Source organism: Strongylocentrotus purpuratus, unplaced genomic scaffold (genome assembly GCF_000002235.5).
Source record: "Strongylocentrotus purpuratus isolate Spur 01 unplaced genomic scaffold, Spur_5.0 spur5_scaffold_15, whole genome shotgun sequence".
NCBI classification, from domain to species: Eukaryota; Metazoa; Echinodermata; class Echinoidea; order Camarodonta; family Strongylocentrotidae; genus Strongylocentrotus; species Strongylocentrotus purpuratus.
In genome coordinates this window covers 5,443,266-5,504,213 of record NW_022145600.1, presented here as the reverse complement: position 1 = coordinate 5,504,213, position 60,948 = coordinate 5,443,266, and the positions used below count along the sequence as shown (strand labels likewise).

Genomic DNA, 60,948 nt, shown 5'->3' with positions numbered 1-60,948 from the left:
CCCTAGGACAACTAACCCGGAAATCTACCCCCTGGACATCCACTCCCGGATTACCACCACATTCTACTACCCCCTAGGACAACTACCCCCAGACAACTATCCCCTTGGATAGTTGTCCGGGGGGTAGTCGTCCTAGAAGATGGTTGTCGTAGGAGGTAGTTGTCTGGGGGTAGATGTTCGGGGGTAGATGTCCGGGGATAGTTGTCCAAGGGGGTAGTTGTCCGGGGGTAGTTGCCCCGGGGGTAGTCGTCCTGGAGGGTGGTGGCCCTAGGGGGTAGTTGTCCTAGGAGGTAGTTGACTGGGGGTGGATATCCGGGGGTGGATGTTCTGGGGGTAGGAGTCCTAGAACCCATTCTAGGAAATGAGACTGTATATTTTCTTACGCTTTCTGAGCGTACGTTTGCTTAAATTGTATTTAATCATTTAATTACATCACTTCATGACCACTTTTCATGAATTAAGTACATGTCTCTTCAGCACTCTAAACCTTAAAACTTTAGTGAATATTTCCATATTGATTTGCAACTTTTGTGTATTAGTTTAGAATATACATTCTTTAGAAATATGCACTTGTACTCTTGAAGACAAAAAATCATGCTCTTTTTAGATCTATTTAATGCAGTTTGAAACCGGAACGATAACTGGACAAATCAATAAATAAAATCTGGCAATGATACCAAAATCAAATTTTGGCTCCAAGCACTGTTTCCCGACACCTTGAACTACCACTCCAGATGTTGTCCTGTCTATTTTATGTATTTTCTTTAAAGGCCACTTTAACGGTTTTCTTTCCGCATGATATGATTTGTGTTTTTTACCTAAATTTCCTTTGATTGATGGTGCATTATTGCCGACAAGCCATGTATTGTAGCATGATGACTTGTCTTAATATGACAGTCAATGCTGAGCTTTAAAGTTAAACTTTAACCAAATTGCCTAAGAAGCAGCCACGGTTATTGATATCAGTTTGTGGATCTAATTACACGCGCTTGACAGAGAGGCTAATAAATGGAAGAGTGTATGGATATTGCAATCATTGAACAACGGCACATTTCACCCGAGGCAATGAATCAATCACAGATTCGAGGACTTGAAGCACTGCTTTTGTGCAGTTGCACACGTATAAACTCTGGCGGATAATTCTGGATTTTTAAAACTAAATATCTTCAGGAAAAAACTGTAATTTTAACCGTGGGCAAGCCTAATGGATATTGCGTATTTGTCAGGGCAAAGGCTAATGTAAGTTACATGACGGTCTACCTTGTGTTGTCTGCAATATTGCCAGTGCATGCTACAACGCTTTTAAAGTGTGGTCTCAGTTGTTGACATTTTTCATCATTACGAAGCGACCATACTCTACAGCGGAACGGTAGCCTTTATTGCTTTTTTTTATAATGGAAAACGCAACAGATATTTATTTCCTTAATGGATCAATGGTCGTTACACAGGATGATTCAACAAGTTTGGACATGATCACGATAATTCCAAGTGTGACATCAGAAATTAATGTGGTTGCTTTCATACATCGAGCAATTGTTGCAGGCATTTTGCTCGTATTCGCACTGGTCGGTCTACTTGGTAACGCCCTCGTCATCATTTCAGTCATCGTTGGCAGAAAGCTTCGGACTATCACCAATATCCTGGTGGTCAATCTGGCTTTCGCTGATTTCATGACATGTATCCTCTTACCGTTCCAAAGCGCTGGTCTCCTAAGTCAAACAGGAAGATACCCTCTGCACGAGATGGTGTGCGCAGCCGTTGCCGCAGTACAATACATCAGCGCATGCTGCAGTGTATACACCCTAGTCGCTATAGCATTTGTCCGTTGGTACGTCATCACCAGATCTATTCGTGGTCACCAAGGTCTTCATACCCCGAAGAAAATCGCCATCATGGTTGTGATCATCTGGATAATCTCAATCTCATTCATGGTCGTACCTCCTGCTCTTGGCCTTGGAACACTCGGTTATTCCGAATATTACAGCCTATGTTCATCGACAGATTCAAACGAACTAGATAAGTATTATGTATTTCTTCTAGGGGCTCTGATCGCCAAGGCTCTTCTGCTCACCCTTGTATTTTACTTTCGTATCTTATGCCATGTCTTGCGACATAATAAGCAGTTTCGAGACAAGTATGCGGTTGATGAAGGAACCGGTTCAAGCTCAACAGAGGCACATCAGAAAAAGGCTTCTTCGTCCATTTCTTCAGGTTCTCGTCAACCCATGATCAAAGCCATCAACCAAAAAGAGATCGAGATCACTAAGAATCTCTTCATGGTCTTTTGTGTTTTCATGCTCTGTTTCCTAACCGCCAGTGTGAATTATACCATCCCTGGTACCAGCGTCTTTACTCTCTACAGTATCATGATAACGTTTGCAAACAGCATAGTCAATCCGATCATCTACGGTCTCATGCATCCCAACTTTCAAGAGGTCTTCAACAAAATTCTATGTTGTCGTCCCGTACGATAGGCATCGTGCGAGACTGATCTGAACGTTCGTGGCAGGCTCGTAGACTGGCGAATTGAGAACAATTGACTGAAAGAAAAATTTAACAAAATAACAGGGAAAAGGGCCTAAATCGTATGAAACAGCTACATTCGAAAGTATTGATACTTCAGGTACACTCTAAAACAATTATAAGGCCAATATAACCTATGTTATGTAAATAAGATACATGCATGTCCAGATGTTTATAAAGGTTAACATTACATTATACTCCTGGCGCAGGCTATGAGAAATGAGTTTGATACTACAGTACAGTCCTGGCATTCATCGGATATTGGTAAAAGTTTTGCGATGGTGCATAGGGGTTTCTGTTTTGTCCTGGTAATGTGAAATTGTGTTATGAACAATTTTGAATGACACAGGTGGGGCAAATATTGTTGGAAATAATGGTTGAAATTAGAAACTGCGATTGAACAACTTCTCATTGATTAAGTGTGTATCTGGTAGTGGGATTTCCATTGTACTTATTTGTACGACGCGGTATTAAATCGCTTTAAACCACTGCCGGGTTTTTTAAACGTGAAAATGAATGGCAACAACATCGCCCAACACAGGTCCTCCGCTTTACCCACTTAACTGTACGTTTATTATTAAATACTGAATACTGAATACTGAAATGCGGAAGTGTATTTCGTTCATATTTTTCAAAAGAGCCAAGGGTAGATGGTAATACTGTAAATTATAGCTCACAATTAAGCAATGTTGTAAGGCATAATCAGAACGGTAGGAGGGTGAATTGCCAAGTTCGCCTTCATTTGTAAATATGTTTATTTATCCATATCATCATATGTTTATCTTTGTTCATAAGATCATATGTTTATCATTGTTCATATTATCTTTTGTGTATTATTGTTATCTATTGTTATATTGATACTATGTTGTAAATATATTTGTACTCTTATACCCAAGAAGGGGTTGATAGAGTCAAGAAAATCTTACAAATCTCGCATATATGTCATCTTTTATCGAAAATTGTAGAAACACTAGTTTTTAATAAGTTGTATACATTTTAATTGACAATAATATTATTAATGTGAATCAATCAGGGTTCAGACCACATCATTCTACGTTAAGTGCACTTGTGAACGTCACGGAAGATTGTTTACCTTGTATGGATGAAGGGGAGGTGATTGGAATGGTAACAATTAATTTACAGAAAGCTTTCGATACCGTAGACCACTCGGTATTGTTAAATAAACTGCGTTTAAATGAATTAGATCAGCATGCATGTAAATGGTTTCTTAGTTACTTGAGCGATCGAGCACAATTCCCTGTCGTAAATTGTGTTCAGTCATCTCCACAGCCAATTAAATTTCGAGTACCACAAGGGTCAAATTTAGGACCAATATTATTTTTGATCTTTATTAACGACTTACTAATCTGTCTTAAAAATTGTGCTGTTTCATTATATGCAGATGATACCTGCATTTATTATGCTAGCAATATTCTAAAAGATATTGACAAACATTTGAATCAAGACTTACGGAATATTTCTGATTGGCTTTTTTTTATGTAATCAGCTCTCATTAAATACAAAGAAATGTGAAACAATGCTAATCGGATCTAGAAAAAATAATTTGCGGAAAAAATCTAGATCTTTTTATTGATAACATGAAACTGAATCAGGTTACTGTGTGTAAATACATTGGGGTATATATTGATAACTCGTTACAGGGGCGGATCCATTATTTCTTACCGGGGGGGGGTGGGGGGCACACGGGGGGTAACAGGACATATATATATATATTTTTTTGGTCCCAAAAAATCGCAACGACTTAGCCAGCCGCTCCTGAAAATTTGAAAATCGCGCCGGCTGCAAATTCGCTTAGTGGGGGGGGGGGCACGTGCCCCCTGTGCCCCCTGGATTCGTCCGTGCGTTCGATTGGGATGAACATGTGAAACATTTGGGTAAAAGTACTTTGAAGAATTTGTATTTTATCGAAAAAACTGCATTACCTCTTTAGAAGTCAATTGCTCACAGTAAATTAGATTATTGTGATGTTTTTGGAATAATGCAAAGAAACAAAATATTCAAAAACTACTAATTTACAAAATATATTACTTCAAACAGTTAAGAGTGGAAAATAGATACTCAACTAGACTTTTTATGAAAATTTTGTTTGGATACCTTAGTTGAGAGACGTAACAAATATGTTCTATTCATAATGTATGAAATTGCAGACCAATCAACCCCGGATTATCTTTTAAGTAAATCTAATTTTAAATACACTTCCTATAGCTTAAGAAATGCTCCTCGTATGTTCACTTTACCAAGAATTGAAACGTCCTTCAAAAAGAAAAGTTAAAGTTATTATGATGCAAAACTATGGAATGAATTGCAGGTAGAAACTAATTATAAACCAACTTACTATACTTTCAAAAGGAGTTCATAATATTCGTATTATCATGTTTGACTCTTAATAGCAAACAAAAATAACTTAATTTTATTTTTCTATTTTGTGTCCGTTCGTTTTCTTTTTTTAAAAGAGGGCTTGTTTGGATTTCTCGTCTTCTAACCTATTTGTAAATATATATGTGCGTATCTTTTATTTAACTTTGTATGTATACCATGTTAATCTATAATGTATGTCTCTTTGTAAAATTGAGTGTTTGCTTTTTATATGCACGACCATGCTGAAGTACAGCCATAGGCTGAAATATGCCACCGTGCTAAAATTAAAATAAACAAACAAACAAACAAATCTTTAAAAATAAAACACGACATTTTGCAGCGATAAATCTGAACGAGACTTGACATGTATTTTAAAGGGGTAATCTAACGTTTGTAATAGGTTCATTTGTGTAAAAGCAGAACAAAATTGAAACAAAATGGCGAAAGCTTGAAATAAATTGGAGCAATAATATTAGGGTCGTGAATGTTGGAAATATAATGAGATCACTAAATCTATACGAATCTCGAATTAGATATTAATCCACATCGACGTAATTTAGGCACAACTTTCCTGTTTGTCGTGTACACAAAATATCATTCATTTTTGTTTATTTCCTTTAGAGGCATTACTCAAAATATAGCATGGCTAGCATATTATTGGAGGTCCCCTAAAAAAGACCCTCCTAAGTGAGACATCTTGTAAAATCGTCACTTTAGCCATATTTTTGTGTTAGCAATTAAATATTAAAGTTGTCCGGCACTTCATCACAGTGACTTTAGGTAATTTTGAGTGCTGAAGTCCACATACGTAAAGCGATTACAACTTTACTACAAAAAGCACAGCTTTCTTAATCCTTTTCATATGTAATGCAACTTTCACTTGTCCGCTTCTCTGATGATTTCTGGTTTCTTTAGTGTAGTTTTCTAATAAGTCTGAACCTTTTTTTTAACCGTACTTGTTATTACAAATAATGATGATAATAATGAGGAACTTTTTTTGATTGATGGTGCATTAAATCCGACAATCTTTGTATCGGTTCGTGATGACTTGTCCAAATGAAAGTCAAAGCTGCTTTTTATTAAAAGATGAACTTAAACCAAATCTCTTAAAACGCAGTAACGAATATTGACAGTAAATGTTGACGCCTGACAGAGAGGCGACACTAATAGTTTCATGATTATTGCAATATTTGAACAAAGGCAATAAATCGGTCACAGATTCAATGAAGATATAAGGAGGACTTGAAACAGACTATTGTGCAGTTGAACACGTATTAACTCTAGCTAATATTTCTGATCTCTGGAAAATAATCCCGGATTTTTGAGAAATCAACGAAAATGAAATAAATTTTCAATAATTCATCGCATTTTGCCCCGACCCCCAACATAAAAAAAAATCTTCTATGTGGGTATGCCTTGAATCGTAATACATGGCCCTACGTAGGAATTTTACCTGTTGTGGACTGGGGGAAAATGCAATGAATTATTGAAAATTTAGTGCATTTTCTTTCTTTTTTTTCTTTTTTTGTGGGGGCGTCGACGTACCCTAGCACCCGTTGCGTACAGTCATGATTCATTGGCTAAGCAATGGCATCGTTACTGTGAGCCCCCAGGATTAAAACCGTGTCGATGTACTATATTAGTGCCCTTTTATGAGGCATTAATCCCCATTACTGTCAGTTATGACTTAAGTACGTAGGTCCCCTAGTTGATTAGCATAGTAGCACACACATGCTTTAGCAGCAACGCAAAACAAACACCCCCAATTGACATTCAATAAAATCTGAGAAAGTATACTATTATCTATATCTATTAGGAATAAATCATTGTCAAAATCGTTTAATAAATTGGGGTAAAAATAATTATTCCACCATTATGACCAACAGTGTATATAATTTCAGTTTATCCTTTTCCTCCTCGTAAAGAACTGAAATTTTATTTTAATTCAACGTTGTTTGTTATACACGTTAAGTATTGTATTTTAGTTTGTGGGATATATGTACACAAAATATTTAGAAACGAAAATTTAGCTTGTAATAATATTGATAATGATAGTACATGTTTCCAATAAAGCACTTTTCTATCATCTGACCAAAGCTCTTACAGTCTAATTTTTTTACCCCGGTCTCTGCATTTAATTACTATCCTGCAGTATTCATTCTCCACTCCCTGGTTAGTATTTCAGCTAGTCGCGTCTTGTTATGGGCATGCACATGTTAACCCAAACGCAGTGATGTTTGCATTCAAACGAGTACCCGTTTAACACCTGGCTGAAGAGAAGCAAATTGTAGATAAAATGTCTTAATCAAGGACATAATGCGCCGTGCTGGGGCTCGAACATACGGCCTCGGCATTTCCAGTCAAGAACTTAAACATTATTAATTCATCAATTATTTCAAGTAAATTACTGAAATCAATTTGTCTAAATATCAAATAATTAAATAATGTACTTTTCATATTATAAACTGTACCTTTTGATGGGGTGAGTGATCTGTTCTTTTCAATGTAGCAAGCACATAACAAATTACCTATTGATTTACTGTCTTAGCTTAATCACAATATTAAGACATATACATTTTTTTCTTCAAAAACCCATAAAAGTCCCGTTTGCCAACAACCCAGTTATTCTGTATGACTCGCAAAATGGTTTCCGAGCCAATCACAACACAACATAACATACACCAAAGAGATACTACAACATAAACAAAAAAACGATCATGATTGCTATTGATAATTGGATCCGGATTTCTGATGTTTTCATTATCATTTAATATTCAGACGGGGCAATGGATGTGCACATAGACGGTCGTTAGAGTAATTGACTTTTTAAATGCATTATTGAAATCAATAGATGAGGGAAAACTAACTATTGGTGTGTTCATTGATTTTCAGAAGGCTTTTGATACTATAAACCATGACATTCTAATTAGTAAATTATCTCATTACGGAATACGTGGCATTGCGCTCCAGTGGTTCGCAGATTACCTCAGCAATATATTTCAGTTTGTGAAATACCGGGAAACAATGTCTCAATATTTTAAAACATCATGCGGTGTTCCACAGGGATCTGTTCTAGGCCCAACTCTTTTTCTCATTTATATAAATGATTTGCCAAACTCTACAAAATTTTTCAACTTCAGGTTATTTGCTGATGATTCAAACTTGTTCCATACCTTTAAGACTGGTCAGAAAGATATTGATATGAATGAGGTGAATACGGATTTGAATAAGGTCCAGCAGTGGTGTTATGCCAACAAAGTCACAATTAATCTAAGCAAATCAAATTATATGATAATAAAGGGCAAAAGGAGATCTGTCCAAGTAAAAGGTGCTCTTGAAATATCTGGATCTAAATTACTTGAAGTAGATAAGGCAACTTTTGTAGGACTACAAATTGATAAGCATCTCACATGGATTGAACATATAAAATTGGTAAATCGAAATATTCGTTCAAAAGTCGGAATTTTGTTCAGAATAAGGCATTATGTCCCACAGAACATTTTAGTGCTATTATACAAAGCGTTAATCCAGCCACATATTTTGTATGGAATTGAAGTATGGGGAACCACATACAAAACCAACTTGAATTGTATTTTCCTTACCCAGAAAATGACAATGAGAGCGATAACTTTTAGCCCAAGAGGTACCCATTCGGAACCCTTGTTCCAAAAGATAAAAGTTTTAAATATTTACAATCTTCATTTCCTATCCGTCTCAACCTTCATCTATGACTTATTAAATGGCAATCTTCCTCACTCCTTAATTGAATACTGTCAGGTAATAGAGCACAGATATGGCACAAGGGGCAAAGAACAAGGACAACTATATCTGCCTAAATGCAAAACCACACAAGGTCAATTTTCAATATCATTTATGGGCGTGAAAATATGGAATAGTATACCATACGATTTAAGAGGAATACGATCTAAAAATGCTTTTCGGAAGGGGTTAACGAAACATCTAAATACTTTGAGTTAAACAAAAATTAAAACTTCTTAAAATGGCAAAAATAAATCTCAGATTAGAGAATTTCTAAAAAGATCACTAGATAACGATATATTTTTTATTTACTGTATGTTTAGTATTGATACGGAAGTCGACACACATTTGACTTCCATGTATATTAAGTAAGGAATATTTCTAAAGGACTATTCTATTTCTTTGTTTACTTATATAGTTTATGTTACATGTATATAATGTAGTATAGTAAAAAAAAAAAAAAAAAAAAAAAAAAAAAAAAAAATAGTTTTAAAATTCTTGCCAAAGACAGGGAACCAGACTCGACTAGCACTTGTGCTAACTTCTGGTACCCCCTTTAACAACAAAAGTGTACACATAATATTTTATTTCATTTGTATACGACATACTTTGTAAAACAATATTTATATTATTCATGTGTAATGTTATCGATCTTGTGTTATATTGTTATATTTTATGTAATCATGCTTGATACATTGTGTTTTACTTGTTATTATTTTTGTTGTTAATAAACTCAAACTCAAACTCAAACTCAAACTCAAGAGCCGAACTATTAAAATATAACAATTATGCAATCACAACATGTAGTTTTTAAGCTTCTACTAACCTTTAATTGTTATGCAAGCTTTCGTCCACTCTTGTGGACTTTCTCACAATCGTTTAATCGGACTTTATACAGTCATTTAATGAATCAATCGGACTTTATTAAATCTTTTAATGAATCAATCGGACTTTATTAAATCTTTTAATGAATCAATCGGACTTTATTAAATCTTTTAATGAATTAAGTCTGTTGTCATCTCCACAATTTACTTACAAAATTGTTTGATTCTACGGCATTATCGTAGAAAGCAAATGACACACAGCCGCGCACACAAACTCACGCACATCCACACACGCACGCACAAACGCACACAAACACACACAAACTCACCCATCCCACCCTCAGCCCCTAAGTTTTAAAAAAAATTCTCCAACGATCAAAAACAAAACAAAACAAAACTAACAACATCCCTCAAAACAGACTAAAAGATTTATTATAAATTCTAAGTAAATGAAAATGGCACTTCTCCACTTCACCCGCACGCATACATACATACACATCCATCCTTCGCCTTTTCCTCTACCGTTCTCCTCTAGCACTTCTTCTCTCTGTTCTCTCTGTTTCCAACCCCTTGTAAGAATATTCCCTGACTTTCACACCCTATTTCATTCCAGGCGTATCCGGACATCCACCCCCGGATTACCACCACAGTCAACTACCCCCAGGGCAACCACCCCCGGGACAACTACCCCTAGACAAGTACCCCCTTGGATAGTTGTCCGGGGGTAGTCGTCCAGGTGGTAGTTGTCCGGGGTTAGTTGTCTTAGGGGTAGTTTTCCTAGGGGGTAGTTGTCTGGGGATAGTTGTCCGGGGTTAGTCGCCCCGGGGGTAGTCGTCCTGGAGGGTGGTTGCCCTAGGGGGTAGTTGTCCTAGGGGGTAGTTGACTAGGAGTAGTTATCCGGGGTGGATGTCCTGGGGGTAGGAGTTCTAGAACCCATTCCAGGAAGTGAGACTGTATTTCTTCTTCGAAATGGAATTTGACAGTACGAACCCCGAAGTACATCTTGAAAATCTAAAAGACTTTTCCAGTTTGTAAGGGCTTTACATTCTTTTACTTTTTTTTTTTTTTTTTAGCAAAGACTGATTAATATGTGAACAACCAACATTTGTTTTCGCCACGGTTATTGATAGCAAATTGTGAATCTAATTAAATGCGCTTGACAGAGAGGCGACACTAATTGGCGAGTCGCCGCGAGTGTATGTATACTGTAATCAGTGAACAAAGATACATTTCGCCCGATGCAATAGATTGATCACATACTCAATGACGATATGGAGAGGACTTGAAACAGGCTATTGTGCAGTTGCACACGTGTAAACTCTGGCTGGTAATTTAAAAAAAAATATCTTCAGGAAAGAAACTGTCATGTTAACTGTGGGCAAGCCTAATGGTTATTGCGTATTGGTCAGAGCAAAGGCTGATATAAGTTTCATGGAGGCCTACCTTGTGTCTTTATCTCTCTTGGGGCACTACTAAAAAATAATGGATAGCATATTATTACAGGTCCACTTAAAAGAAATCACCCTCCTCCTGAGTGATACATCTTGACTAATTGACACTTTAACCATATTTTTGTGTTAGCAATTTAATGGTAAAGTTGTCCGGCACTTTAACACAGCGAGATTAGCTAATTTTGAGTGCTGAAGTGCCCATACAAAAAGTGATTACAACTTTACGACAAAATGTTTGTTAAAAAGAGAACAGTTTTCTTATTTTTGGTCAGATTTTATGCCCCTTTCACTAGTCCGCTTCTCTGAATATTTTTGTTTTCTTTAGTGTAATTATCCATAGACCTAGGTTGAATGTTTCTTTAAACGCGCAGGTGATAACAAATAATGATTTTAATAATGATAGTGGATTCTTGTATAGCGATTTTGTATGCTTCGGCCAAGGTTTAAATATATACATGTTCTAATAATTGTCGAGCACGTAAAGCTAACATTGAACTTTGACGGTGTTAGGAACAGTTATGATATCCAAGAACTCTTTGATTTCAGTTTATCTTCATTCTTTTCGTACAATTTTTTGTATTTTGATTCAACGTTGTATATTTTGCATGTCTAGTAAGCTTAAAGAGTATAGTATATAGTATGACTAAAATATTTCCTTCAGCTTTACAAAAAATTCTATGTGAATGAAATTGGTACATCTTTCTCCCCACCCCCTACACGTATACACACATCCACCCTTTTCCTCTATCGTTCTTCTCGTGCTCTTCTTCTCTCTATTGCGAACCCCTTGTAAGAATATTACCCTGACTTTCCAACCCTGTTTCTCACTAGGAAGTGAAGACTGTATTCGTCCTTACTCTTTCTGAGCATACAACTCGATTATTGCATGAATTGTATTTTAATCATCTAATTATATCACTTAAATGGCCACCTTTCATAAATTACACTGTTGGTCATAATGGTGGAATATTTATTTTCCCCCCAGTTTAGGGAAGGATTTTAAAAAAAGAAGATTTCTAATAGATCTAGATAATGGCATACATTCTCATATTTAATTGAATATTGATTTGTGAGTGTTTGTTTTGCGTGACTGCTTAATCATATGTGTGCTACTATGCTAATCAGATAAGGGACCTACGTCCCTACATATTGGACAGTAATGAGGATTAATGCCTCACAAAAGGGCACTAATATATAGCTGATCGACACGATTTTTATCCTGGGGTCTCACAGTAACGAGGCCATTGCTTAGCCCCTGAATCATGACTGAACGCAATGTTTGCTAGGGTACGCGGCCCCTTCCACAAATCCTCCAAAACGAAGAAAATGCAATAAATTGTCAAAAATTCATTGCATTTTCCCCAGGCCCCAAACAGGAAAAATTCTTCTGTAGGGCTATGCATTATGGTTCAAGGCATGGCCACACAGAGGAATTTTTCCTGTTGGGGGCCGGGGGAAAATGCAATGAATTTTTGACAATTTATTGCATTTTCTTCGTTTTGGGGGATTTGTGGGGGCGGCCGCGTACCCTAGCAAACACTGCGTACAGTCATGATTCAGGGGCTAAGCAATGGCCTCGTTACTGTGAAGCCCCAGGATAAAAATCGTGTCAATCAGCTATATTAGTGCCCTTTTGTGAGGCATTAATCCTCATTACTGTCAATTATGATTTAAGGACGTAGGTTCCCTAGCTGATTAGCATAGTAGCACACATATGATTTAGCAGTCACGCAAAATAAACACTCGCAAATTAATATTCAATAAAATCTGAGAATGTATGCCATTATCTAGATCTATTAGAAATTAAAAAAAAAAAAATCCTTCCCTAAACTGGGGTAAAAATAAATATTCCACCATTATGACCAACAGTGTATATCCGATTCACTTTTAACCCTATTACTTAAGTACAATGTCCCTTATTGAATTGCAACTTTTTTGTATTAGTATAGAATATACAATCTTTGAAATTATGCACTTGCACCCATGAAAAACAGAGTCTTGCTCTGTTTAGTTCATTGAATGCGGGTTGAAACCGGAACGATGACTGGATGAATCAATAAATAAAATCTGGCAATGATAACAAAATCAAGATATAGTGTTCTATTATGCTTCAAGCACTGTTTTTCGACACCTTTACTTTCTCTCCTGAAGTTGTCCTGTCTTTTCTTTGTATTTCTTTCAAGGTCATTTTAACGTTTTTCCTTCCGAATGAAATGATTTGTGTGTGTTTATTTTACCTGAACTTTGTTTGATTGATGGTGCGTTAAATCCGACAATCTATGTATTGGTGCATAATGACTTGTCCTTATGACAATCAAAGCTGAACGTTAACGAAATTGCTCAAAAGGCAGCAAATTGTGGATCTAATCACATGCACTTGACAGAGAGGCGACACTAATGGGCGAGTGTATGGATATGGCAATCATTTAACAAAGGCATATTTCGCACGAGGCAATAAATCGATCACAGATTCAATTACAGTATAAAGAGGACTTGAAACAGGCGAATGGGCAGTATATGAACTCTGGCTGATCATCCTAAACGCTGGCTAATAATTCTAGACCTTTTAAATAAAAATCTTCAGGAAGGAAACTGTAATGTTAACCGTGGAAAAGCCTAATGGATATTGCATATTGGTCAGAGCAAAGGCTTATGTAAGTTAACAGGACGTCTACTTGTGTTGCCTGCAGTATTGCTATTGCATTTTAATTAAGAAATTAGAAGAAAAAAAACGTGTTTTTGTTGCTATTTACCTTCCGGAACGTTCATTTCGAAACTTCGCTTCGCTTGCTAGGACGCTTTGAAAGGTTAGTGTGGTCTTAGTTGTTGACGTTCTCAGTCATTAAAAATCAACCATACTCAACAGCGAAACAGTAGCCTTCCCCCTTTTTTTATAATGGAAAACGCAACAGATATTTATTTTCTTTATGTATCAATGGTCGTTACACAGGTTGACTCAACAAGTTTGGACATGATCACGATAATTCCGAATGTGACATCAGAATTGAGTGTCGTTGCTTTCAATCATCGAGCAATTGTTGCAGCCATTTTGCTCGTATTCGCATTGGTTGGTTTATTTGGTAACGCCCTCGTCATCATTTCAGTCATCGTTAGCAGAAAGCTTCGGACGATCACTAATGTCCTGGTGGTCAATCTAGCTTTCGCTGATTTCATGGCATGTACCTTCTTACCGTTCCAAAGCGCTGGTCTCCTAAGTCAAACAGGAAGGTACCCTCTGCACGAGATGGTGTGCGCAGCCGTTGCCGCAGTACAATACATCAGCGCATGCTGCAGTGTATACACCCTAGTCGCTATAGCATTTGTCCGTTGGTACGTCATCACCAGATCTATTCGTGGTCACCAAGGTCTTCATACCCCGAAGAAAATCGCCATCATGGTTGTGATCATCTGGATAATCTCAATCTCATTCATGGTCATACCTCCTGTTCTTGGCATTGGAACACTCGGTTATTCCGTATATTACAGCATATGTTCTGTGACAGATACAAACGAACAAGGTGGCTATTTTGTCGTTCTTCTATGGACACTGATCGCCATTGCCCTTCTTCTCACCCTTTTATTTTACATTCGTATCTTACGCCATGTCTTGCGACATAATAAGCAGTTTCGAGACAAGTACGCGGTTGATGAAGAAGCCGGTTCAAGCTCAACAGAGGCGCATCAGAACAAGGCTTCTTCGTCCATTTCTGCAGGTTCTTGTCCACCAATGATCAAGGCCATCAACCGGAAAGAGATTGAGATCACTAAGAATCTCTTCATGGTCGTTTGTGTTTTCATGCTCTGTTTCCTAGGCACCATTGTGAATTTCATCATCCCTGGTAGCAGCGTCTTAACTATCTACAGTACCATGATATTGTTAGTGAACAGCATAGTCAATCCGATCATCTACGGGCTCAAGCACCCCAACTTTCAAGAGGTCTTCAACAAAATTCTTTGCTGTCGTCCCGTAGAATAGACATCATGCGAGACCGATCCGAACATTCATGGCAGGCTCTTTGACTGGCGAATTGAGAACTGTTGACTGAAAGAACTTTTAACAAAATAACAAAAAAGGCCTAAATCGTATGGAACAGCTACATTCGAAAGCCTACGAAATTTAAAGTCTAATGATGGTGGCTTTAAAAGTTGGAAATGGTAGTCAAACAGTTTTTTTTTCACAAACAGTGGCTACTTCAGAACATGTTGCATTATTGATACTTTAGGTACACTCTACCAGAATTATAGGTGTAATATAATCTATGTTTGGTAAATAAGATACATGCATGTCCAGATGTATATAAAGGTTTACACAACATCAAATGAATTATAATAATAAAGTGACCATTTGTAACCCGCTAAAATTGTCAAATTGACACTCCTGGCGCAGGTTATGAAAAATGATAGTGATACTACAGTACAGTCTTGGCATTTACGGGATATTGGTTCAAAATTGAATTGAATTTATTGAATTGAATTGAATTGAATTGAATTTATTTATTCACCACCATTGAAAACATTGAAACAAAAGATAAATGTACAATGACAATGTCAATATAACATAAATGCATGACATGAATTATAAAAAAATACATGTTCTACAGCGATATACATGTACATTATGACAAAGATAAAGTAAACTTTGCTTCAAGAGTAAAACAATAAATGACTATTTACAATGAGTTTGTGATCGATGGTAAAATAGAGTCAAAAATAGCACATGTGCTAGTCGAGTCTGACTCTCGTTATCTAAAGCCTAAAATAAAGTTAATTTAAAAATATATGATGGGTTTCCAAATCTTATAAATAATTTTGTGTATAATATTAAAATGAGACTGGTTACTATATACAACTATATAGTTACGAGGTTATGATTCGTGGTTTTCACTTAAGAGTAATTTTGTAAGTTTTTTACGAAAAGAGGTTCTTGATCTCTCAATTCTTAGATCAGTAGGAAGCATATTCCAAAAATTACTTCCAACAAACGAAACAGAAAACTTTCCTTGGTCTGTTTTGAATAAAGGAAGACGTAATTGTCGACCCGTTTTTTGTCTTGTGGAATATTCATGTTGTATCATACTGCAATAATGTTTTAAGGAATGAGGTAATCGTTCATTTATCAAATCAAACACAAAAGTACAAATAGATAATTTATGCAATTTAAAAACATTCAACAATTTGAGGTCATGAAACAGTGCATTAGTATGAGAACGATGTGGCTTGAAAGTTATAGCACGTACAGCCATCTTTTGAGTATAAAATATACAATTCAAGTGTGATTTATAAGTACTACCCCAAACCTCGATGCCATATGTAATATGTGGCTGTATAAGAGCTTTATACAACAGTATCAATATATGTTTAGGGACACAGTGCCGTAATTTAAAGAGGATGCCGACCTTTCTCCGTATACAGTCATTAACAGATTTTATATGTGAATTCCATGTAAAATGTCTGTCAATGGTAATGCCAACAAATGTCGCTTCCTCCACTTCTCTTAATTCTGCCCCAGATATTTCTAATCTCCCTTTAAGCACAGCCTTTCTTCTACGACTACTGAAGAACATGAAATTGGTTTTTGACGCATTGATAGTAAGCTTATTTGCAGTGCACCAATTCTGTATGGATTTTAAATTTTCGTTTACTTCACACTCATCTATTTGATCTACACCTTTGGGAAAAGTATGAAAAATATTAGAATCATCTGCAAATAGTCTGAAATTGAAATAATTTGTCACAGTTGGCAAGTCATTTATATAGATTAAAAACAGAGTTGGTCCTAAGACAGAACCTTGTGGTACACCGCATTTGATATATCTACTTTCTGATGATGACTCTTTGTATTTCACAAACTGCATTCTGTCACTAAGATAGCTTTCGAGCCATTTCAGTGCATGTCCTCGGATGCCATAATGTGATAGCTTTTTAAATAATATGTTATGGTTTATTGTGTCAAAAGCCTTTTGAAAGTCAAGAAACACACCAAGCGTAACACATCCTTCGTCTATACTTTTCAATACCGTATTCATAAGATTAATTAATGATAATTTAGTACTATACTTCTTCCTAAATCCGTACTGATGGTGATATAAAATGTCATGCGTTTCTAGAAAACTGGTCAATCGAGCATTAACTATTTTTTCTAATACTTTACCCAAAATTGGTAAGACAGAAATGGGTCTATAATTCCCCGTTTCATGTTTATTACCTTTCTTAAACAGTGGACTGACTTTAGCAATTTTCATTTGATCAGGGAAATTTCCTGTTTCCAATGAAAGATTGAAGATATGTCTTAATGGTTCAGCCAAAATAGATGCACCATCCTTAATCAGGCGTACTGGAATGTTGTCGTAACCACAAGCTTTCTTCTCGTCTAGAGCCAACATGTGGTCATGAACTTCCTTCATTGTGACCGGTTTCCAAAAAAGGGATTGCTCAACACTATTACTCAAATAATCTTCAAATAATGTGGGTACATTTGGTATTGCTGATGCTAGATTTGGACCGATGTTTACAAAGAAATCATTAAATTCATTGGCAATTTCAGATTCGGTTGTTAGAACTTTATCATTTCCATTAATACGCCTTATAAGTTTTTCTACCTTAGTACCTTTGTTACCTTTATTTCTCCCTGATATTAATTCATTTATGATGTTCCACGTTTTACTAGTGTTATTGCTGTTCTCAGCTAGCAAACCACTGTAATAATTTCTCTTGGCATTGCGAAGAACAGTCGTTAATACATTTCTGTAGTTCCGAAATTTGTGTACATCACTTACATCAAAATTAGATTTCCTTTCTTTTAAAAACAATTTATATTTTTTTCGAACAGACTTCATTATTGATTTGGTTATCCAAGGTTTCTTATAAGCGCGTCCTTTGCAGCTTCTTTTCTCTTTGATTGGTGCATGTTTATTACAAACATTATTAAACAAATTAAGAAAAATGGAGTATGCCATGTTAACATCTTCACAGCTATTGATATGTTGCCATTCTTGCTCAGCAAGGTCATCTTTAAAGTTTTGTACATCATAGTTTTTATAACATCTGTAAGTTACAGTTTGTGGATAATGCAGCTGCTTCAAATTACATGGATTTTCTAAAATCATGAACACAGGGTAGTGATCAGAAATATCACATTCTATAACACCCGAGTGATTATCATACTTGTTCATATTAGTGTATATATGGTCTAATAAGGTTACAGACTCACTGGTTACTCTTGTTGGATATTTTATTTTCTGCTCCATTCCTACGCATTTCATCGCTGTTGAAAACCCTTCTGTTGTTCCGTCTGAACTTAATGAATTTATATTAAAATCTCCTATTATAATGGTATTGCGTCTGTCGACTTTAATGTCTTCTAAAACTGTGAGAAGACTTTCTTGAAACTCTTTAACATCTGTATTTGGTTTCCTATATAAAACACCTACCATCACCTTTTGAAATTCTCCATTGTTTATTTCAAACCAGATTGATTCTGTATGCTTCACTGTATAATCTTTCACGACATATTTCAAATTAAAACGAATATAAGCTCCTACCCCTCCTCCTCTTTCTCTACCATCCCGGCACTTTACCTCCAATAAATAACCTTCCATTTCCAAGGTCGATTTTTCTAAAACTCTCCATACTTCTGATAATGCAATTACATCGAATCTGAACTTAACGCAATCTTCATATAACAACTTTAAGGAATCAACATTTTTGTTTAGCGAACGTACATTTACATGGGAGATACTAATTGATTTTTTACCGTCAAGTGGCAATGTACTATCAAATGAATTTGGACATAACTTGTAAGAATGTGATACAGTGTTATCAAACATATTATTAGAATATTTGTATCATGAAAAAAAAGGACATTATGAGGAGACATTACTCCAACAAGCGGAGTCTGAAGTTTTTGTATTCGATATTATCCAAACCAACTGCGAACAAGTCGTCAGGGGTTGAAATTATCTTAAAGGTATCATCGTTCATTTTGCAGACGATGTTCCCTGCCTTCGTTGATACAGATTTCACCTCTGTAGATTTCTTTGCTGCCATCAAGACAGCATAGCGAGTAGAGGTGAGGTCTTCGTTCACAAAAACCTGCCTAAAGGATTCCTTCCCCTTTAAGTGGAAACGCCCCTGGTAGACCTTGTCTCGCTTACGTTGGGCGACAAAGCGCACGACGGTGTCGCGCTTCTTCCCCGCCACCTTCCTTCCAAGGCGATGGCAAGCCGAGATGTCGCTCTCTGCAAGCTGCATCCCGGTCTCCCCAGCCACCTTACAGATTTTCTCGATCAGGATCTCCTCTGTCTCATCCCTCTCCTCCTCAGCCAGACCGCTGATCCTCAAATTATCTTTCCTGCCAGCCTGCTCTATTGCATCTTGTCGAAACTGGAGGTGGAGAAGATGGGGATTGACCACCTCCTTAAATGACCGCAGGCACACCTCTTTCACTGCCTGAACTATAGCAGGAACGGCTGCCTTTACTGCTGCCTCAACTGCCTGTTTCACAACATCTCCCATCATGCCATATTCGCCAATCTCCAACTCTTCTAGATGATCTCCTATATCAACGAAAATCCCCTTCTTTTCCGGAGATGCTGCAGCTGCCATCCCTCGTTGAGAGGCGACCTTGCGATCTACATCATTGTTGACCACAAATGGGCGCTGTGGTGATGGGGGTGTTGCCTGGCCCTGAGCGGCTCCTCGGAGAAACATTCCAGGCATATTATCCTTCTTCGCCTTTCCCTTACTTCCACGACCAGGGATGTTGATAACAGCAAAAGGTGGATGTTCACTTCAGGAAAATAAAGGGATGGGACTGAAATGTGTCCACAGCTACAGAAGTCCAGATTTGGATGTGAATTCTAGCTTCAAATTCTCAGTTTCCAGTCATCTGTTGATCTGTGAACTCTCTCCAAGTAGTGCCTTAACACTAGACAAAGGCCTCACATATCCATATATGGATCAAACAGTGAAAGTTTTTGTTAAATCCAGTATTTTACAGGACACAAAATAACACATCTTCTCTTCCTCGCTGTCCAGAGTATTGAAATTTACACAACAAAACATGCATCTTTCCATTTCTACCTAACATGGTTACAATTTTACGATTCTCTTTTTTTTTTTAAAGACTGCGATGATATATAGGAGTTTCTTTGTTTGTCCTATGTAATGTAAAACTGTTTCATGAGCAATTTTTAATGGAGCAGGTAGAGCAAAGATTGTTAGTAATAATGTTGGACATTAGAAACTGTGATTGAACAACTTCTCATCGATTAAGCTTGTATCTGGTAGTGGGATTTAAAATTTATTATTTGCTATTTCTTAAAGGTAAAGACCAGTATTGGAAACGCCCCAATTTCAAAAGATGAAAATAAAGCTCTTATTTAATACCAATCATGTGAAAGAATATGTTTTTACTAATACATGACGATAACAATTTTGCCGGGAAACCGCCTACTAATTGATATATTTGGTAAATTAGTTCATCAATTGGTATGTGAGAGATAAACGTACGTGTCGCGCACGTGTGCGTAGTCCCATATACATCTTACTGTGTACAGTGCTTGTAACTTTACCAAGACTGGGTCAAATTTCTTATCATATTGATGATTCCAGAACCTTGCAGTACACACCAATACTTATATGCTAGATGATCAACCTTTTCTGATCGATTCCACAACGTTTCTTTCACAATGCAATCGCATGACCATAACTGGTCTTTATCTTTAAGGCTCGTTCAAATAAGACGCGGTAAACCACCGCTTTAAACCATCGCCGGAACTTGTTTAACGTGTAGATACATGGCAACAGCGCCTAATATATACAAAGGTCCTCCGCTTATCCACTTAACCATACATTATAAGATACAGAAATATGGAAGCGTATTACACTCATTCATGTCATCATTAAAACAAAAAACCGAGGTCTTGCAGCGTCATATCTAACCGATGCTTTACATGTGATTTAAAGGGACAATCTAACGTTTGTAATAGTACCTTTTATTTATGTGAAAGCCGAAATGAAGAGTGTTATGAATGTCGCATATATTATGAGATCACAAAATGTACGCGTATCTCAAATTGGATTTTGACGTAATTTAGGGACAACGCTCCTGTTTGTCGTAAACGAAAAATATCACTAATTTATGTTTATCTCTCTTTGGTTACTACTCAAAATATATAATGGATAGCATATTATTACAAGTCCGCTAACAAGAAAACACCCTCCTGAGTACAAGAAATTGCACAGCTTTCTTATTTTTTGTCCATTTTATGCCCCTTTCACTAGTCCGCTTCTCTGATTATTTCTGCTTACTTTGGTAAGCAGATCTATTAAGGTTTAATATTTCTTTAAGCCTGCTGGTGATACAAATAATGATGTTAATAATGAAAGTCGATTCTTATATAGCGCTTATGTACGCTCTGGCCGAGGTTTAAATATACAAATGTTCTTATAATTGTCGAGCACGTAAAGCTAACATTGAACTTTGACGGTGTTAGGTACAGTAATGATAGCCAAGAACTAATTGATTTCAGTTTATCTTTTCGTACAATTTATTGTATTTTAATTCAACGTTGTATATTATGCATGTCTAGTAAGCTTAAAGAGTATAGTATAACTAAAATATTTCCTTCAGCTTTACAAAAAATTCTATGTGAATGTATTTGGTACATCTTTCTCCCCACCCCCTACACGTATACACACATCCACCCTTTTCCTCTAGCGTTCTTCTCTCGCTCTTCTTCTCTATATTGCGAACCCCTTGTAAGAATATTACCCTGACTTTCACACCCTATTTCTCACTAGGAAGTGAAGACTGTATTCGTCCTTACTCTTTCTGAGCATACGACTCGATTATTGCATAAATTGTATTTTAATCATCTAATTATATCACTTAAATGGCCACCTTTCATAAATTATATCCCATTCATTTTTAACCCTTTTACTTAAGTACAATGTTCCTTACTGAATTGCAACTTTTTTTTATTAGTATAGAATATAGTCTTTGAAATTATGCACTTGTACTCATGAAAAAACAGAGTCTTGCTCTTTTTAGTTCATTTAATGCGGTTTGTAACCGGAACGATGACTGGACGAATCAATAAATAAAATATGGCAATGATAACAAAATCAAGATGTAGTGTTCTATTTTGCTTCAAGCACTGTTTCTCGACACCTTTACTTTCTCTCGTGAAGTTGTCCTGTCTAATCTTTGTATTTTCTTTCAAGGCCATTTTAACGTTTTTCTTTCCGAATGAAATGATTTGTGTATTGTTTTTTTTACCTGAACTTGGTTTGATTGATGGTGCGTTAAAACCGACAATCCATGTATTGGTGCGTAATGACAATCAAAGCTGAATATTAACCAAATTGCTCAAAAGGCAGCAAATTGTGGATCTAATCACATGCAGTTGACAGAGAGGCGACACTAATGGGCGATTGTATGGATATTGCAATCACTTAACAAAGGCATACTTCGCACAAGGCAATAAATCGATCACAGATTCAATTACAGTATAAAGAGGACTTGAAACAGGTGATTGGGCAGTATAAACTGTGGCTGATCATCCTAAACGCTGGCTAATAATTCTGGACCTTTTAAAGAAAAATCTTCAGGAAGGAAACTGTAATGTTAACCGTGGGCAAGCCTAATGGATATAGCGTATTGGTCAGAGCAAAGGCTAGTGTAAGTTAAAAGGAGGTCTACCTTGTGTTGCCTGCAATATTGCCATTGCATTCTAATAAAGATATTAGAACAAAACGTGTTTTCGTTGCTATTTACCTTCCGGAACGTTCATTTCGAAACTTCGCTTCGCTTGCTAGGACGCTTTGAAAGGTTAGTGTGGTCTTAGTTGTTGACTTTCTCAGTTATTAAGAATCAACCATACGCAATAGCGAAACAGTAGCCTTTTTCCCCTTTTCTATAATGGAAAACGCGACAGACATTTATTTTCTTTATGTATCAATGGTCGTTACACAGGATGACTCAACAAGTTTGGACATGATCACGAAAATTCCAAGTGTGGCATCAGAATTGAGTGTCGTTGCTTTCAATCATCGAGCAATTGTTGCAGCCATTTTGTTCGTATTCGCATTGATCGGTCTATTTGGTAACGCCCTCGTCATAATTTCAGTCATCGTTAGCAGAAAGCTTCGGACGATCACCAATGTCCTGGTGGTCAATCTGGCTTTCGCTGATTTCATGGCATGTACCTACTTACCGTTTCAAAGCGCTGGTCTCCTAAGTCAAACAGGAAGGTACCCTCTGCATGAGACGGTGTGCGCAGCCGTTGCCGCAGTAGGATACATCAGCGCATGCTGCAGTGTATACACCCTAGTCGCTATAGCATTTGTCCGTTGGTACGTCATCACCAGATCTATTCGTGGTCATCAAGGTCTTCATACCCCGAAGAAAATCGCCATCATGGTTGTGATCATCTGGATATTCTCAATCTCATTCATGATCATACCTCCTGTTCTTGGCATTGGAACACTCGGTTATTCCGAATATTACAGCATATGTTCCTTGACAGATACAAACGAACTAGATGACTATTATGTCGTTCTTCAGGGGACTCTGGTCGCCATTGCCCTCCTGCTCACCCTTGTATTTTACATTCGTATCTTATGGCATGTCTTGCGACACAATAAGCAGTTTCGAGACAAGTACGCGGTTGATGAAGATACCGGTTCAAAATCAACAGAGGCACATCAGAACAAGGCTTCCTCATCCATGGCTGCAGGTTCTCGTCCACCTATGATCAAGGCCATCAACCGGAAAGAGATCGAGATCACGAAGAATCTCTTCATGGTCGTTTGCGTTTTTATGCTCTGTTTCCTAGCCACCGTTGTGAATTTCATCATCCCTGGTACCAGCGTCTTTACTCTCTACAGTACCATGATATTGTTCGCAAATAGCATATTCAATCCGATTATCTACGGGCTCAAGCATCCCAACTTTCAAGAGGTCTTCAACAAAATCCTTTGCTGTCGTCCCGTAGGATAGGCATCATGCGAGACCAATCTGAATGTTCATGGCAGGCTCTTCGCTGGCGAATTGAGTACACTTTACTGAAAAGGGGGCAAAATCACGTGAACAGGAAAAAGTGTGACCCTTCCAAAACTACCCATCGAAAACCATCGAAAATCAAATTTTAATGATGGTGGCAAAAGTTGGAAAAGGGATACAGGTTTTTGCAAAAAAAGAGGGGGTATTTCAAAACATGTTGCATTGTTGATACTTTAGGCACTCTCTTAAATAATTACAGGTCCAATATAACCTATGTTAGGAAATATAAGATATATGCATGTCCAGATGTTTACAATTTTTTTAAAAAGAATTTGACTGGATATTGGTTAAAATTTTACCCAACAAACATGCATGTTTCCATTTCTACAAAACAAAGTTACAATTTTACGCGTCTATTTTTTTTTAAAGACTGTGATGATAGATGGGGGTTTCTTATTTCTCTAATGTAATGTAAAACTGTTTTATTACACATTTTGAATGGAGCGGGTGGAGTAAAGAGTGTTGGTCAAAATGATGGACATGAGAAATTGCGATTGAACTACTTCTCATCGATTAAGTTTGTATCTGGAAGTGGGATTTAAATTGTATTTATTTGCTATTTCTTAAGGCTCGTTGAAATATGACGCGGTAAACCACCGCTTTAAACCACCACCAGATCTTGTTTAACGTATAGATAAATGGCAACAGCGCCCAAACAAAGGTTTTCCGCTTATCAATCTAACATATAAGATATAAGATATAGAAATAGGAAAACGCATAACACTCATGTCATCATTCAACCCCAAAACCGAAGTATTGCAGTGTTATATCTGAACGATGCTTTACATGTGTTTCAAAGGAGCAATCTAACGTTTGTAATATGTCTATTTGTGTGAAAGTAAGAAAATAAGGAGGCTTTGATTGTCGTTAATATTGTGAGATCCCTAAATCCATGCAAATATAAAAATGGATTTTGGTCACTGGATTTTGAGGTCATATAATGGCAATTCTCCCGTTTGCCGTGTGCAAAGGAAACAAAAGACGCTCTGAGTGATGTATCTTGAAAAATTGACACTTTGTCTATTGACCCTTTTGTGTGTGGAGACAATTAAATGGCACTTCATCACGGTGACATTAGCTAAGTTGAAGTGTTGCGGTGCCATAGGAAAAGTGATTACAACTTTACAACAAAAAGAACAACTTTCTTCTTTTTTTGTGTCCTATTTTATGCAACTTTCACTTTTCGGCTTCTCTGATTTTCCTGCTTCCTTTTGTGTAGTTGATTATTCAGGTTGGATGTTTCTCTAAGCGTGCTGGTGAAAACAATAATGATGATAATAATGATATTGGATTCTTGTATAGCATTCATATCGGCTCTGACCTAGATTTAAATTACAAATTTTCAAATAATTGTCGAGCACGTAAAGTAAACACTGAACTTTGACGGTATTAAGGCACAGAGTGAATAGCCAATAACTATTTGAATTCAGTTTTATTTATATCCTTTTTCTCCTCATAGGATTGAATTATATTTAAAATAAAAAATGTTTATTATACATGTTTAGTATGCTTAAGGGTATTAATAATAATAATAATACATAACATTTATTAGGCGCTTAATACTGATGTTTCTAAGCGCACAGTGTTCTGATTAAGAGAAGACTATAACCCGTAGAATTAAATTAGAAGAAAAAGCAAAAATACAAAAGTAACATAGATAAGGTAAGAAAAACAGTGGCAATCAACTAAATAAAGACAAATATGGTGCGCACCTCCATTGACCGACGCACAACTGCAATTTACAATTTGAAAAGATAGGTTTTGAGTAGAGATTTGAATTGAGATACAGAGGGGGCGCAGTGAATAAAGGCGGGCAGTTTGTTCCAGAGAGCGGGGGCAATAACTGAAAAGGCGCGGTCACCATACCGGGTGTTAGTGCGGGGTCCAGGTGTTAACAGTAATGTGGAAGATGAACGAAGTGTTCGTGACGACGTACGGGAACGTAAGGATATGAGATCGGAAAGGTAAGAGGGGGCTAAGCCATTGATAGCTTTGTAGCACAGGAGAAGAATTGTATGTTTAGGTTGTGGGATAAGCACTTAAAAATCATCTATGAATAGTAAACTATTATACATCTTATGAAATAATGTTTTATCCCAAATCATTTGTGTCTGGTATGTGTTCACTCTGGATGGACAGGAGACATCGTTTAAGAGAGTGCAAAAATCGACTGGCGCCAAAGTAATACTTACGTGATGTTTGAATAAAACGATTGGGATTCGGCTTATAATTCGATCGGTCTTTGCAGAACCAAATACATCCCTAACAACATTAATCATGCCACACATGTCAAATATCAAAGATCATTTGTGCGCGCGCGCGCGCGTGTGTGTGTGTGTGCGTGCGTGTGTGTGTGTGGCTTTGCTTCTGCAAAGCATATGCAATGCATCTCATTTGATACATTCAAATCATTCTCTCACGTTAATGCTTTTGCGCAAGCCGATTTTTGCACTCTCGCAAATAATGCCTCTTGTTCATCCAAGCGTGAACACATACCACACTAAAATGGTACCTGACTTTTAAAATGAATGACAATTTTCTGCGTGTAAACTTTTTTAAAACTCACACGATATAGTGTCTTTTTTACGGGCACTCACATGTTAACCCGAACATAATGACGTTCGCATCCCAACGGGCACCCGTTTTAAACCTGGGTGGAGAGGAGCAATTTAGATAATAATAATAATAATAATAATAATAATAATAATAATAATAATAATCGGTTTTGTATAGCGCATATTACATTATAACGTTTGAATGCGCTTCCAAAGAGCTTTGGAAATGATTACTCCGGCTTTAGCATGGCTGCCATTACGGCGCTCTAGCATTTCAAGGAAATAATTCCTGCCTGTTACCCATTAATCTCACCTGGGTCGAGTGTGGCAAATGTAGATTAACGTCTTGCCAAATGAAATTATTGACGCGGCGGGACGCGAACCAAGGCCCTTGTGATCCAGAGTCCGGTGAGATATCCACTCGACCACAACGCCTCTAGATAAAATGTCTTGATCGAGAACATAATAAGCCGTGTCGTGCTTGACAGAGAGGCGACACTCATGTTAATATAGATATTGTAATCATTGAACGAAGGCACTTTTTGCCCGAGGCAATAAATCCGTTACAAATTCAATGACGACATAAAGGGGATTTGAAATGGGCTATTGTGCAGTTGCACACGTATGGACTCTGTTAATAATCCTGAAATCTGGCATATAATCCGCGATTTTTTAATAGAAATCTTCAGGAAACAAAACTGTCATATTCAAGTTCAAGTTTCAAGGTTCAAGTCTGAATGTTAACCGTGAGCAAGCCTAATGAATATTACGTATTGGTCAGTGCAACAGGCTGGTGTAAATGTCATGGGGGTTTACCTTGTGTTGCCTTCAATATTGTCTTTGCATGATAATTAAGATATAAGAATAAAACTTCAGTTTTTTTTTGCCATTTAGCTTCGCGTGTCAGGATACTTTTAAGATGTGGTCTTACTTTTTAATTCTTTCCATCATTAAGAAGAGACACATATTTTGCAGCGGAACGGTGGCCTTCATTGATATTTTGTAATGGAAAACGCAACATATATTTATTTTCTTTATGGATCAAAGGTCGTTACACAGGTTGATTCAACAAGTTTGGACAAGACCACGATAAATCCAAGTGTGACATCAGAAATTAATGCCGTTGCTTTCATACATCGAGCAATTGTTGCAGCCATTTTTCTCGTATTCGCATTAGTCGGTCTATTTGGTAACGCCCTCGTCATTATTTCAGTCATCGTTGGCAGAAAGCTCCGGACGATCACCAATGTCCTGGTGGTCAATCTGGCTTTCGCTGATTTCATGGCATGTATCCTCTTACCGTTCCAAAGCGCTGGTCTCCTAAGTCAAACAGGAGGGTACCCTCTGGACGAGGCGGTGTGCGCAACCGTTGCCGCAGTAGGATACATCAGCGTGTGCTGCAGTGTACACACCCTAGTCGCTATCGCATTCGTCCGCTGGTACGTCATCACCAGATCCATTCGTGGTCATCGAGGTCTTCATACCCCGAAGAAAATCGCCATCATGGTTTTGATCATCTGGATATTCTCGATCTCCTTCATGGTCGTACCTCCTTTTGTTGGCGTCGGGAAATTCGGTTATTCCACATACTATGGAACATGTTCTTTAACAGATACAAACGAACTAGAATTCTATTTTATCTTACTTCAAGGGACTCTGGTTGCCAATGCCCTTCTGTTCATCCTTGTATTTTACATTCGTATCTTATGCCATGTCTTGCGACATAATAAGCAGTTTCGAGATAAGTACGCAGTTGATGAACATACCTGTTCAAACTCAACAGAGGCACATCAGGACAAGGCTTCTTCGTCCATTGCTGCAGGTTCTCGTCCACCACTTAACTATTGTTTAATATTAAATACTGAATAGTGAAATTCGGGAGTGTATTTCGTTCACATTTTTCAAAAGAGCCAAGGGTAGATGATAATACTGTAAATTATAGCTCACAAGTAGGCAATGTTGTTAGGCACAATTGTAGCGGTGGAGGGTGAATTGCCCAGTTCGCCTTCATTTGTAAATATGTTTATTTATTCATATTATCATATGTTTATCTTTGTGAATTGAGAACAATTGACTGAAAGAACTATTCAACAAAATAACAAAAGAAGGGCATAAATCGTGTACCACAGCAACATTCGAAAACCATCGAAACTTAAAGTCTAATGATGGTAGCAAAAATTGGAAGTGGTAGTCAAACAGTTGTTGTTGCACAAAGAGGGGGTACTTTCAAACATGTTGCATTGTTGATACTTTATGTGCACTCTAAAAGAATTATAAGTCCAATAAAACCTATGTATGGTAAATAAGATACATGCGTGTCCAGATATTTATAAAGGTTTACACAACATTAAATGTATAACAACGATAAAGTGGCCATTTGTAACGCACCCTATCTGTCAACTTGACACTCCTGGCGCAGGTTATTAGAAATGATATGGATACTACAGTATCGTCTTGGCATTCACCGGATATTGGTTTAAATTTTACCCAACAGAACATGCGTGTTTCCATTTTTACCTGAAATGATTACAATTTTAATAGTCTCTCTTTTTTCTATAGACTGGAGCAGGTAGAACAAAGATTGTTGGAAATAATGTTCGACATTAGAAACTGTGAATGAATAACTTGTCATCGATTAAGCTTGTATCTGGTAGTGGGATTTAAATTGTATTTATTTGCTATTTCTCAAGGCTCGTTCAAATATGACGCTGTAAACTACTGCTTTTAACCACCGCCGGATCTTGTTTAACATGTAAATTAAAGGTAAAAGAGGTCTTATGCTTATCCATAAGTTATAAGATACAGATATGGAGAAGCGTATTAAACTCGGGCGTTAAAAAAAGATGTTGTATTGCCCTTTGCAACCGACCCAAAATATTTGAAATCTACGGTCGGCCTTTAAAAAAAAATTACTGTTTTTTATTTCAACCCAAAGAGGGAGAAAAAGAAATGTTTTGGCATCCAATACAACATTTTTTTTTTATGCCTGACATGTCATCATTAAAAGAAAAACCTACGTTTTGCCGAGTCATATCTGAACGTGGCTTTACGTGTGATTTAAACATTTGTGAGAAAGCAGAAAAATAAGAGGGTTATAAATTTCGGAAATATCATGAAATCACTAAATCTATGCGAATCTCATATTGGATTGTGGTCACTGGATTTTGAAGTAATATAATAATATCTCCCGTTTGTCGTGTACAAAGAAAAATATTTAATAAAGAAAAGAAAATTAGACCTTCTTTATCAATACATCTTTAAAAATTTAAACTATGGCCATTTTGTGTGTAGAACAAATAAAATGGTACTTCATCACAGTGACATTAGCTAATTTGAAATACTGCAGTGCCCATACGAAAGGTGATTATAACTTTACAATAAAATTCACAACTTTGAAGATAAAATGTCTTGATCAAGGACATAATGTGCCCTAACGGGGCTCGAACCCAGGACCCAGTCAAGTACTTAAACATTATTAACTCATGAATTAACTTAAGTAAATTTCTGAAATTAATTAACTTTAGGTATTATGTAATTATAGCTTGTACTGTACATATCGGCAACTGCACCTTGTGATTGGGGGAGTGAGGGGTCCGTTCCTTTAAATATAGCAAATACTTAAAAAAAATTAATGTTGAGTTACTGTCTTGGCTATAATCACAATGTTAACAATGATATTGATAAATTCCCAAATAAAGGCACCTCTCTGCACGAATTTATAAATGAATACAAAATTACTATAAATAGTTCTATCAGATCGTATGAATAGTTTGATTGTGCATAGTGTACATATGATCGGCTGATATAATTATTATGTGTCTATATTTCATATCTTAATTTTTTTGAAGGTCACTTCAAACCCCAAATACTTTTTTATGACTCAATGTTTACTCTTAGTGGTTGACTTATTGTCATTGATTATGTAGCATCGGTACAGGGTCAACCTTGAATAGCTCTTGCTATTTGCTGGCTCCATAAATCAAATGTATAATCATTGTCATGCTGAAATACAATGTAATTTGAATCTTTGGTTATACCATAGGTCCATGGTTATACAATGATTGAATATGAGATGACGGTTGCCCAAAAAGAGGTGTTTTCAAATTTTTCCCCATTTCTGACGCCATCGTGATATTACAAAAGATTCAAGTTATTAGAGCGATATATTGTGTTTTATATTAATCTGAAAATAAATTTCTGATAAGTCGAAATCTGTTTGATATTTCGCTGCTATGATTCCTTGGTTATTAATTATCATTTCATGTCGATTGTTCAAGGGATGCTCATTTGGAAACACACTAAGAAATTGGTGAATTTCCTTTTTGGGGGTGACTTTTCGTTTAATTTGGTTACTATGATAATTGACTTACGAAATAGGAAGATGAAAATCTTGAATTAGATGAGCTTTATTTTGATTCGGAAAAAGATGTAGCCCCATGAATAGGTTAAGGATAGATTCACAATTAATTGCGTTCCCACTGGCATGCCGAGACATCCCAATTTTCAGCTCGCGGATCGACATCTTCCAAACCAGTGAAGCGCAGCAAAACACTTCCACCGAGCGAAATGACGGTCCGACGACCAAATAACCGAACCGTGTAAATTCATGAGATTCAATGAGATTGATTGTTTTAATATCGGCGCATATTTTTATATGCGCCGATATTAAAACAATCAATCTAATGTTGAATGTGGATGATTTGGATGACACTCATCCATGAATTGCTTTTGACTGAAAAAATTGGCCTGTTTTTGGACTAAATGGTCATTTTTTGGCCAAAACAATTGCCGACCTAACCATTTTGTGTAGATGGGGTCAACTTGACCACTTTTTCTAGCATCGAAACACGTCTTGACATGATTTTTGTTGTTTTTGTTGTTGAAATATATTAAATCAGTATAACAAGAATCAGATGTATATTGTAGACACAAAAATTTTTTACATCCTGATCCTGAACTGAATAAAAATGTAATACACGGAAATATAAATAATGAAAAACATCAAAGCTCACAAGCAAAGGTAAAAACAGCATGAAACTAAAATATAAGAATAATAATTATTAAAAGTAGTACAAAGCAACAGACAAATAAAAAACGATATGTCACAATTCAAATTGACAGCGCAAAAATATCAAATCACTTAAAACGCATTAAAATATCACCAAAAGGATTAAAAGAGGAGAAAATATATATGGACATTGGTGGAGAGTATAGAAGGAAAGAAAGAAAGAGAGAGAGAGAGAGAAAGAGAGAGAAGGAGAGAGGGGAGGGAAAGGGAGAGAGAGAGAGAGAGAGAGAGAAACAAAAATAATGTCAACAGGTTTAGAAAAATTGTCCTTGTACGTACGTTTGAAGACAACAATAGATTTAGCATTTTGAAGAGCAAAAGGTAAACCATTCCAGATTTTACCACTCATCTTCTTAGATTTACAACAATGCCAAAGCTAATATTTGTGTCTACTTGTCGATTGTAAATCCATGGTATTGACGAAAACCAACAAAGACTAGTGGCCTTTAACCATGAGAGAGATAATAGCAGATAAGAGTCCATTTGGGCCAGACAGTTTTCGTTGTCACTGGACAAGTGCAGTATTAATATTGACTATTAGAATTATGAAGCCTGACAGCGACAAGTAGAACATCGGATAAGTTATATAGAAGAGAGAGCGTGTAAGGGGTGGACACAGACTCATGACTCAGACACTCACCCACGCAAAGGCGAACGCGCGCACCCATCCCCTAAACACACACACACACACACACACACGCAGATGGAGAAAAAAGGTGGTAAAACTAGCAAAACTGTTGAAGTTCTTTTTAAAACAGAGAAAGAAATGGGTCGTGTAGTGGCTGTTTTGATTTCATGTTTATTATTGTGCCTCTTAAATAATCGTTTTTTTTTCAACCATTCACCCTCCCTACCCCCTGCCCCATGGGTGTCGATCCGGGGGTGGGGTGGGGGGGGGGGATGGGGGATATATCCCCCGCCCCCCCCCCCCCCAATATTTCAGGTGGGGGGGGGGGGGAGTGACCTGTACAATCACCCCCCCCCCCCCCCAATCATTCACCATCAAAAATAAATTAAAAAAATGAAGAAAACAATTATTGATGAGAGCCCGATGAGAGTAATTAATGGCTATTACTGGCAAGATGACCATCAATATACACATTTTGATGTCTCATTTTCATAATACATACGTACATGAGACAACCGTATATGAGACAAGAATAAATTGAATTCTCGCTGGTACGGCTTCATCTGAATTGATGAATTTATTCAATTTATTCAATCAATAGCATCATAGAAATGCAGTGCGCAAAATGCAAAGCCGCAGCGTTAAAAAGCAACGAGCTAAAGGGGGGGGGGGAACTGAATTCAGACAAGGATTAATCGTCGAGAATGGTGCAACGAATCGTCTTCTTTTTTTAATAATTTAATGAAATGTCAAAATGAACTGAATTTAGACAAGGATTAAGAGTCGAGAACGGTACAACGAATCGTCTCCTTTCCCTAATAATTTGATAAAACTTCAAAGTTTCGGCGCTTCGCGCGAGAGGGGGGGGGGGGGACTGAATTCAGACAAGGATTAAGAGTCGAGAATCGTACAACGAATCGTCTTCTTTGCCTAATAATTTAATATCCCCCTCCCTGCACCCACCCCCTGTGAGTGATTCGCGTGCTCACTACCGCCCCCTAAATAAAATCCTTGCTACGCGCTTGAGAGGATAATAACCCAAGTTGCAAGCCCATATGGGACGCAAATGGTCCCATATTCTCTGAAGTGTTATCTATAATGAGGGTGACTTGAAAAGGTTAATAACTTGTAAGGGAAGGGGTGCAACTTGCCACACGCTTCTACCTCTTGGTTTCTTTGATCCATTGCCGAAAATATTTTGACACCTATCATTCCTCCCAACCACGGATACAAATCGACACCGTTGCCCTGCCCCATTTAGAGAATATTACACCTAGTGGTCATCATTTTTCTGTATACGCCGCTGGTTCTGTGAAACATGTATTGGTGCTCTGTAATAGCATTAATGTTCAGCGCAACTTAGTAATACAAGTGCAACATTTATAAATTCATGGGAACTATAGGTACATGTAAATGATAAGCAGATTTGCTTTTGGAGATATTCCAAATTCTGCCTGTGGGGGCAGTATGTGCAGGGGCGGCGATCCCGGGGGAGGGGGACGGGGGGACACGTCCCCCCTCAATTATTTTAGGGGGGATCGACCCAACCGAAACATTTGGGAAAGTGCACACACAACAATGTAAAGCAAATACTGACTAAAGACTGCAACACACTTTTAGGCTCTGAAGGTCCAAAGAGTGCAGCGTTTAGACTAATACAAATGGGAACCATTGAATTTTACGACATTAATACGCCAGTAGCTTTGCCATTGATATATGACATGACGTCATTGCAAGAACCGATGACGTTTTTTTCTTTAAAAGGTTCCACACGACAGTCCGTTAAATTTAAGTTTAGGTCTTGGTTGTAAACTTCTCGAAGTCGTCTTGAAATTAGGGACAGTGCGGACGCCCTAGTGATTACGAAACTTTTAATTTTAATCAAAGTTCCAAACTGCGAGGGATCTCGCAGTTTAACGCAATAACAAGAAGTAAAGTTTGCAGATTACATCATAGTGCCAACCTGAAATCTTTGCTTACAATTCAGATATTGATATACGTCCTCGTTTTTGAGAAAGCAAATAATGTTGATCCATTTTTAGCAAGAACATATACACAAATAGTCATAACTTCGGTCTAAAATAATGTTTGCTGTTCCTGAAGCTGATGAAATTCGCGGAAACCATCCCCCCCGCCTTGCCTTCTTGTGCTGGGATGAAAAACTTTATTCCCGAGACATTCTTATCTGTATTTATGTTGAAGAGAGAGATAGAGAGGAAGAAGTACAGGAAGAAAGAACTGCATTAGCTTTCTTGATGTAATTATTAAAACCACGTGACTATCTACCTACTATTGCGCAGGTACTTTGGCAATGCTAATACGAGGCAATCGCTTCCTGTCAATATTGGTTATTGTCAGAGTAACAACGAGAGAACGACAGAGCAACAACAACAACAAAATACCAATAGACCAGCGAGGTTGGAAATAAAGAAAAAGTCATAACAATAATGCAGACAGACAGATAGAGAAATGGACAGAACTAGAGAATGGAAAAAAGAAAGATAGTAGACAGAGAGGTGAAAATATACCTCGTGACTATCTTGAACAAGAGAAGGAAAACGCTCTCGGCTGATTTAAAAAAAAAAAACCTTCTTAAAGACTTAGCAGCTTTCCCCTTTCACATCATTGCATTCAATATGCATACATCTCTATAAAATACCTTTGCTTTGTCTATTGTTTGCTAATGGGTTGGTGCACCGTCCTTTCAAAGATATTTGATGATGAACTTCTTATTTCGTGATGTTATCTGATAGAGAGTTGGCAGTTTTTATTCTTATTAAAAATTCTTTAACTTAAAAAAAAAATTGTTACGATCATCCGTATATTATCGATTATTTTATTTTTGAATGCTTTAAAAGAGAAACTACGAACCGCGAATGTTGACTTCCACATCTCAACATAGGAGTGATATCACAGGCTAAAGGCTCGTTTACGGCTAACAAATTTCATCCATATAACCTCATCTACTCACTGCACCTTAACTTTGAAAGAAAAGGTCTATGTTTGAGAGAAGAGGCTTGTCCGGATCGATCTCTCGTATTTGCGAGATATCAAATAACTTTTAGTCATCATTTCAAAACAAAAGATATTTGGAAAAACCACATCATAAAGCCGTTTTTAGCAAACCAAATTTTCACTTTTGTGGCTTGATCTCGATAATTTAAAATGGAGACGAGTCCAGGAACCCCAACAGATGCATCCGTAGTAACTTTCTATCATCGAGCTATTGTTGCGTCGATGTTTGTCTTGTTGTCGATGATTGGTCTGTTCGGTAATGGCCTGGTCATCGTTTCCGTAATCATCACCAAGAAACTTCGTACGATCACCAACATCTTGGTGGTCAATCTCGCTTTCGCTGATTTTTTGTTTTGTTCGTGCCTGCCATTCCTAAGTGTGGGTCTCCTCAGTCAAACGGGAAGGTACCCGCTTCCCGAGATCATCTGCGCAACGGCGGCAGGAGTGGGATACACCGCCGTGCGATGTAGTGCTATGACCCTCGTCATCATCTCAATCGTCCGCTGGTACGTCATTACCAGATCTGTACGCGGCCACCGAGGCATCCACACTCCGAAGCGAATCGCCACCATAGCGGTGATTATTTGGATTGAAGCAGTTGCATTCATGGTCGTACCTCCTCTTTTAGGCATCGGAACTCTAGGCTATTCCAGGTACTACGGTATGTGCTCTTTAAAAGACACAAACCCTCTGACCTTCTACTACTCTGTTCTTCAAGGAACTTCGATTGTCATTGCCCTGATGCTCATCCTTACGTTTTACGGTCTCATTCTGCGCCATGTGTTGCTACACAATAAGCAGTTCCGAAATAAGTTCGCAACCGATAGGGATACCGTTTCAACCTCGACGGAGGGGCTACAGAGCAAGACTGCATCCGCCACCTCAGGGTCTAATATTCCTATGATCAAGGCAATCAACCAGAAGGAGATAGACATCACCAAAAACTTGTTCATAGTTATCTGTGTCTTCATGTTCTGTTTCCTCGCCAGTAGCGTGAATTTCATCATGCCTGGCGACAGTGTCTCGACCCTCTATACCACAACGATCCTGATGGCCAACAGCGTAGTGAATCCCATTATCTATGGTTTGAAGCATCCTAACTTTCAAGAGGTCTTCAAGAGAATCCTTTGCTGTCGTCGCGAACTGCCAAAGCCTGTCTTATCCTGAGTATAATGATGTCCGAGGCGTCGCTAGAACATATTGAATGAGGGTAAAATTTAGTATTTACATTCATTCTTTATCAAAACATCTTTAACAATAAATAATAGAAAACAATTTTTCAAATTATAACGTGTTCTACATAATCTTCCGGTGTATTATAGGAAATGTAAAACGGTTAATAAATGTATATCCAAATTCTAATTTTTATTCATCTTACCTGAATGAAAGTCTTTTTACAAACTTACACCTTTTATAGTTAAGCAAACCAGATCATTAAAACCAATATGATAAAATAAGTTTAAAACATAAGGCTTAAAACGACTAAGGATACTGTTAATGATTTTAGACATGTATCTATCATGTTTCTAAATACATAAATTCAGTTAGTTTGTTACGTTATTGTATGTTGACGAGGTTTAACGTGATAAGAAAATAATCTATTGATTTAACGAAGATTTTTAACATTCAAATTTCAGAAATGTCTGATGACATCACAAATTGCACATCATGAAACTCATTAACACCCAATTTACTGATAATCTATACAGTGTTTCCCAGAAAAACGAGACCGAATTCGTTTCAAATGATGAATTTTCGCCTTGAAGAGATGTACATGTACGAAAAGCTTTGCTTCTCTTCTTTAATTGATGTACGACCTATTTAAAAACAAGCATTAATGAATTGAAATAATAGAAATTGATACTGCCTATATGTTATTTGCAAGTAGACATTGCAACTTTGAGTGAGTTTTGAGAGTAGTAAACGTATTTATTTTGAGAAAAGAAAATCCCAATTCTATCTTTTATAAGTCACATTATGCGTAAAACATGACTGATGATTGATGAATGCCAGAATAAAATCCTTAGAACACAAACAAATATATGTAATTGTTCCTACTTGGTCGCTTGGAAGCTTCCGTTTCATTTTAAGACTTTTCCCGACGGAGGTAGACGAATTGAATTCGTTGGTTGTATCAATGTTTTTTTCTCTCGAAATACGTCCCCTCCAAAATAGACGAAAATCAGTTCTCCCATTATTGTAAGTAAGGTCCTGAGCTTTACAATAAGGGATTAAGTGACCACTTGCTTCTTGCGAGACGTGGTTGTGTCGTATCAGTAGTCCCTATAAACTCATCGGCGGTAATACATGAAAGTAATGTGGTCAGCAGGTCTTAATTTTTGCCTACTTCTTTTTTTAACGTTATTGTTGGTTTTGTATAATAATTTTCGCTTAAATACCAATAATGATGTAGATTATTTAGATATTTATAAAAACAAAAAGAAATATAATCAACACAAATCAATAAGATTTGTTTTCTTTTTCGTACGAGCGGAATGAAAGAGTTTCAATAAATCCTACACGTTCAAAGTTGTGAGATGTTAGTTCTTTCAGTGCCGATATCGATAAACCACACAATTCAGTGGTTATATCGGAATACTTTGTTGAAACTTTGTATCATTTGATACGAAGGAAGATCATCTTAATGGCTTACAACAAAATAAATCATATATCTTTTTGTGCAAGCTTAGTGAGTAAGCCAGTCAAGATCTTCGTAAAATATTTTAAACAGAGGAAAAGAAGATTTTATCGAAAGAATTAGTTACGAATTCTTTTTTTGTAAAAAATTCCACAATTCTGTGGAATGTTTGATCAAACCACAGATTTTATCTCATTATATAGATTATTAAATTATAAGCAGATTTGGATGTAAACGTGTTCTCAATACATGTTTGTGAGGGCGGTGGCACCAATTTCTAAAACATTCATTATCAAAACGTCATCACGAGGTCTGGCCGCGGCCGTCAATGCATCTATACTCCGAAAAGAATCGCCACAAAGAGGTGATTATTTTAATAGACGCAGTCTCATTTATGATCATTCTCGGCATTTGGGACTCTAGGTATGCGGGGTACTGCGACATGTGTTCTTCAAAAGACACAAATCCTCTGCCTTTTCATTACCTGATTCTTCAAGTTTTATAACAATTGCCCTTTTTTAATCTTTACCTTTTACTGTCTAATTCTGCGTCATGATTTGAAACACAACAGGAAGTTCCGGACAGGTTTGCAGAAAATTAATTCATCGGTTCAAGCTTAACTGCGGCACGAAAGAGTAATAATTCATCCGCAGCTCCCGGATCTCGTCCACCCATGATCAAAGCCAATAACCAAAAGAAGATCATGATTACCAAGAATCTCTTCACGGTTGTCTGTGTCTTTAAATGCTGTTTAATTCGCCAGTAGCATGAATATCATCATTTCCGGTGACAGTTTGTCGACCCCGTATGCCACAGTGAGTCTTACGGCCATCAGCGTAGTAGATCCGATCATTTATGGTCTAAAACACCCCCAACTTTCAAGAGGTCTTCATGGGAATTCTTTGCTGTCGTCGCAAACCACAAAGGCATGTCCTGATTATGTCCGGATTTCCGGGGCGTCACTACAATGAGAGTAGGATTTCTTTTTTTACAATCCTTATTTTTTTTAAACAATTAAAATTCAATAAAAAGCAGCTTATAAAGATATATCACATAACGGTACGGTGTATTTTAGTTCGGTAAGTTAAAACGGATAATAAGCGGGTATCCAAAAGACCTGTTAAAATTCTTATACATCCAAACGGATAGAAACTATAATTACAAACTTGCACTTTGAAATGGACGAGAGTGGTAAAACCTATGAAAAATTGACGATAACGTAAACAGAATACATCTCAAAAAGGAAGGAATTTAGTTTAACCAGGGAGGGGATATCACCTCCCTGGTTTAACTTAGGACAAACGTGTAGTGAGTAAAGAAATGTATGAAACAAATTTAATAAAACAAAAATAGAGTGAACTCCCTTCTACTGTTATTGTTTGTTACAGCGGCTAGAAAATATGAAAGGACGATTTTGTTTTTCAAATCAAATTTGAAAACGATGTTATGAAATCACATGATAATTATGATCCATTCTGAAAGTCATTCTAAAATTCCAATTTATTGATACTTTGGTTGGTCAATTACGTGTCGGCCCTATCGGGGTAAAATTTGTGAAACATGTCAAATTATTTAATTCTTTCCCACGTCTGGTACCTAACAACCTTTTTTGTCCCGACGGGGTTGTTGAATGAAACTGCTGAGAGTGTTTTTATTTTTCTAAACACGTCCCATCGAAAATTAAAATCCGTTTGCCTGTTATTGTTAGATAAAGGGCACTTAAATTGTCAAGAATGGATTTAGTGACCCTTTCTTTTTGGGGGAAATGTAGTTGTGGTTTTGGTTCTGTAGTTAATCCGTGGTATGACATGACCATCAATATTCACAGAAGATTTTGTCATGGTATAGTGCAATTATAATCACTTCCAAAATAATACGGTTTCTGCATGGAACGCTTTAGTTCCCCCCTTTGAAGTATTTACTGAAAATTATTGAATATTGTTTGTTCATGATTCTCTTTGTTTTGTTTGTGCTTTTCTTTTCTTTGTTTACAATTAGGTACAGTTCCTATTATTTGTGCACATGCATATTCCACCTACGAATTAGGTTATTGAGCAGACATCAAGTAAGCTTTGTCATATCTTAAACAGTGGAATAATTTGTATCACATTTTTCGTTTATACCGCACACCTTTTGTTGGTAAAAACTTTACAGTTGTATGTTGTAAAGAGAAAGAAAAAAAGAACATTGGAACATTAAATAGATCAATACCATAAGCAGAGTGCAATATTGGGACTCGTATCTAAACATTAGTCTCTGAGGGCAGTAGCACCTAAGTAAATGGTTACTACAAGATGAATTGTATACAAAACAATCAATAATATCTTGATGTATTTTGATTTGTTTCATGGCTGATTTTTTTTCGGAAAATTATCAGGTTTGCCGCTTCGGGGGAAAAAAAAACACGTATTCATCTTTAAAAAGAGTCTACAATTAAATGAATTTAGGTGGATAATCGTTTTCCGTGAAGTGTTATAATCATCATCATAGAAAAGATGATAAAACACGCAAAAACGTTTGAGAATTTTTTTTTTTGGGGGGGGGCCTGTGAATAACCTCTTTCTTTCAAATATACTTTAAAAGAACTCATTCTGACGGTTTAAATTTGACAAATTACTTTTAGAAAAGGATATAGATGCATCAACCAGGCACTGTTTTCTGTCGATAGTCTTTTTCTTGGCTGTCGTAAGTGCCTTTTCTCTAGCAAGAACACGAATTAATACTTTCACGGGTAAATAGAGTCCTACAAAGAAAGCTCAGCTCATGAACGTTCATGTTTAGATCAACCCACAGCATTTTTGATAACACTTATAGTGACGTTATACTTTGATTCACAAGGCTCTAAAACGTGCAAAAATCCCAGGAAAATGTGTGTCCTTTTTCATGGCAGTGCATTTTGCCTTTCATAAACAAGAGTGACTTAATCGAAAATAATCACTAAAGTCACTAAATTGGCAACGCAGATTGAACTTCATTATCGTTATATTTTCATGTACAAATTAGAAAACTTCCAGTTCATTCATTACATTTTGGTAATTTTCATTCACGCTGTTTCATTTAATATAATTTTTTCCTTTCCTTGTATTAACTATTAAATAGTGGAAAACACAACTATTTGTGTGGCCAATTTGTTGGGAAAAGCTGATTCATACTGACCTTTAGATAATTCTGAATCGCTATGGGTTGATATTTGGCCGATTTAAACAAAAATAATTTGATGTTTTTTAGTGCAAGTTACGAGGCGTTTATTAAAATTACTGTTCTTGTCAATCATTGAAAAGGGCGTGCTTAATGTCAAAGATATACAGACATAGAGAAAATAGAGGAAGTGATTTGGGCAAGCAGAAAATGAGACAGAGGCACTGTCAATGCAGAGAGGTCGATGGATAAACAGAGGCAGAGAAAGATAGAGGAAGAGAGAGAAAGAGACAGAGATACGGAAAAGTGAAATCAGTGTATGTATTGTTCTACGGAGAAATATAGAAGTTAACTAAATAAAATTAACTTCCTTTGATGCGCATCAAATTCATTGACCTGCACAATTACTTTTGCTATAACGACACGCGCTTTGTGTATCGTTTAAGAAATAAAACTTATTTATCAGATGAAATCAAAGGAATCCGAAAACTAATTTATTTATTTTCACTAAGGGCTCACAAAAACCGTAAATAGACTTTGTCCTTGCTGTCACTGTCTTGTTATCGAGTCCCTGTCTTGTGGTCATGAGCGCAGAATATCAGAAGTTGTGATACTACTCAAGAATGTTTGTGGTTCTCCTGTCAAAGATCATGAGCCTGATATTCAATGAAACGAAATCCAACAAATGCAACAGAGCCATCTATCGACGAAATATAAAATATACATTGAACTCCTGTCAAGCAGGGAGTCTCACCTCTCTGTTTAAAGAGACCTGCTTATAGTTACCACTATCAATGTTAAAACACTTAATAAAGGAATTTTGCCAAATTCTTTCTCAAACTGCTTGAAATGCCAAAAAGCATTTAAGATAAAATTAAGTCCATTGTTCAATGCGTTAAAGGAAATGGTTGCCGCTGTATTTTTGTTCTGTTTTCTGAGAGCGTTTCGCGAAGGCATGTACTGCGGAAATTGCATTTAAAAGGCATATATTGCGACCTGTGTTTATTTATGCTGCCCACATAATGTACAGTGCGTCTCAGAAACAAACGAAACCGAGCATTATCGATGTTTTATCATAACTTAATCACAATTATAATTAATAAATGACACATATTTGTAAAGCTTAGATCCTCCTCTTTCATTTAATGCGACACACATGATGCATATTTCACGCATGAGTGATTAAAATCAATTTGAAGAGAGGAAACCAAAAAGTCATTTGGCGGACGGTATCTAAATTTCAAAGAGAAAATCACATTTGTAGGAAGTTCAGTTTCTGCCCTTTCATATGACACCACAATCATGAAAAATGAGCAAGGAATAACAAAGTTCTGTTTGTTTAAAGTGAAGATTAGATTTATTGTTCCGAAAAAGATTTCTATATATAGACAAGACATGGGGCAAATCCCCTACTATTTAAACTATAAAAAAAATAGAACAAATTGATTCACAAGATGCCTTCACTTCCAAGTATCTCTCACTTCGAACATGAAATGGCCACTTTTTTTTATAAAGAAGACTACAAAGAATTTTTTTTTAAATAAGGTGGGGACAAGAGCTGGTTGTGCCGTCTAGATCCGTTCCTGTATAAAAGAAATAAGGAGTACTCAATTCATTAAATTCGCGCAAAACCTTTCCTCTCGTAATTTGTATTCCATTCAATTAGACATCAATTACATTCCACTTGAAAGTGTGAATTATACAAAATGATTATGCAGAAACAGAAATACGTGAATGAATTTAAGCACTGATGAATACATTATTAACTAATAACATTTCACAATATTAATAACATCCAATCATTAGGCCACGTTAAAAATATATAATAAAAATAGACATATTTCAATGCATTAACTGAGAGTAAAAAAACAGATACAGAATGAAACCTATCACGAAATATATAAATAAGCCCCAACCTTTCACATTGACTCTCTTCTCCCTCCCCTTCCCTTAGATCCAGAAGTGCGCAAGCGCCCCTCACACAAACCCACAAATACTTTTTGCGAAATTCCGCTCAATGGTTTTATTTGTTATTTGGCTGTTAGTTTTGATAATTCACGTTCTAACTTGAGACTTAACCAAAGAAAGAGTTAATTCCCTCCAGTGATTTCTATGGGGAAAATAACGTAATTCCTTTGATATTTCATGTTCTAACTTGAGACTTAACCAAAGAAAGAGTTAATTCCCTCCAGTGATTTCTATGGGGAAAATAACATAATTCCTGTGCTAAGTTGTTTCAGAAAAAATGACTTGGACATTTGCCAACATTTGATCAGAAGAAGCAACACTATATAGACAAGCTGAATTAATGATATTGAAATGGCTTTAATGGTATTTTTTTTATTAGCCTTCATAAAAAGAGGGGGAGGGGATTGAGCTGGACAATGTTTCCACTTAAAATTTTGTTTTCTTAGATTTCTCATTCGCAGGTTTTTCTTTACTTTAAAAACAGAAATATAACAATTAGAAGGATGAATACCAAAGGCCTTCACATTAGTGGCTTCTAGTAAATACCACGACTATTCATAAAATTGCCATTTGCCTCGGAGATCGTGTATAGTCAAGAAATTAATTTGACATTTGGTATTTGTAATTTGTCATGAAAATAAAAAAAAATATTCTGTTTTCCCAAATGAATGGTGAGAGCTTTATTATTGTAGTATTCAGTAATCAAGATCAGGTTAACGATTATAATTGAGGGGAAATGAAGAGAGGCAGATTGGAAAGCATTAGAGATGAATATGTCGAGGTGAAATGATTGCTTCTATTATTACGAGCAAAGGAAGATATTTCTAAGGGTGCGTTCATACCAAGGTATGTATGTCATCTAGTTACAACTATTATACATTCTTTTGTTTTAAAAGAACAACGTCTCTTCCACTAAAACGACTTTGACCTTAGACAAACGGATCGGGTTTTCAAAAAGAAGCGTACTCATTGGTCTGTTAATAGAAAAGGGAAAATACACGAGGTATTGAAGTCTTGTGTGCAAGGTTGTGTTTATACCAGCTTATATAATTGTGATGTAATTCGATTCCGAAAATTAAAAGAATTTTCCAACAGAGCAAAGTCATTTTCCAATGAAACGCACTATAAAACTTGAAACAAAAATACTCTCTTCTCAATACCCATGTTATTAATTTTATTTGATGGTATATCTATCTAAAAGAAGACTAGAGAGTAAGGATTAAAGTAAGGGAGAGTGAGAGAGAGGAGAAATGAAGAGTTGTATATTAAAGAGAAAGAGAGGGGGAGAGAGAGGGAGAGAGGACAGAGAGGGAGTAGAAAGGAAGAGTTCTTATAAGAGATAAAGGGGGGAGAGAGAGAAAGAGAGTGAGAAAGGAAGTGTTAATAAGGGAAAGAGACAAAGGAAGAGCTGTATAAGAGAAAAGACAAAAGGGAGAGAGAGGAAGAGAGAGAGAGAGAAAGAGAGAGAGAGAGAGAGAAAGAAGGATGACAGAGAGGGAGAACTAAAGGAAAAGTCATATACGTCAATATACATTTAGCAACCTACCAATGCATGATATTTGGCTTCGTCTATACCGTTTTTTTTCTCCATCTGAACTGAGCATATAGGGAGTAACTCTTCTGAGTGATCTTATTTGTGTCGTTATCAAAGTATCACATGCGTAGACGGGGTTGATGTTAGAATATCTCTTAGAGTATCTGCTTCCAGATGATCAAGCAAAACACTTTTCTTACTTAAGTACCTTTCACGTTTTATATTTCAGTAAGAAATATTTTGTTGTGTAAAAAAAATGGATATTGATGACGCATGTCACAGGCACGAGGCATTTATTTTGTTTTCTCAAAGGCCAAGTTCGGTGCGAAAATAACTTGATTTCACCAAATACAGAAAAACAGTGAGGAATGTTGAAGGAAATTAGATAAGTTATGAGAAAGTTATATTTCTTTCATTATAACAAATACTCTCACTACCACGTTTATTGTAGATTTTTATGATTGAAATTTCCTATGTAATAGTCTGATTTTCATACCCTTTTACCGAATGGTCGTTCGTTTTGTGATGCTCAAACATTCAATCAGCTTAATTTTGGCCATTACAGGTAGTGGGTTATTATTGTAGACAAATACGCATGTACCTGTTACAGCTCATTTTATGTTTATTACCAAAGAAAAAAGATGTCGGTCAGTCACTTAATAGTGTCTGACAGTGAAGTCTAGAAGGTAAACGGGTTTCCTTGCATAATTCGAATACTAGGACACTGCTAATGTTAAAATTTTCACAGATAGGACATACGGCCAATTTCTGTATTACTAGTACTTGGAAAAATCTTTGAAAAAATAGTAAATAGTCGGTTGATGGATTTCTTAGATGTTAAAAATGTGCTGCAACAACATCAGTATGGCTTCCGGAAGAAACACAGTACAAAGTTATCTGTTGTTAATTTGTCAAATGCGATATTGAAATCAATAGATGAGGAAAAACTAAATATTGGTGTGTTCATTGATTTTCAGAAGGCATTTGGTACTATAAACCATGACATTCTAATTAGTAAATTATCTCATTGCGGAATACGTGGCATTGCGCTCCAGTTGTTCGCAGATTACCTCAGCAATATATTTCAGTTTGTGAAATACCGAGAAACAATGTCTCAATATTTTAAAACATCATGCGGTGTTCCACATGGATCTGTTCTTGGCCCAACTCTTTTTCTCATTTATATAAATGATTTTCCAAACTCTACACAAAATTCCAACTACAGGTTATTTACTGATGATTCAAACTTGTTCCATACCTTTAAGACTGGTCAGAAAGATATTGATATGAATGAGGTGAATACGGATTTGAATAAGGTCCAGCAGTGGTGTTGTGCCAACAAAGTCACAATTAATCTAAGCAAATCAAATTATAATAATAAAGGGCAAAAGGAGATCTGTCCAAATAAAAGGTGCTCTTGAAATATCTGGATCTAAATTACTTGAAGTAGATAAGGCATCTTTTGTAGGACTACAAATTGATAAGCATCTCACATGGATTGAACATATAAAAATGGTAAATCAAAATATTCGTTCAAAAGTTGGAATTTTGTTCAGAATAAGGCATTATGTCCCACAGAACACTTTAGTGCTATTATACAAAGCGTTAATCCAGCCACATAGTTTGTATGGAATTGAAGTATGGGGAACCACATACAAAACCAACTTGAATTGTATTTTCCTTACCCAGAAAATGGCAATGAGAGCGATAACTTTTAGCCCAAGAGGTACCCATTTGGAACCCTTGTTCTAAAAGATACAATTGTTAAATATTTACAACCTTCATTTCCTATCTGTCTCAACATTCATCTATGACTTATTAAATGGCAATCTTCCTCATTTCTTAATTGAATACTGTCAGGTAATAGAGCACAGATATCGCACAAGGGGCAAATAACAAGGACAACTATATGTGCCTTAATGCAAAACCACACAAGGTCAATTTTCAATATCATTTATGGGCGTGAAAATATGGAATAGTATACCATACGATTTAAGAGGAATATGATCTAAAAATGCTTTTCGGAAGGGGTTAACGAAACATCTAAATACTTTGAGTTAAACAAAAGTTAAGACTTTTTAAAATGGCAAAAAGAAATCTCAGATTAGAGAATTTCTAAAAAGATCACTAGATAATGATATATTTTTTATTTACTGTATGTTTGGTTTTGATACGGAAGTCGACACACATTTGACTTACATGTATATATTAAGTAAGGAATATTTTTAAATGACTATTCTATTTCTTTGTTTACTTATATAGTTTATGTTACATGTATATAATGTAGTATAGTAAAAAGAATAGTTTTAAAATTCTTGCCAAAGACAGGGAACCAGACTCGACTAGCGCTTGTGCTAACTTCTGGTAGCCTCTTTAACAACAAAAGTGTACACATAATATTTTATTCCATTTGTATACGACATACTTTGTAAAACAATATTTATATTATTCATTTTTAATGTTATCGATCTTGTGTTATATTGTTATATTTCATGTAATCATGCTTGATACATTATGTTTCACTTGTCATTATTTTTGTTGTTAATAAACTCAAACTCAAACTCAAACATGACATATTCATAACTCCTGCAAAGTTCTACATAATTTGAAGTTGGCTACAAGAGGGACATAGTATCTTTAATGTAGAAAAGGGGATCAAGGTAACCAAGATTTTTTATTTTATGTTACTTGGAAGGATTCTTTTTCACTTCAAAAATATAAATCAAGGGGATATGTGCGCCTTTAACAAGGCGCGGTGTCTTTTTTCCACAGTTCAATAAGCACATGGTCAGTATATATATTTTTTTAAGTCGGATGATTTTAGCTGTAATAATTATTGTTTTGTTCTTATATTTATTTGGAGAAATTATTAAAATGTAACAATTTGCACGTTGTGCTAAATGATGTGCATGGTGGAACAAGACATTCAGATTAATCGTTATTGATCAAAAAGAATATGAATGGAGAGAAGAAACTTCCTTGTGGAACCCTAAAAATGTTAACATAATTGATGTCTGTCTACATTTTATATATATATATATATATATGGGTTTTTCTTTCTTCTAGAGGATTTTAACTTGGGTATTTTCTTAGGTGAGCTTGATGCGGTCGTAAACTCGTAATCACAAACTTTATTATTTTTTCTATCGATTATTAGTTGAACACTTTAGGACAAATTACATGGGAAATGGGAACGATCTAATAAGAAAAAGGCAAACAAGCTTTAAATAAATTTATTTATTTATTTATTTATTTATTTATTCATACATATTTATACAGGTACACAAGATCAGAAATAAATCTGTTTTACATATTGGACCTGGTATTAAAAGCATAGTATAAAAAGTAGTTACAATGAGAATTCAGTATTCAGAATTCAAGTATAACAAAGTAAAATACAGAATAAATACAAAGTAATACAAAATATGGTAACATAACAATTCAAGTCCATAACAAAAATGATTATAAATATGAATGGTGGCTACATATAACAATATGAAGTAGAAGTTAAAAGAACAAAAATATAGTCATATATGGAAATGCAAGGTTTCAGCTTAGGGGTTGGGGTCATTACAATGGATTCGATTTTGATTTTTTTGTACAATAATTTGAAAATATCCAGAGACTGAGCATTTTGAAAGTTATTTGGTAATAGATTCCAGACTTTAGCACCGGAATATTTTAAAGACTGACAATAGAGTTGAATGTTTGGTTTAGGCGGCACAACATTAATGGAATTGGCATTACGTGTATTCAATCCATGTCTGTCGAAATACATTTCGATCTCATTGCATAAACGGGATGGTGCAAGACCGTGGACACATTGGTACATAAGTGTAGATAGAAAATAATCACGTCGATCATCAATTGTTTGCCAAGACATATTTGTCATCAGATCAAGACCAGAGATATTAGTATAATCATGGTTACTTGTTACATGACGAGCTGCCCTTTTTTGGAGTCTCAATAGGGGTAATTTTAATTTATTAGGACAGTTACCCCAAACTGAGACACCATAATCAAGACAAGGTTGAATAGTAGATTTATATATCGTATTCAAAAGTGTCATGTTTAAGAATTTTCCTAATTTTCCAAGGCAATACATCTTGTATGCAACTGACTTACAAAACTGTCTTAAATAATCATTCCATTTCAGGTTTTCATGAATAATAATACCTTAGTACCTAATAGAATGGACTTGTTCAATGAGTTCATGGTCAATGTAAATATTTAGACATTCTGATGACTTAGTCGTAATCAACATTGTTTTGGTTTTACTTATATTTATCTTAAGACGGTTCCTTTTATACCAACTATTTAAAACATTCACTATATTTTGTAAATTAAGAGTAACATCATGAATATTATCACCAGTAACATAGATAAATACATCGTCAGCATAGATAGAGCACACTGCATTATTAAGACCTTCAGATATATCATTGATAAATAATAAGAAGAGGACAGGGGCAAGTACACTACCCTGTGGAACCCCAACTAATAATTCCTTTATAGCTGAGTTCTTACCCTTGGAACAAACTAGTTGTTTTCTTCCTGTAATATAATTTGAAAACTATTTCAACTCTTTATCATATATGAGATTAACAGGGTTATTCTTATCTTTAATGTAATCAATATTAAAATCTCCAAGAATTAACATTTCTTTCGATTCAGATGAAGCCTTTTCAAAAATATCAATCATTCTTTCAAAATAGTCATTGCTTGCATCTGGAGGTCTGTATAAACAAAATATAAGCACGTTTTTAGAAGATGGTGCTTTTAAGTCTAACCATACATTTTCGACAGTATTATCATCATCATTAAAGTCTGTCCGTTCATTAACCGACAATGAGTTTTTAGTAAAAATGCAAACACCCCCTCCACGGCGACTATCAGCACCGTCACGGCGGAAAATAGAGTACACATCAATACTTATTGAACTAATAAATAAATAAATGCTTTGGTAATTGAAGAAAAAAATATTGATTAATGTATTAATAAGGAATTTATGATAGATAGATAGATACCTCACTAAATAAATTTCATAAAATTAATAAAATCCTGTAACTAAAATAAAAATATATCATAAAATGTTTCATCTGCATTAATGAAAACAACTAATTCTGTATTATTTGACACAAGTTGAATAATGGCGTCTGATTAATGATATACTGCACATAAACTTAACTAGTAATTTGCTTAAAGTAAAATGCTGCGAATGCGGGAAAATGGGTTTAAAAGAAAAAGGACAATTTTCTTACATCATTTTACAAGGTTTTCTGGGTAACTTTTCTTTTCTTATACATTTAAAGAGTCGATTTATTTTAAAATTATCTAGTCGTTCATTGTAGTTGCTTTGAAGATCGTATTTTCTTTCTTTAGCAAAGAAGGTAATAAGTGAATAAATCTTGAAATTCATCACCAATCGATTTTATGTCACACAGGACACAAGGTATTATGTTTATTTCATATTGTTCAAATCTACTTGAGTCTACTGGTAGTCGATGAGTTCCACAAAAACATTTACAAAAAGCAATTCGATCTTTTTTAAATTCGTATCGGTAAGATATCTTACTTGGCACAGATTGTTTTTACAAATTATATCATTTTATTCGTTGTGAGTATATATATATATGTACCAAAGAAATGTGATCAACTCATACAATAGGGTTTTTGAGCCCTTTGTGCACACGTTTTCATGTTCAGTGTTTCAAGAAATAATCTCTAATAATGTTTACTATAGGACTGACATTTAGTTAAAAAAGAAAGGTTGTTTGAAAAGGAAGAATTTTTTTTTATACCATAATGAATTCCTACCTGAATCAGGCTAGAATGTTGTCATCCCAAAAGATCTTCTTTTAATGAATACACGATGTTTGATTCAAAGACATAAATACTTTTATCTGAACCGCGATTGGATAAGAAAAAAGTCTTGCGGATGCAATGATCATGGCACACCTTTAAATGATGCTTCATTTCACTGGTTTCTAGTGTGGCATAGCGCGGGTCTACACTTTATGGGGGCACTGGTACTGTTTGTGTGCGGGGTGTGTGTGTGTGTGTGCGTGCGTGTGTGTGTGTGTGCGTGTGTGTGTGTTACTTGGGGGATGACACCTGTCTTACTCGATTACTCAATTGGCGAGAGGGAGTAGGAGGGGGTCATAACATCTCCTTGTCCATTCCCTTTCCTTCCTCTCTCTTGTTTCTGCGCAAACATGTGTATATTGTTTGCTATTGGCTCGGTGGAAGTTTCACGATGATATCGATAACAAAAAGAATAGAGATAATATAAATAGTGACTTGATCGCCTGCAATTTCACACTGTTTGTGAATGTATCGGCTACTAATCACGTACATTTTCTGCGATTCCCATCAATGTACGAATGACATAAACTACGCTATCTATCACTAAAAGACGCCTTCAATATTTTGGACAACTCCAAGATAATACCATCAGCAATCAAGGTAATAAGAAGTTTTAAACCGCAAAAATCATCTAATAACAAATGGACATATTGAATTAATAACGTAAAAATCCACAAGTCTTATTTTAATTCGCCAACGATGGAAGCAAGTCCGCAATCTCCTGTAGAAGCACCAACTATAGCTTTCCATCACCGAGTTATCGCCGCATCAGTCCTAGCAGGATTAGCTATTATTGGTTTCTTTGGCAATACTCTTGTTATCTTCTCCGTCATCACCACGAAAAAGCTTCGTACGGTCACCAACATCTTAGTGGTCAATCTCGCTATCGCTGACATTTTGACGTGTTCCAGCTTACCATTCCAGATCGCCGGTCTCCTAAGTCAAACGGGAAGTTACCCGATTCCCGAGATCATCTGTGCAATTGTGGCTGGAGTTGGAACCACCAGCATATGCTGCAGTGTATCTACCTTAGTCGCTATCGGTTTCGTCCGCTGGTATGTCATCACCAGATCTATTCGTGGTCATCAAGGTCTCAATACTCCGAAGAATATTGCGAAAGTCGTGCTGTTTATCTGGATGGAGTCAATTGCACTCATGATCATACCTCCTGTTCTAGGATTAGGGACTCTCGGTTATTACAGATACTACGGCTTATGCACTTTGACCGATACAAACCCATTGGCCTCCGTTTTTGTCATATTTCAAGGCTCTGTCATCATTACTGCCCTGGCACTCACCCTGACGTTTTACGGACTGATATTGCGCCACGTTTTGCAACACAATAAGCAATTCCGAGACAAGTTTGCAGATGATAAAGCTACCGGTTCAAGCTCAGCAGAGACACAAAATAACAAGGCTTCTTCATCTTCATCTCAAGATTCTCGTCCACCCATGATCAAGGCCATCAACCAAAAGGAGATCGAGATCACAAAGAATGTTTTCACGGTTGTCTGTCTCTTCATGATTTGCTTTTTAGCGCAAAGTGTGAACTTTTTAATTCCCGGTATAAGCCTATTCACCCTCTATGGCTACATGATCTTGATGGCGAACAGCGTAGTCAATCCGATCATCTATGGTCTGAAGCATCCCAACTTTCAAGAGGCTTTCAAGAGAATCCTATGCCGTCGTCGCAGACCGCTCGAGCATGTCTCAAACTGATTACAAAAAAGTCCGTTTGCAGGTAATACATAGTGTTAAAAATAAGAAATTGTTACAAAATTTAGACTAGAATGTAAAAATAGATAAAGTTCGAAATGTATTAAACATGTGGAAAATGAGCAGACTATTGTTTTGAAAATTTTAGCGGCGTCACAAATTGTATATACCGCAACTGTTGTACCAATACCAAAACACGTTTTACAGATATTGAACAGACTATTATTTTTTTTCTTATGGAACTGCAAAAAAGATAAAATTAAACGTAATGTAATTATAAGTGATATTGAAAATGGTGGATTGTAGATATGATTGATATTGCTAGTAAAATATCTTTACTTCGTTTGGCATGGATACCTCGTTTTTTAATGATGATGGCTTTTATTTGAACAATATGTTTAGATACTGGTCCGATAAAATAGGGGTTTGCCACTTTATTTACGTTTCAATTGTAACATATAAAGGATATGAATTTATATGTTCTAAACATAATTTGCCATAATTCTATGTAGATCTTTTTTGTACTTGGTCAGAACTAAAATTCATTGATATGTTTAAAGTAAGAAAATATTCCAAATGATTTTTTTTTTGGAAAAAAAGTAACATTGCCTTTAAGAAAAAAATATTGTTTTATCGAGAATGGCAAAACGCCGGTTTATTGAACATTCATAATTTGATTACAAATGGTATTTGGAATGACTCTACAATACTAAATACAAAAGTGAAAGCACAACAGCTTTTATTTGATTTTAGATGTACAAAATTAAAGAAAGCTTTTCCACAGTGCTGGTTGGATAGATTAAGCTAATATGATTTTAAACAAAAATGTGATATTTCGAATATAATAGAAATAGAAACAGGGGATAAAGTGAATGTTTTTGTTATGAAAGTGAAAGATTATTATCGTTTGTTAAAGGTAATACAAAGTTTTGGGAAATTTTGAAAATTGGGTGGATAGTGAATCTTTACAATTTAGAATTATTTGGATGCCCCTGTGGATGTATTATAACCACTAAAAAAATTAACCCCTAAAACACTTCTGTTTTCGAGAAAAATTGAATATAAAAATTTACCGGTGCTCCCGGTAAATGTTGATAAATTTCAAATAGCGCCTACGGCCGTACAATGGTAGCTGCGACCATGAAAATCTCAGAATATGTAGTTGTGATATATAATTTCCAAATGGGAATAGCTAATCGGTCGATTTTATTCAAGAACCATTGTTTCATAGCTAAATTAATATCTTGACCTTGAGAGGGAGCTATACAACATAAAGAGTTTATTATTTATAATTTCATAACTTTAGACTCGATTTCAACCGGGACAACGATCAATGAATATTGAAGGAACGCATATGCTTCCAATATGTTAATTTGAACCAAATTCATGACCCCATACCAAAACTTTGTAATACCTTTAATACGTAAAAAGTCAAGAGAACCAAATATCATTTACTTTTGGAATTCCTTTTAAGATTTGGATAATGACTTTGCTTTGATTTGGATAATGTACCTCGCTTAAAAAGGATGTATTTTTATTTAAATTAAAGCAAATTCGCAATAATAAAGTTAAACAATTTAATTTCAAGATGATTCATAGGCTTATTGCCTCAAAAGAAAACGTATATAAATGGCAAATTGTTAATAACAATTTATGCAACTCTTGTGGACAAGTTGACTCAACTTTTCATTTTATGTTATATTGCAAGGATGTGACTTTGTTTTGGAAAATAATATGTAATTTGATATTTAAATTATTCCAAAAAGAAATACAAATAGACCAGAATAAAATGGTTGTAGGTAAAGATATTAAAAACAAGAAATATTCACTTCTGAATATTGTTTTAAATTATGCGCAATATGCAATTTATCAATGTTACGTTAATAAGATTGTTAATGGTTCTGTTTACTACCCACATACTTTTTTTTTTTAATTCAAGTCGTTGCTAAGATTTTTTTAAAGATATAAATGTGTTAACAAAGAAAATAATACTAAGCTGAAAGAATTGTTGAATATACTTTAATTTTTAGCCTATGTTATGTTTCACTCAATCATTGAGTTATTAATGTAAATATGTATTGCTATTATGAAAATAAAAACCTCGCTAGAGAATAAGAGGAAAAAAATAGTGTTTGTAAAGGTCTTTTCTTATTTGTTACGTCGTTTAGTATTAAAAAGGGCGTAAATCATTTTATCGATTGCTCTGAGCCTTTAACCATTCGTGATATACTCACAAGTAACAAAAATCTTCTAAGAAATACCACTCTTTTAGATAAAAATTGTACGGTATAGAGTTGTACCTTCATAGGTATTTGGGGAATATCAGGAACATATTTTTTTTGCAATTCCTTCAACTTTAATCAACATTGGTGCTATAAGCAACAAATGTTAAGTTCACCTAAGTATTGTGTATAAGATTTGATTATTAATTTATTTAGTTATTTATTAATTATTTATTCACTTTTCCATTGATTCATATATCTTCTATCTATTTAGTTTATTCATGTATTTATTTCCTAAAAACGTATTTCCAGAGAACAACAAAATCGGAAGAGGAATGATTTTTAATATGCAAGACATAAACAATGTACAGAAACGACTTATAATAATTGCGGAAACAATGCTAGTAACAGAAAGTTTGTATATTCACAATAAACAAATAAAAATAAAAATGTACAATTCAATAGTACTTACGGTCCGAAATTCTAATACGAATGATAATCAAAGTACAAGGCACGGAGTTCAGATATCATTAAATTTATCATCCTATGAGAAAACATATCAGAATAATGCGAATTTGAAATTTGGTTTCTTAAACAGAAGGCGCGGTGCATTTTCCCTGTTCAATTAGCTTATGGTCGGTGTATATATTTTCTGAAAGTCGGATGAGTTGACTTTTACTTATCGTTGTTTCGTTGATTACATTTATTTGGAGATATTATAAAAAACAATGATGCGAATTTGAAATTTGGTTTCTTAAACATATACTTAGTTGAATAATCCAAGGAAAGCGCATCTTGAATGTTATCACGTAATGAATTCCAGTCATTAGCTCATGCGTCTTGAAAGAATGACTGTGGTGTTTAGTTTTGAGGGAATTACATTCAGAGAATTAGCAATGCTTAATTGGATCCAGATCTATCAAAAAACCATCTTTTTTATAAGTGGGTAGAGGCAAGAAACACGAACACAAATGTTTTTTGTTTGAGCGATTATGGTAACCAAGGTCATTTTTCTGTTACTTGGAAGGATTTTTTTTTATCAACGCGATATGTGCACTCACAAGAAGGCGCGGTGCATTTTTCCCTGTTCAATTAGCTTATGGTCAGTGTATATATTTTCTGAAAGTCGGATGAGTTGACTTTTACTTATCGTTGTTTCGTCGATTACATTTATTTGGAGATATTTAAAAAAATAACATGCACATTGCCGCGAATGACACAGATAATTACGGCAGGGTAATCTTAAACATTCAGATACATCGGTTTTTAATCAAGGAGAATATGATGGGGCGAAGAGACTTCCTTGTGGAACCCTCAAACTGTTTACATGACTGATGCCTTCAGACATGGTATACAATATGATTATTTTTCTTCTAGAGCATATTGACTTGTGTGTTTGTTTTTTTGATGATCTTCAGTCCCGAAATCATACTATTTCGATCTTGGCGATCGATTATTAAACACTTTAGGACAAATTACATGAAATTTATTGAATTTTCTTTTTTCACAATAGGAACGACCGAACATTACCGATTATTCAAGATTCAAGATTCAAGATTCAAGATAATTTATTGTCTGATTTAAAGAAATACAGAAATTCGTCCTCCACTGGCGAGTGACGTACATATACAAACAACATAAACAATATATAAATACATTCGAGGATACAAAGAAAATACAACAATAATAATAATAACAATAATAATAGCAATAATAGCATTAACAAAGCTGACATGTAAACTTGAAAACTGGTATTTAAAAATGAATCTTGATAATGCACAGAATGCATTGAATAAATGAATTTAAAAGTGCTCTGAAACATTCACCCCTTCTCTCCCAGAAAAGGGGTATGAGGAGAGAGAGAAAAGAACAAATGAGAGAGAGAGAGAGAGAGAGAGAGAGAGGAGTCGAATGGAGTAGAACAGAAAGGAAATGTGAGGGAGAGAGAGAGAAGGAGGGAGAAAAGAGAAGGTGACAGAAAACGAGGAGCTCTGGGAGGGAAGAGATGAGGTAGAGGTAGAGTACATGATATCAAGAACAGTGACTGCCCGTGGTTAAAAAGACAAATGAGTCGTCAACATTCAAAAATTCGAAAATTCAGAGCTGCAAGCTAGAGATAGACCCTGTGCAGTAGAAAGTTAGAATAAAAAAGTGTTCAATAAGGAACCTAGCCTTAGCCATTTCACATTTACATATACATATACATGTACAAGTGTCATGGGACAGCGGCCATAACATACTAAAAACATGTGAGAGGGCATGCATGAAGTCTGGTACATGTATGCAAAGAGATGCAGCGTAGGAGAGAGGAGAGAAATAAGAAAAAGTGGTAGATAAGGGAGAAATGCACACCTAAAACAAAGCTTCAAGTGAAAGGAGGGAAGAGGGAGGGAGAAAGAACATAGCAGCCGACACTCATGCACGCACTCAAGATACGTTGTTCATTCATTAAGAGTTTAAAAGATTACTGTTTCGCATCATTATGGACAGAGTGAAAGGCATTTTAACACTATCATAAAAGACAGTTATTCTCAAATATACATATTTGATGAGTTGAAAGACATTTACTGTTATAGGTTACATTATTGCACTTAATACTGATTAAATGCAATAACAAGATTTGTCATGTATGGGAGAATTATGATTTTTAGATCAGTCAGTGATTGTGGATGACGAGTATTGTTAAAGTAGATATTCATTGATTTTAAAAACTAACTTTATTTTCATTATTGCAAAGTTGAAACTTTGATTCGACAAGGTTATCAAAATTTAATGCTTGGAAGCATTCGAAGTACTGATTATCATAAATTACAAAACGCTTAAATACAGCCCCGGCATAGCACCTGAAGAGCTCTCCGAACGCTGCTGAGATGTGTGAGATCACAGTATGGACATGACTTGCACAAGCAGACGATGTCCCATGGCATCTCACACATTTTCAGTGCCTGTGTTTCCATCTCCTATTGAGTTTTTTCTCTTACTTCACTACCGTCAGGCTAAATGTATAATCTATTGCCTAACTCTAAGCCCCGCGCATGGTTTTATTTTGGTGACAAATGCAGCGATACAAAAATAAAGGAATATGTCGCTTGTAAACAAAATAAGACGCCATTGTATATTCAGCTGCACACACCGGGGTATGTTCAGCGTTTCAAGAGGGAACAAATGCCGTCCTTAATATCATTCCGGGGGTTTCTCAATTTGAAAGTCTGGTTGCTTTGGTTGTTAATTAACCCCTATCCTGTGTATTTCAAAGCAAAAGATTTTAGTTATTAGAATCGGGTCATATCCCCTTTTGAATGGTTTGACATGCCATTACATTTATATACACTAAACTCATAATTTGAGAAATAATAGCTTTGCAATTATGTTTATTCTCTATGGGATGTCGTCTGCTTGGGCAGTGTTGGTCCATATAGTGACGTCATTAAAACATCGTTATTTTTCCGGCGAATCTCTCGTATATCCAAGGTGCTATGGAGGTGGTTGTATTTGTATTTTTTTTAAATAAATCACCCGATATGTAGTTGACCTAAAATTTGTACGATGGCACTCCGTTAGCTTACCAGTTTCTAGTGATACATAATTTGACATATTTGTGATCTTCTTTGAATTTCACCTTTAAGTTTGTCTAACATCAAATTAAGATTTTTCAGTGGATGACACTACTTATTTACGTTCTCATAAAACTAATAGTAGGTATAGCGCACCAAAATAGGTACAACAAACACATGTTATTTGATGATTACAAATGATCAAGCTTTATGAAAGCTTCAAAAAAAAAAAAAAACAGAATTGAAATCGGTCAATGCGTTGTGATTTTATACCATTTTTTGAAATCGCAAAATTACCGAAAAACCTGCCAGAAATGGTAAAGTGGGCAAAATTGGCAAAATAGGACAAAGTTGACAACTTAATTCATCACTTTCTCGGACACAAATAATAAATTAAATTATCAGACACTAAAATATCATCTTTGTGGTAAAAAAATACAAAAAAGAAAATTCATATATCTATTACCGTTTTGAAAACAGAAGCCAACAAAATAAGTCATTTTTGCCATTTTTGCGAATCTGCAGATATGAAACAGTTGTGAAAATAACTAAGTCCGCCTAATTAATATGCGCATATGTAATCAAATCAAAACCGTACATGATACATCTGTGAAACCAATGTATATCAGACAGGTATGGAAATATGTTTTATTTGAAGAAAAAAAAATCATGAATATTCATCAAATATGCAAAATTAGGTCATTTCAGCTAATTTTATATATATAGGAAAGTCAAACTGTTCATTTTGTTGGCATTTTTTAAATCATATATTTATAGATCATATTTACACCAAAGAGTAACATTACATTCCAAATATTTTTGCAATGCCAATAGAATATGGCGATGGAAATTACTTGGATCACCGTCACAGCTATTTCCTCATGTGTTTCATAAATTATTTAGAAAACCGATCATATGATAAGAATTTGCAGATTTTCAGCTACATCACAGTATATTTTTCTTTATAAAAAATGTCAGATTTGAAGATGTATGACGATTTTCCGAGAAGCCATTCAACAGGCCATAACATTCCACAGGTACTGAATTTCAGAGTAAAACAATTTTGGTGACCCCAGTACAGTTGTGGCTACCTTGAGTGTAAACAACAATATGATTCAATGAGTGAAACACATGAGGATATTGCATTTTTTGTAGGGCAGTTTTATACATTGAGATGCATTTTCATCACGCAGAAAAGCAGCGCGAGTCAAAGGGCGATCAGCGGGCCAAGTCACACAATGGCTGAAAAGACAATATTCTAATTAAATCATTTAACATATTTTCCACATGCCTATAACAATGAAACTACACCGAAATGTAATTAAAGGTATGCTTGAAATATATGTGAAATAAAAATTTGAGAATATTGTTTAGTTATTTTTTAAATAAATTTACAAAAAATTATATTTCTACCAACTGACTGCTGTTGTGTGTGTGTGTGTGTGTGTGTGTGTGTGTGTGTGTGTGTTTTCGCGGGGCAGACTGTGTATACAGGCAGTGTGATCACCCTACTAATAGTCGAGGAAAAGTTCTTATTCGCCTCGTAGCTTCGTACCTCATCTGTATCATCATCACAGCGAATCGGATGGGAGAAGAAGTCGATGCACGAGGGCATATCTTAAATATTCCTCATAATTATTTCAGTTTTCTGAAAAATTACAGCCTGGTGACATTATTTTTCTTTTTCAGTTTATCGATAATGGTAGGTCGCTGTTCCTAGTCACAATATTAACATACATACAAATTTCTTCTACTCTGTCAGAAATTGTTCAATTTTTTATATTTGTAGATGCATCTTCATTTACGTTTTTGCATATATTTGTCAATATGAAGGTTCACAAAGTGGAAGTTATAAAATAAGTGACATGGCATCACAGTATAACCTTTGACAATGAAAATTAATCTTGTTAAGCAAATTTCTAAATGCCTATACATGGGATTTTGGTCTAGATCTTAACCGGATACACTTACTAAACTCTTTGCAGCTTACTCGTTCAGGAACTTCCAATGCGCGTAAAAAAAGAAAATAATAGGAATTTGTCTCTTGAGTGACATTGACAATGACAATGTCACTTATTCTTCTGTCACTCATAATCAGGGTATTGGCGAAAAAAATCATATATGTACAAATAGCAGATATTATTGTAAACAAGCACAAAATTACATAGTATTCGAAGTACATCATTTTGTGAACACGTACAAACAAAAACTGAAATAAAAGCAAACAGACAAATAGGCAAACAGTCTGTAATCAAATGATTGGGTAATTGAACACAAAAAGGATTGAATGAATGATCAAATAATAATAATAATAATAATAGCTAGTTCTTATATAGCGCTTTTTCAAGACCAAAGGCCCTCTCACAGCGCCATACAGATATATATATATATATATATATATATATATATATATATTATTACCCCGGTCATCGGATTCAGCCTTAACCGCACACAATGTATGCACATTTCCTACACCCTTTTTACGAGCGCACGCTTGCTAATCTAAGCACATTAGCTTTCGCATCGTACCGGGTACCCATTTAACACCTGGGTGGAGAGTGGCAAATGTAGATCAATGTCTTACCAAAGGACATTAGTGCCGCGGTGGGACTTGAACCATGGACCTTGTGATCCACAGTCCGGTGACATATCCACTCGTCCACGACACAATGAAATGATTCACATATATGTTTGTACAAGCTAAGTGAGTGAGCGAGTTAAAGATAAAGACCAGTTATGGTCATGCGATTGAATTGTGAAAGAAACGTTGTGGAATCGATCAGAAAAGGTTGATCATCTATCATATAAGTATTGGTGTGTACTGCAATGTTCTGGAATCATCAAAATGATAGGAAGTTTGGCCTAGTCTTCGTAAAGTGACAAGCACTGTACACATAAAGATGTATATGGGACTACACACACGTACGCGACACGTGCGTTTATCTCTCACACACCAATAGATAAACTAATTTACAAAATATATCAATTAGTAGGCGGTTTCCAGGACAAATTTGTATCATCATGTATTAGTCAAAACATTCTTTT

The 60,948-nt window shown here is 35.7% G+C and overlaps 5 protein-coding genes across 5 annotated transcripts; all 5 read left to right on the top strand.

The window, feature by feature from the left end:
- The first annotated feature begins 13,871 nt into the window (after nucleotides 1–13,871).
- Nucleotides 13,872–14,912, top strand: LOC582063 (rhodopsin, GQ-coupled-like). The gene has a single exon (XM_782036.2). The coding sequence runs from the start codon at nucleotides 13,872–13,874 to the stop codon at nucleotides 14,910–14,912; it is 1,041 nt and encodes a 346-aa protein (XP_787129.2).
- A 7,986-nt stretch (nucleotides 14,913–22,898) lies between these two features.
- Nucleotides 22,899–24,159, top strand: LOC590519 (lateral eye opsin-like). Its single transcript, XM_003729502.2, has one exon. It carries the CDS (start codon nucleotides 22,899–22,901, stop codon nucleotides 23,937–23,939), a length of 1,041 nt encoding a protein of 346 aa, XP_003729550.1. The 3' UTR covers nucleotides 23,940–24,159.
- Nucleotides 24,160–26,910: 2,751 nt separating this feature from the next.
- On the top strand, nucleotides 26,911–28,426 carry LOC115924311 (opsin, ultraviolet-sensitive-like). The gene is made up of 2 exons (XM_030986426.1): nucleotides 26,911–26,965; nucleotides 27,735–28,426. The coding sequence occupies exons 1-2, from the start codon at nucleotides 26,911–26,913 to the stop codon at nucleotides 28,424–28,426; spliced, it is 747 nt and encodes a 248-aa protein (XP_030842286.1).
- A 6,992-nt stretch (nucleotides 28,427–35,418) lies between these two features.
- LOC591722 (mu-type opioid receptor-like) lies at nucleotides 35,419–36,435 on the top strand. Its single transcript, XM_791273.2, has one exon. It carries the CDS (start codon nucleotides 35,419–35,421, stop codon nucleotides 36,433–36,435), a length of 1,017 nt encoding a protein of 338 aa, XP_796366.2.
- Nucleotides 36,436–51,110: 14,675 nt separating this feature from the next.
- LOC584736 (probable G-protein coupled receptor No9) lies at nucleotides 51,111–52,130 on the top strand. The gene has a single exon (XM_784587.2). It carries the CDS (start codon nucleotides 51,111–51,113, stop codon nucleotides 52,128–52,130), a length of 1,020 nt encoding a protein of 339 aa, XP_789680.2.
- The last annotated feature ends 8,818 nt before the right edge of the window (nucleotides 52,131–60,948 follow it).

What these genes read in the sequence shown, in the direction of transcription:
- LOC584736 (XM_784587.2), top strand. Translation starts at nt 51,111, where the DNA reads ATGGAAGCAAGTCCGCAATCTCCTGTAGAAGCACCAACTATAGCTTTC.
- LOC115924311 (XM_030986426.1), top strand. Translation starts at nt 26,911, where the DNA reads ATGAAATTATTGACGCGGCGGGACGCGAACCAAGGCCCTTGTGATCCA. An exon ending in CCCTTGTGATCCAGAGTCCG is followed by an intron (nt 26,966 to 27,734) that starts GTGAGATATCCA and finishes TATTCGCATTAG; the next exon opens with TCGGTCTATTTGGTAACGCC.
- LOC590519 (XM_003729502.2), top strand. Translation starts at nt 22,899, where the DNA reads ATGGTCGTTACACAGGATGACTCAACAAGTTTGGACATGATCACGAAA.
- LOC591722 (XM_791273.2), top strand. Translation starts at nt 35,419, where the DNA reads ATGGAGACGAGTCCAGGAACCCCAACAGATGCATCCGTAGTAACTTTC.
- LOC582063 (XM_782036.2), top strand. Translation starts at nt 13,872, where the DNA reads ATGGTCGTTACACAGGTTGACTCAACAAGTTTGGACATGATCACGATA.